Raw genomic sequence first — 72089 nt, forward strand, 5'->3', positions numbered from 1 at the left:
GGTACGGCCTCGATCAAATTTGGCGCCGTTGCCGGGGACCATCGGTTCTTGTCAAAGGTTTTGTGTTTGTTGTGTGTTTTGTGTTTTTGTTAGTAGTTTTAAGTTTCTGTTGTGTTCTGTTTGTTCTTGGTGTTCTTGGTGTTCTTGGTGTTCTTGGTGGTGTGTTAGAGTGTGTCAGTCCCATATCAGTTTCATATCAGTTTTGTGAGTTAGTTTGATGCTTGCATTTTCGTGTCATATTGCATGTTATGTTGTGTAATTTTGTGTGTTATTAGTCCCTAAGGTCATGCAATTAGAGATCCAATTCAACAGTAAATCAATGGAACAGTAACTTAGTCTGATATTTGGTTCAATTTTTGGTTCGAAATCTGGTTTGGTTTCTGGTTTGATTTCTGGCTCAAATTCTGGTGCATGTTGGTTAGAAATCTGGTGCATGTTGGTTAGAATTCTGGTCCGGTTTTGTAGCTTGTTTGCTCTGTTTTTTGTCCGAATTTTGGTGCATGCTCTGTTCCGGTTGTGCATACTCTGTTTTCTCTCCCTACTACTACTCTGTTCGGGTTCCAATTTGGTGGGAAAGGGTGTGAAAATTGGCTCAAAAGCTGGTGCATCAAGTGGCTGTGAATAGTGCTGAATAGTGCCAGAATTTTCCAATTAATTGTGATTTTTGGTTTCCATAGCTAGACTTGTTATTTTTGTCTGATTTTTTTTGTGGTAACTTCTTTCAACCTATATTTTGTGTAAAAAAATAGCTAGGGCACATAGTTTGGTCAAAATTTGGAGATACAAATTTTTTAAAAAAACTTTTTCAGCAAAACTTCAAACGGCCATAACTTTTGCTCTGGTTATCGGAATTAGGCAAACTTCAAACGCCGTGTGGCCCCAGCCAGATCTTCAAAAAAACGTCATTTACTATTTCTTTTGTATTTTTGAAGTTTTATTTCACTATTTTTCCAAACTTTTATAATTTTTAAAAAATAGTTAGGTTTGGAATTTTGTTCTCATCTTTTTTGTGGTAGTGTCTTATGATTTTAGGATGATGTTGGTGCATTAGTTTTGATATTTTTTGAGCTTTCATGGAAATTCCCAGTTTACCCCTACTGTTCACGTGTCCTGATGCATGTGTTGCATGTAGTGCATGACTAGGAGCAACCCTGGATTTTTGTATCCATTTGATCCTGAGATTGATAGGACATTCCATAGATTAATTAGAGAGCATATCATTCCATCTTTAGATAGTGATAGTGATAGTGATAGTAATAGTGATAGTGTTAGTGATAGTATAAGTGTTGCATCTGAACTTCATTCAAGTCAACAACAAAACATGGGTGAACATAATGGACCTCGTGAGAGGACTCTTAGGGAGATGGCTGCACCTGATTTCACTTATGAGAGTTTGTGCATCCAATATCCTGAAGAAGATGTTCCTTTCGTGCTTAAAACTGGACTAATTCATTTGTTGCCCAAGTTTCATGGTCATGCAGGTGAGGATCCACACAAACATCTAAAGGAGTTTCATATTGTATGTTCTACCATGAAGCCTCCTGATGTTCAAGAGGATCACATCTACCTGAAGGCATTTCCACATTCATTGGAGGGAGTTGCTAAGGACTGGCTGTATTATTTGGCTCCCAGGTCCATCACTAGCTGGGATGATCTCAAAAGAATGTTTCTGGAGAAATTCTTCCCTGCCTCACGGACCACTGCAATTAGGAAGGATATATCAGGGATCAGACAACTCAGTGGAGAAACCTTGTATGAGTACTGGGAAAGATTCAAGAAATTATGTGCAAGCTGTCCTCACCACCAGATTTCAGAGCAGTTGTTGCTGCAATATTTCTATGAGGGGCTGAATAACATGGAGCGGAGTATGATAGATGCAGCAAGTGGTGGAGCACTTGGTGACATGACCCCAGCTGAAGCCAGGAACTTAATAGAAAAGATGGCCTCCAACTCTCAACAATTCAGTACCAGAAACGACAATGCAATTGTTGTTAGAGGAGTTCATGATGTGGCCACTGATACAGATAAAAAGCTGGAGAGTAAACTTGATGCCTTGGTCAGCCTGGTGACTCAACTTGCTGCGAATCAAAAGTCAGCATCTGTGGCAAGAGTTTGCGGCCTTTGCACATCAAATGATCATCATACAGATTCGTGTCCATCATTGCAGCAGTCTTCTGATGTTAATGCTCCTCAAGCCTATGCTGCAAATATCTACAATAACAGACCAATGCAGCAGCAGCAGCAGCAACAACAAAATTGTGATTTGTCCAGCAACAGATATAATCCAGGATGGAGGAATCATCCTAATCTTAGATGGTCTTCGCAGCAGCAGCAACAACCTTCACCACCATTTCAGAGTTCTGCTGGTCCAAGCAGACCTTATGTGCCTCCACCAGTTCAGCAGCAGCAACAGCAACAATATCACAGGTAGCAGAATGAAGCTCCTGCACCATCAGCTCCTCAACCTTCTACTTCCGAACCTTCATTGGAGGAGTTAGTGAGGCAGATGACAATTCAAAATATGCAATTCCAGCAAAAGACCAGAGCTTCCATTCAGAGCTTGACCAATCAGATGGGACAGATGGCTACTCAACTTAATCAGGCACAGTCACAAAATTCAGATAAGTTGCCTTCACAGATTGTGCAGAATCCAAGAAATGTGAGTGCCATCACATTGAGGTCCGGGAAACAGATTGACATGCCCACTGTAGTACCTCCACTGCCATCTGCACCTGTACCAGTTCCAGTTCCAACATCTGCATCTGAGCAAAATGATCAACCAGTTGGTGTCAAAAATTTTCATGCAGGTGGACCTTCTTCCAGCACCAGTTCGGATTTGCAGCCTCCTATCCCTCTTCCATTTCCTCCTAAGGTGATTCCAAGCAAAAAAATGGAAGAGGTGGATAAGGAAACCTTGGAGACCTTCAGGAAAGTAGAGGTGAACATACCTTTGCTTGATGCCATAAAGCAAATCCCGAGATATGCAAAATTCCTCAAGGAGCTGTGCACTCATAAAAGGAAGATGAAGGGAAATGAGAGAATCAGCATGGGCAAAAATGTGTCTGCTTTGATAGGTAAATCTGTTCCTCACATTCCTGAAAAATGTAAGGACCCAGGTACTTTCTGCATACCTAGTATTATTGGGAATAGCAAATTTGAAAATGCCATGCTTGATCTGGGTGCTTCTATAAATGTCATGCCTCTGTCCATTTTTAAATCTTTGTCTCTTGGTCCTATGCAACCTACGGGTGTGGTGATACAGTTGGCAAATAGAAGTGTTGCCCACCCTACAGGTTTGATTGAGGATGTTTTAGTTCGGGTTGGTGAACTGATTTTCCCTGCCGATTTTTATGTGCTTGATATGGAGGAGGGATTCTCCCATGGATCTGCCCCAATCATTTTAGGCAGACCATTTTTGAAAACAGCCCGAACTAAGATTGATGTGTATGCTGGTACATTATCCATGGAATTTGGTGATAGTATTGTCCATTTTAACATTCTTGATGCCATGAAACATCCATCTGAAAACCATTCTGTTTTTCGTGCTGAGATACTTGATGATATTGTTGATGAGTATTCTTCTAATTTTCATTCTCTGCATGATAAGAAACATTGTTTTCTGTCTGATCTATATACTTCTCTTGCATGCACTGATTCTGATTCTGTTTTTGATTTTGAATCTGTTTCTGTATCAGATTTTGATTCCTGTCCCAAGAATAATTGTGATTTTGTAACTGATTGTGCATATGATGTTTTGGGTGCTGTACCTCTAGATATTATTTCTTTAGAGTCAGAATGCACTAACCATGTTTCAGGAAGTACACGTGAGTCTGACTTGCAGGTTGAGGTACATGCTGTGGAACCCTTAGTTCCTTCCACTGTTCAGCCAGCACCCATTCCAGAATTAAAGCCTCTACCAGAAAACCTCAAGTATGCCTACTTGGAGGATGATGAGAAGTTTCCAGTTATCATTTCCACCTCCCTTGATGCTGTTCAAGAGGAGAAACTGTTGCACGTTCTGAAAAAGCATAAGAAAGCCATCGGTTGGACCTTGGCGGACATCCCTGGTATCAGCCCATCCACTTGCATGCATAGGATACTCTTAGAGGATGGAGCTAAACCAGTCAGACAACCCCAGAGGCGACTCAACCCTGTCATTTTGGATGTAGTGAAGAAGGAGGTGACCAAGCTTCTTCAAGCTGGGATCATTTATCCTATATCAGATAGTCAGTGGGTGAGTCCGGTCCAGGTTGTCCCCAAGAAGAAAGGTCTCACTGTTGTGAAAAATGAGAGGGATGAGCTCATTCCCACTAGAGTGCAAAACAGTTGGAGGGTCTGCATCGACTACCGGAGGCTGAATCAAGCAACTAGGAAGGATCACTTTCCTCTGCCCTTCATTGATCAGATGCTTGAGCGTCTGGCAGGTAAATCTCACTACTGTTTTCTTGATGGTTTTTCTAGTTACTTTCAAATCCACATTGCTCCTGAGGATCAAAAGAAAACCACATTCACCTGCCCCTTTGGCACTTTTGCCTATAGGAGGATGCCCTTTGGCCTATGCAATGCCCCTGGTACCTTCCAGCGGTGCATGCTTAGTATCTTTTCTGATTTTCTTGAAAATTGCATAGAGGTGTTTATGGATGATTTCACTGTGTATGGATCCTCTTTTGATACATGTTTGGATAGTCTGGATAAAGTTTTGAATAGATGCATTGAGACCAACCTTGTTCTTAATTTTGAGAAATGTCATTTCATGGTTGAGCAGGGTATAGTTTTAGGGCATATCATCTCTAGTAGGGGCATTGAGGTAGATCCTGCAAAGATATCTGTTATTTCACAATTGCCTTACCCCTCTTGCGTGCGAGAGGTGCGATCTTTTCTTGGTCATGCAGGTTTCTACAGGCGCTTCATTAAAGACTTCAGCAAGAAGGCCCTTCCACTATCCAATCTACTGCAGAAGGAGGTTGATTTTGTTTTTGATGACAGGTGTAAACAGGCATTTGACTGCCTCAAGGAAGCACTGACCACCACTCCAATCATTCAGGCACCTGATTGGACAGTCCCATTTGAGCTGATGTGTGATGCATCCAATTATGCATTGGGAGCTGTCCTAGCACAGAGAGTTGACAGGTTGCCTCGAGTGATATATTATGCTTCCAGGACTTTGGATGCTGCCCAAGCAAACTACACTACCACAGAGAAAGAGCTTCTTGCCATTGTTTTTGCTCTTGATAAATTTAGATCTTATTTGCTTGGTTCTCGTGTTATTATCTATACTGACCATGCAGCTCTGAAGTACCTGCTGAAAAAGGCTGAGTCAAAGCCTAGATTGATAAGGTGGATGCTTTGGCTCCAGGAGTTTGACTTGGATATCCGGGACAGGAGTGGAGCTCAAAATTTGGTGGCAGACCATCTCAGCAGAATTAAAAGACCTGAGGATAGTACTGACATCTTGCCCATCCAGGATAATTTTCCTGATGAAAATTTGTTTATTATTTCTTCTGTTTCTGCTTCTTCTACCCCTTGGTTTGCAAACATTGTTAATTTTTTAGTTGCTTCTGTTTTTCCTCCCTTAGCATCACGAGCTCAAATTGATAAAATTAAGAGTGATGCTAAGCATTATATTTGGGATGACCCCTATTTGTGGAAGTTTTGCAGTGACCAGGTGATTAGGAGATGCATACCAGATAATGAGATTGATTCGGTCCTGCAGTTTTGTCATTCTTCCCCACCAGGTGGCCATCTAGGCATTCAGAGGACAGCTCGCAAGGTGCTTGACTGTGGTTTCTATTGGCCCACGATCTTCAGAGATGCGTGGAAGATTTGTAGCACTTGTGAGCAGTGTCAGCGAGCAGGAGGATCCCTTACATGGAGACAGCAGATGCCTCAGCAGCCCATGCTATTCTGTGAGGTGTTTGATGTCTGGGGTATTGATTTCATGGGTCCCTTTCCTGTTTCTTTTGGATTTTCCTACATTCTTTTAGCTGTTGATTATGTTTCAAAATGGGTGGAAGCCAAACCCACCAGAACTAATGATGCTCGGGTTGTAGTGGATTTTGTTAGATCTCACCTATTTTGCAGGTTTGGAGTACCCAGAGCCATTGTTAGTGATCAAGGAACCCATTTTTGCAACAGATCTATGCAGGCTTTGCTCAAGAAGTATGGGGTAGTGCACAGAATTTCCACACCTTACCACCCCCAAACTAATGGGCAAGCTGAGATTTCAAATAGGGAGATCAAGAGAATCTTAGAGAAGATTGTACAGCCCAACAGAAAAGATTGGAGTAACAGGTTGGATGATGCTCTTTGGGCACATAGGACTACCTACAAAGCACCTATAGGGATGTCTCCTTATCGGGTTGTCTTTGGCAAGGCATGTCATTTACCTGTTGAGATTGAGCATCGGGCCTACTGGGCTGTGAAGACCTGCAACTTCTCCATTGATCAGGCTGGTGAGGAAAGAAAGTTGCAACTGAGTGAGCTGGATGAGATCCGCCTGGAAGCCTATGAGAACTCTAAGTTCTACAAGGAGAAAACCAAGAAGTTCCATGATAGTTTGATAGCTAGAAAGGACTTCACGGTTGGGCAGAAAGTTTTACTGTATAATTCAAGGCTTGGTCTCATGGGTGGTAAGTTGCGTTCTAAGTGGATTGGACCTTTTGTTGTTACTAATGTTTTTCCTTATGGTACAGTTGAGATCAAAAGTGAATCCACAGACAAGAGCTTCAAAGTTAACGGGCACCGTCTGAAACCTTTCCTCAGCAATCCTTCCCTGTTGAATGCAGTTGTAGAGGAGATGTCTCTGCTCGACCCCACTTCCTTTCCACCATCTCCATGACTTAGGGAGTTCTCTTTTCCCCCTCTTTGCACATGTCCCATTCTGTTGATTATTTTAATTGCTTTGATCTTATGATGTGAGCCACATTGGGACAATGTGTGATTTAAGTGTGGGGGGGTGTCTTGTTTACACTGTCTTGTTTAGATGCTTTTAGGGTTTATTTGTCAATTTTGGTTTAGGTTCTATGTTTAGGTGTCATGTACAGTTTTGCATGTTTCTCTTTGATTTCTGGGTTTTGATAGTTTGTGGGCACTTGCTTCACTCTTGGATATGAGTTACTTGATATTCTATGGATTGAAATCCCTGTCTTTCTCTGCTTGGCAATTTGATTATGAGGTTTGAGAGGTTGAATTGAATGTGACAGATTTACCCTATGTGAGGTTTGACCCTTTCTCTGCTCTTTCTTGTGTGTTTTGCCTCTTGATTGCTTGCACAATATCCTTGGCTTGACTCTGTTTGATATTTCTTGGTCCACATGCATGTTTGGAAAGGATTAAGGCATTTTTATTCTGATAAGCCTCTAGCCAAATAAGCCTACCTTGAATTAACTCCTCTGATAACCCCTGCTGAGCCTATTTCCCCTTCTTTGTTCGAACCTCATTACAAGCCTTAAGTGAAAAACCATGATTACCTTAACCTTAGGGAGTTTTGGAGCTTTGGAATTGTTTTGGGAATAAGTTCTTGAATAAGTGTGGGGGTGTGTGTGTATGTTTCATTGGATGATATATATTGGCTAGTTGGTTCTTCATGCTGTATATTTATTTCTCTGCACATCTTATATTAGATTATCTCAAAATTTCGTGTGTACTGTTCATGCTTCCAAAAATCAAAAAAAAAAAAAAAAAACGAAAAAAGAGAAATTGTATGAGGCAAAGGGGAAGAGGATTGGTTATTTTAGAGGTCATTAGAGGTTTTGGGTTTGCTTATTATGTTTATTCTTGACTTATTCCCCATTGCTCCTCTGCTTCCTCTGGTTTGTAGTTACTTATCCCATATATTATCTTCTACCCTGTCCTTGGCCTCATTACAACCCTAAAAAGACCTTTTGATCCTCATGTGCATGTGTGTTGAGTGTTGATTTTAGAGGCTTGCCAAGTCTATCTGTTGCTTGTTTTTCATGAGTGCTTTGAGAGTATACAGTTGCCTAGACACTTGAGAGATACAGTGATACAGTGCATCTTGTGAGGTTCTGTTATTTTTGATTCACCTCTTAAGTTGATTGATTGTCTTGCCATGTTTTGAAATGCTTGGATGATTTCCATAAGTATCTGGTTTCTTTGACTCTTTGTGTGTTGCATGTTGCCTATTCCTCTCTTTTCTCAGGATTCAATGAGGATTATGTAACTCTGTCTGTTTGTGTGTTGTTGTTTTTGTTTTCGTTTTTCTCCATGTGGCTCTCTTTGCTATCTTTGGTATCTTTTAAATTGTTCCTTGCTCTGCTTTTTGATTTTGCCCAGGAGTGCAAAAGGCTAAGTGTGGGGGAATTTGATGAGTCATTATTTTCCCTTATTTTCTTACCTTTCTGTGCTTATCTTAATCTCTGATTTGTGCTTAATTGTTTATATTCTGCACTATTTTCTATTTGGGCTTTAATTGGACCGGTAATTCATATTTTAACTAAATTGAATTTTCTGGATCTTATTATCCCAATTTTTATTTTCAGGGAAATTTAATAATTATTTGGGCTTGGAATAAATTTTTGGACTTCAAGAAGAGCTGCCACGTCATCTGCCACATCACATGCCATGTCACCATTGCACCACTTATGCCATATCAGCATTTTATTTTCTTTTTCGTTTATTTTTATTGTATTTTCGGGTCAGACCAGTGGGGGCCCATTTTTACACTCTATTAGGGTTTTTCTAGGGAAAGGAGCAGCTACCCACATGCAGACTTGATGTGACCACGTTGCTGTCTCTCTTCGAACTTTGTTTTTTTTCGTTTTCTGCTGGTGGCTCTTTGTTCTTCACGTTTTCTGGTTGATCTTCCTCTTGTATCTGAACATTCACGTTTTGCTATTGTTATTCACGTTTTGTATTCTGTTCCTGCTTCCATTTTCGTTTTCTTCTTCCTCTTCTCTGTTACGTTTTACTTGCATTGCTGTTGCCACTTTCATGTTTTCTTCTATTTTCGTTTCTGTTGCTATTTTAATGGAGGGCTAAACCCCAGGGTTTGGGCCCTTGGACAGAATGCAATCCTCTGAAAGAGGTTCTCTGTGCGTTGCATTTCTGCTACGCTTGATCCTCCCTTGTGGGATCTCTGTTCTGAGGCGTTCAACATCTGAGCCATGCTTAATGACTCTGGGTTGTTCACGTTCAGTATCTCAGGTTGCTTAATCCTTGGGAAGGAGGTCTTGCAAGGTTCACGTTTGCTTAATTCGTGTAGTAAGGTCTCATGTTAGTCTTCGCTTAGTTGATTAATCATGGACTGAACAGGATTATGTTTGGACAGATTATTTGTTGTGAACCAAGGAAATCAGAGGTGCATTATGTTCAGGGGTCTGACCTATTTTAATTACTGCAAGTAATCCATACTTCTGCTCGTTTTGTTTAACTCGATAATCTGAACCAACCCCCCCCACTGTGTGTTTGAACCTTTGACTGAGACAATTGGTCCTTGGGAGATGACCTAGGAGTCACTTCCTAGTACTACATTAATTGTTTTTTTTATTTGACCGGGTACGGCCTCGATCACCTTTGATCACCAAAGTAGCTATAACTGGAGTGCAAACATCCCCTACACAATAACGCATCAACATCTAGGCCACAAAATACCTCAATCCTTCCAAACTTACTCCTTTCCACCTCAAATTCGTATCAAAGTTTCCCACTACAAACCAAACAACGCACATATTCAGTACAAAAGGCTTAGAAAATAAAATTCACATGCAACCATCAAACTCTAGAAATCATCAATACTTCAATCTCTCCTTAATAATACAAAAACTCCAATTCTCATCATACATCATCCTTGGATTCAATCGCTACAATTTCAAAAATTTCACCAATCGTAAATTCTTAATACACTTGAAAAATCAATGTCTTACCCAAATCTAAGGCCTCAATAGTTCCTACAATATTAGCATAATATCTCGTCTACTACTCGCACATATGCTTGCAACACAAGTGATACCACTCAGCCACTACTTCTTACATAAGCAAGAAGTATCAAACAAATAAGCAATCATAAGAATGAAGAAGAGCGGTCATAATGGTATTAGCTAACATTATCATGACTATCATTCCTCTAATTACAAAATAACATAGCAATATCAAATTCTACAATATCAGTACAAGGAGAACATCATCTTCATCATTATCAAAGCAAAGCATCATCAAAGTATACAACAAACAAAACACTGTCAGAGTACACAACAGAATCATGATAAGTCACGGCCGATTAGATCGACCTGCTCTGATACCACTAAATGTGACACCCTCTACCCCAACGTTAATACACAATAAATGTAAACAATAATTTCTTTTTCTTTTTGAGTAAATAAAATCTTTCATGTATAAAACAATTGTTTCAAATCTCATAAGGTAGAAGATTCACATTCGTAACTCATCAATCATAAAATGTCAAATATAAGTATTAAACTCAAGAAATCATATAAAGGAGAATATATATTAATTCCAGTAAAGGTGGCAGTGCCTCCTAGTTAGGAATTAATATATCACTTTCAAATCATGTAATAAAATAGTATGACAAAGATGTACATTTTGGTCTTTTCTCAAGAACGTTCAAAATTACAAAGGAAGAGAAAATTAAAGCTTTTAAAATAATAACATCCAAAATAAGCCTAGCTATGCCCGATGTCACATCCTATCAGAGCATGCCCAACTGAAGCCTTAAGCCTCATTACCAACATCCTCATGATGCTGATCACCTGCAACATAATTTAAACATATACAAAAATAACAAGGGAGTGAGAAACATCTCACTCAATTTCAGGTGCAGAAATAAAGGTTAGATAGCACCCACACACACACAAAAAATATAAGTCACATATAAACAAGACACACACATCATCAATATCACATATATACTTATTTATCATGCAATGATGTCATGAACTCGACTCATAAATGCATGCATGTGGCGCCATAAGGAAGTTTCACATATCATCACTAGTGACCCAAAGGTACACCTGGTTACATCACTGGTGACCCAAAGGTACACCTTGTTAGCAAGTTACATCGCTGGTGACCCTAAGGTACACCTCGTTAGCAAGTTACATCACTGGTGACCCTAAGGTACACCTCGTTAGCAAGTTACATCGTGGGTATGGGGCCTCAACGGCACACCTGGAGTAATATATGCATATGATGCATGTCATACAATCATAATCTCATTGACTCAATATTTAACTTATTACAGAATTTCATTTAGTACATCATGTCCTCATTTGTCATAGTCTCATAATCATAGTTTGTCTCAATAGTCCATTCTTAGGTCTCATGTCATTTGTCCATATTTCACATGGTCATGTCATAAATACTCCTCATAAGGTCCGCATACGAATTCACAAAGGGCATTCTTATTCATATTAAAACTTATTCATGTTTAACGTTAATGACATAATCATTTATTATTTCCATCAAGGAATAAAGTAGAGCAAATAGAAAATCAGACAGAACAACGACACCTTCAACAAAGAACAAAATCGAAACGGCCCTATTTATAGGCATCCTGGGGTCTCTGGAACGGCCCGTATTGGATTCGGAACGGCCCGTTCCGGATCCTTCGAACATAGGCAAATTTAGCAACTGGAACGGCTCGTTCCAAAATCGGAACGGCCCGTTTCAAAAAGCAGAACGGCCCGTTTCAAAAAGAACAACGACCCGTCTGAAGTTCTCGTTAACACTGATTGACCATAGTTGGAACGACCCGTTTCCAACTAAGGTCTTTAGGCAATTTCATAACCTTGGAACGGCCCGTTTCCCTTTGGGAACGACCCGTTCTGGAAAAACAAAAATGAGTAATTTTCTTCTTTGGAACGACCAATTCCACTTTTGGAACGGCCCGTTCTGGTCCTTCAAAAACAACTTGTTTTCATTATCTAGAACGGTCCGTTCCACTTTTGGAACAGCCCGTTCCAGCCTAAAAAATATAATTTATAAAAATTTCATAAATAATTTTAAATTAATATAAACCTCTATAAAACTCCTTTAATTAATAAATAATAATCAACAAGAAAATTCAGGGTGTTACACTTTTTCTAAATAAGAAGTTATTAAATTAAACTTAATACTCTCATTTTGTCTAAATATTAAATTATTAAATTGAGAAGGTGGCATTCAGGGGTGGACCTTCTCTATGACAGGGGAGAGCCACGGCTCCCCCAAACTTTTCCAAATTTTCATATATATATATACATATATATATATAGATAGGGGAATGCTAATATACTCCTACCTATTTTTTAGTTGAAGTATGTTAGTAACTTACACTAAAATTTTAGAACAAAAAAATCACTCATTTCTTTTGATTTGGTTAATTTATATAAAGGATATTATAGTAATTTAATTTAATTTTAAATGAAAATAAAATATTTTTTTCTCTTATTAACTTCATTCTCTAAGTCATTTTTATTTTCTATTAAATTCCTTCTCCAACCTACTTCTCTTTCTTATTAAATTCTTTCTTTAACTTATTTATCTCTCTCCTATTAAATTCATTCTTTAACTCATTTCTCTCTCATCTCTCATGATGTCTCCCCTCTTTATGAAGAAATAAAAAATTAATTAATAAAAAAAAAGAAATAAATTAGAGAATGAAGTTAATAAAAGAGAGAAAATGTTTTATTTTCTTTTAAAATTAAATTAAATTACTATAATATTCTTTGCATAAATTAATCAAATAAAAAGAAATGAGTGATTTTCTTGTCCTAAAATTTTGGTGTAAGTTGCTAACATACTCCAACTAAAAAATAAGTGGAAGTATATTAGCATTCCCCATATATATATATATATATATATTATATATTAATATTATATTTATATATTGTTATATTATTAATTATAATAAAATTAAAAAAAATTGAGTAAAAAAAAGAGAAATTCTATTTTTTATTTAATAAAAAAAATTAATTTATAATTTTATATATATAAAAAATAAATTTGGCACCTCCAAACTTTTAATCCAAGTTTTGCCACTGGTGGCATTGTTTTCGCTTGTCTTGTACCATTACTTTGGAGTTTGTTTATCTACATAAGGAGAATGATTTCTCACTCATGAATATAATAAAGATTGTGGGCTGAGGGATTATCCCTATAGCCCCATAGGTTTTGCCTATATGTCCTTGGATGAATTATAGCTTGATTGAATTAATTTATTGTTTGGGATTGTTTGATCTTGTTTTGCTAAGGTGTGGATAATTGGATTGTGTATTTTTGTTGTTTTTATAATTGTCTTTTGAATGTATTGTTTTGATAGTTTGACCCTAAAGAAATTTTGGAGAAAATGATTTTGAAGTTCTTAGAATCCTAAAATCAATTAGAAAGAATTAGGTTATAAAATTAACTCATAATTGGATCTAGTTTAAATTGGAACCCTTTGGTATTAGGATTTTAATTGGTAATTGAATATTATAAGATGAATATAGGTATGAGAAATCTAAGTTGAGTGAGAATTCACGTTTTGTATATTTAATATAGGTTCTATGACCTTACACTAAGCGAGAAGTCCTCTTGCCAAACGAGAGAGCTTTAGAAAGTTATGCAAAAATACTCTTATGTGGAATAGGTAAATACCTGTTTATATGAAAATAAGTACAAGATGAGTATAAACTTATAAAATTTAATGGATGTGGGTGTGGGTACTATGGTATCTAACCCACCCAACCCCTCAGTTATAATATATATATATATATATAATTACTTAATAATAATTTATATATATAAATATATAAATATATATTAATTAATATAATAATATCGCTATTATTTTAGATCCAACATACAAGTTAAAATTGTTGGAGCATTTTTTCCTAAACTTTATGATATTTCATCTTCAGATGAAATTAATAATATCAAGAAATTATGCTTCTCATTGTTTGAAGAGAATCGAATTAAAGTTAAGGGAATAATGAAAAGTTCAACTTCACGAACAAATATCAATGAGTCAAACTTGGATAATCTAAATATCAACAATTTTCTTATTGATTATGACTCTTTTGTGATGATACAATTAAAATACAAACAAAGTCTAAAATAAAGTTTTACTTGAAAGAAAAGTTTTGTCTAAGAGTGCTACTTTTGACATTCTTGGCTGAAACAAAAGGAACAAGGTAATAAATAATTAAACTTTATTTATTTAATAAAAGTTATTTTTATTTTTTATTGTTGGTTTTAATTATTAATTTAAATTGTCTACTCATTCATTTTCTTGTCATGTAGTTTCTATTGATATTACAAGAAAAAAATAATATATAGACTTGAAAGATAAACGTTTGCAAAAATATGAAGAAGTAATTCCGATGATGAGGTTAAATGTCTACATATTTATTTATTGAGATTCATAGTATATGATTTAATTTAACTAATTTCTGTACAATTTTTTTCACATGTCTTAGAGATTATTATTAACATGTGATCATTATGTTGGAATTTTAATTACAACTTTTATGATAATTTTTTTTTTAAAGTTTGTTTATAAGAATGAAATGTTTTGTAATCTTTATTAATTTATAAAAATTATTATGTTAGATTTTCTTAATGTTAAATACTAGACAAATTAATATTATATTTGCTTGTGTGAATTATTATTTATTTATTTACTTTATACATAAATAAAATGCGAGTCCATGTGCGGATATACGTATACAGGTACCCAACGAGTGTAGGAATAAAGATTAAAATTGTTACTCACGTAAATATAGAACTGGGTACAAATATTATTTTTAAACGCGGATATAGAAGTAGATACTATAAGATCTTACTTAGACCCTACTGAGTTTGGATCTCACTAAGCACGAGCTACAAAGAGAAATCTAAACATTGGTGTGCTAAGCAAGGTGGATCTCACTAAGTGCTTGATAATGTTAATTTTTACTTACATTCTAGTACCAAATTTGTTAACACATTCAACTCTTTTCTAACTTTTGACTTATGTAATCCTCAATTTAACTTCTCTTTTGTAAGTAAAGACACTTTGGTTACCACTACAAGAAAAATGCTGATTTCTGACAGAAATTTCTGACGGAAATAGGTAAATTTCCGACGGATTTTTCTTTTTCCGACGGATTTTAATCCGTCGAAAAAAGTGGCGTCGGAAAAAAAAATCCATCGAAAATAATTTTTCCGATGGAAAATTCTGTCATAAATTTCCGACGGAAATATCCGTCAGAAATTTCTGACGGAAAAATTTGTCGGAAATTTCTTTCAACATTTCCAACGGAAAAATCGGTCAGAAATTTCAATCAGAAATTTCTGACGGAATTTTCTGTCGGAAATTATAATTTTTTTTTTAATTTTAATAAATTTAATAATGTAACAACCCTCATATTTAGCCTCTCAAGGGTTCTATTTTGACAATATTTCACTGCTTAGCGTGTTTTATCCTTACTTGTACAATTTATGGGAAACTTCCCAGAAGCTCACCCATCCCAGTACTACTCCAGGTCAAACATGCTTCACTGTGAAGTTCTGATGAGTAAGCTACTGAAATGTCTATGTGTATTGTCAGTATAACTTGTACATATTAATTCATTTAAGTCATCCTCAAATATACAATCTCATATTTGTACTATAATAATAATATATAATAATTTTATATTACGAATAATAATAATAATAATAATAATAATAATGACTTATTTATTTATTATTTATTTATATGTACTTATTTTTATAATTAACATCTACTTATTTCTATTTAAAATTATAATTTAAATTATTTAATTTTATAATTTATAATGATAATATAATTTATAAAATTATAAATATTTATTTATTACATACTTATGAATTAAATTTTAATATTTTAAATAAATTATTAATTAATTTAATATATTTATTTACCTTAAATCAAACATATAAAATTCAAAAAATGTATTTATCCTTATTTTTTTCTTCTAATTATCAACTATTAATAAAATACTAACTTAAAATCTTATCTAATTATATATAATATTTTCATATCAAATTTAAAACCAGATATTAGTTATACAAAAATATTAAGATCATATAGTAAATTGTCAATAAGATTTTAGTTAAATAATTTAAAATAATTAATGTTTCAATTATATTGTTAATTAGCAAATAATTTATTCCAAAACTAATTAATTTTTTATATTAATTATTAGTAAAATTTAATAACTTTTAATTTAACAATTAATTGAATCGATGAAATTCATCACACACCATGAGTTATTGAGCGGAATAACTTTACCAAGAGTTATTTTGTAAGTTATCTTAAATCAAACATATAAAATTTAAAAAATGTATTTATCCATGTTTTATTTTTTAATTATCAACCATTAATAAAATACTAACTTAAAATTTTATCTAATTATATCATAATATTCTCATATCAAATTTAAAACCAGTTCTTACATTTTCGACAAATATAAATTTGTCTGAAATATTCTATCAATAATATAGCTTTTCCTACAAAAATTTTTTCATTGAAAATATTAATTTTTTGACAGATTTAATTTTGTTTTATAAGAAATCATTTTCGATTAATATAACATTTTGTATATATGATTTAAGAGTAAAAGAATTTCAATTTAACGGTTGAATTTACAAAATTCACATTTAATATAAAGTTATTGAGTGGTGTAACACTTAGTAAAATTTACACCATTATAATTATAACCCCCCTCATATATATATATATATATATATATATATATATATGTGTGTGTGTGTGTGTGTGTGTGTGTGTGTGTATGTGTGTGTGTGTGTGTGTGTGTGTATATATATTAAATGTGACTTCGCTCAATAGCTTTATATTAAATGTGAATTTGGTAAATCCAACTGTTAGATTGAAAGTTCATATCTCTTATAAATTATATATACAAAACTTTATATTAATCCAAGATGATTTGATACTTCATTTTTATAAAACAAAATTGATGTAATATATTCATTTCAAAATACACTAAAATATGAACACTTGGATTACCTTCCAGTTGTTGTTCAATTTTAACAAAATTTGATATACACGTATAAAGTGATATGAACTTTCAATTTAACGGTTGGATTTACAAAATTCACATTTAATATAAAGTTATAGAGCGGCATAATACTCAGTAAAAGTTACACCGGTATAATTATAACCCCCTATATTATATATATATATATATACACACATATATATACAGGGACAGATGCACATTTGGAATAGTGCGGCACTTGCCCCCACTACTATTTGACATATACATAATTTTTTATCTAAAAAGATAATATATTTTAAAAAATAAATTATATTATAATAAAATAAATATATAGATTCAGAAAAAATGTTTATTTATTTGATATCTGTCAAATTTTTGAAGGAAATTAATTCTCATGTGATAAATTTTTTTCTTAATAATGAATTAATTTTTAAAAAAATTTTAATTATAATATATATATGTCTTAATATTCACATATATAATGTAATATATTAAAATAAATAATTTTTTGATAAAATAAAATTTGTAGCATGCATGTTTATTTTTTGTGTTTTTTATTTATTGTATACGTTGATTGAAAAAATTAAAATAGTAAAATTGTATACATTGATTAAAAAAATCAAAATAAGAAAAATCAGAAAATTTATGTTCCATTTAGAATTGTTATTATAAGATATATTTTAAAATAAATCATCATCTAAAAATATATATTAGATATTAAAAACATATTTATATCATAAATAAATTAAAATTTATTTTTATAAAATTTAACATATTTATTTTTATATTTTTAATAGTGTTAAATTATTATAAAATAAGTCTTTATAATTGTAGTTCTACCCAAACATTTAAAAATTGTCTATGATAGATAAATAAGTCATACTTAAAATATATATTTTTAAAAAAAGTTAAGTTCAAACCAACTAAATTATATTAAAATATAGTGTGACCTAATTTATTTTCATCTTTAATACTAATCGTAGATATAAAAAACTTGTAATAAATAATTATAATATATATTTATACCTTTAAAAGATATATAAAATTTTTAATACTACAATTAAAAATAAGAAATTAAAAATAAGAAATTAAAAATAAGAAATAAAAAATAAAAAATAAAAATAATAATTAAAAATAAGAAATTTTTGACGGATTTATAATTCTGTCAGAAATTTCTGACGAAAATATAAATCCGTCAGAATTTCTGATGGAATATGCCGTTAGAAATTTACATTTTTCTTGTAGTGTACACATACAGGGTTATACATATTTAATCCTCATTTTTTGTGATTTTTTGGATAGGTAATCATGTGGGAAGAAGTCATGTCAAAGAGAAGAAGCTCGATTGAACTTCAGTGATGCTAGCAGGCATTTTCAGTAGACTCGCGCTGAGCCCATATCCCAGCTCGCTCAGCGCAATAGATCAGGCTGAGTTGATGGAGATTTGGCATCACGCTGGGCGTGTTCAATCACGCGCCCGACGCGCCTCCCGTCATGCGCCAAGCGCGTATCGTAGCGCGCTGAGCGCGTCACTTAAAGAGTTTCGTGGCTTGATATAATTTCTGGCTGAGCGCGAAGGAAAAAGAAGCTGGAAGCAGAACCAAAGGAGGAACAGAGTGCAGGTTGAAAAGGGAGAAGCTAGGGCTCACCTCTTCACCATTGTTTCTCATTGGTTTTCTTCCATTCTTACTCTTTTGATGTATCTTGCTAATCTCATGGACATGGATTGCTAAAACCCCTTTGTTGGGGTTAGATGTAGCCAACTTGACATGTAACTTGTTTGAATATATATATATATATATATATATATATATATATATATATATATATATATATCTTCTTCATTCAAATGTTAGTATCATGTTCTTGTCCTTAATGCTTGTATAGAATGATCAACTATTACATGATTTGTGATTACTTTTGGTGTGGGAATATCATTGGTAATCTTGTTTGAGAATGTGGTACCTTGTAAACTTGTGTCTAGGAATGGAACATGAGTTACTTGTTGTTTGGAGCCCTTAAACTTAATGCAAGTGGATTTATTGAAATATTCAAGGGATTGATATATTTGGTAATGAAACTTAGGCTCTTTTAACCAAGGAATTGGAATTTGAGAAAATTAATGGGCTAACATTAATGTTTGAATGAGAAGGAATGCATTTTATGCATGAGATTAAAGTTGGTGAAGTCTAACCCTAACATTTCATTCATCTTAGTTAATCTCCAAAATCGCATTTCAAGTGTTTGATGAAAGTTCACTTTGATTCATTTTGCTCTTTTTAGCTTAAAAATTACAATCCACCAAATATGAAATCATTCTTTAATCTGTATTAGCTTAAATTCCACATATTGCCATTGTATTACTCAAGTCCTTTGGGAAGAATGACTATTACTTCTACTTACTACTTGTGCGATTGGTTCGCTTGCCATATTGGAAGAAATCGTTTAACAGTGCTCGAGACCACCTTGTGTCCTAGTGATTTTGTCGTCGCTAATTAAGCGAATGGAAAACAAGGTTCTAATGGTCATAGTTTCTAAGTTTTGTGATTGTTAATGACCATGATAATAAATCAAATTTTGAGTTAATTAAGTGGATAAACGTAGAGTTGAAAAATTGGGTCAAACTTATTAGACTAACTCAAATTTTCCTGATAAATGATAAAGTTTAAACTCTAAATTTTAATTAAGTAGGAATTAAATGTGAGTTTTTTTAGTCTAGTTTAATAAAGCATGTGTCATAAACATGTTTGGGTTAAGTTAGCCAATTAAACCATGAGATGCCTGCATCTTTATTTACTTTTGCTTAGCAACTAATAAAAGTTTAATAATTATGAGAAAAAGATTAAATAAAATTATAATTATTCAAAACTTATACTCAAATGATTAAATATAATATTATATATATAATTGATTTTTTTACTACAATTTTTACAAAATGATAGATAAAATCATTGTGGAGAAAAGACACATACTAGAACGGGGTTGAATAATGTGTATCATGTAACACCCTAGAATTTTTTTATAATTAATTAGGAAGATAATGATGAATTTATTTTATTTTATGATTTATAATTTTTATTTTATTTATTTTAATAGATTTAATCATTAAAAGCATAATTAGAAATAATTTAAAAAAAATAGAGGGGTTTATAGAAATAGGGAGTTATATATTAGAAGAGAGGCAGAGAAGAGTTTATATATTTTTCTTTACCTTCATGTTCTTTAATGCTCTTGTGCTTTGAAGAGAACGCATCTGAAGAGTAAGAAGAAGGGATTATCAGAGAGGAGGTAGAGGCTTGATTTCATACGTTGGATCACTCCATGTATGGGGAGTGAAAACACTCATCTTTGGGAATTGGGTGTATGCATAAAGGGTAGAGGGATTGGTCCCAAATCCCATAAGTGTTCTGTTTGATGAATTCTTGTGTGCGTTTGATGTTGTTTGTCGAGTAGAGTCCTAATATGAATTTTATTTGGTGATTATAGAGTGCTCTATAGAAAGGGGTTAAAACCTAAGGGAAAAGAATTAAGGAAAAGAATTAATGAATTTTAGGGATAAGAGTCACAAATGCTTCATTGTTGAATCCATATTGGGTGGTGAATTTTTTGGATGTAGAACGAGTTTTGATTGATTATAATTTGTATGATTGATTATGGTGATGATTGTTTCAAGATTTTTGTTTTGATGTTGGTGAGTTTGGTGCTGGATCACACGTGGCATCAGGCTTGAGTGCTCTGAGTCTGGCGTGCCTTCATACGTATGAAGTCACTGCCTGAACATGCTGGTGTGAAGTGGGGAATTTTCCATATCGGTGCAAGATGACTAGGGTGCCCTCTATCTTGGCTTGAAGCTGGGCATGGCTTAGTGAAGTTGGGCATGAGAAGGTTGGGGTGCTTTCTATCTCAATTTAGAGCCGGACGTGGATTTTTGAGCCCAGCATAGATTGTCAGGAGGCTCTTTTATGATGTGTTAAATGATTTTATTATGATGTCGATGATTGATTATATGATGATGAATGTATATCTATATACCCTAAGAGTGATGATTATTATCTTGATGGGTGACAATTGATGTTGATGAATATAAATGTTGATGAACGATGAATTATATGATGATCATGATGTATTTATATATAATCATCGCATGGTTGTGACATGCAACATACTTGCATGATTTTGTGGTTCTAGTGGGAGTCTAATTCTATGGTTCTGGTGAGAACCTGTTGGTATTTTGGTGGGAACACTTCTATGTTGGTAGCCTAAAGTTAACTTGAGACTTAGGTACCAACTATATATTCTTGATAATGATGGGCGAGTACCCCATGCATTTAGATGTAGGTGCACACTGCATTACATTACTATGCATGTGTTTGTAAGTTTAATTGATGGTGTTTATAATTGAAGTTGATGTATTAATTATTGTTATCATATTTGTTATCATGAAGGGATGGAATGTTGAGGGTTGCGCCCCATTTCTTATAGAGTGAGATTATATATTCTCACTCCTTGTTTGTTTATTGGTATGTTTTTGTATATTTTCCATACGAGAATCCTTAGTATTTAGAGGAGCAGGGAGATATCTAGGTGCTTGTGGAAACTGTGATGTCAATGTGACACTGGGACTTGGGAGTAGCTAGGAATTTTGCTATCTCTTTTGTTTTAGTTAAGTACATGCAAGTTGTAATTTGACTTCTACTACTTCGCTACTTATTCTTTAGATGAACCAGTTTATTTTATTCATAAGTTTAAATGAGGATGAATAAAGACCTTATGAGATATGTATATATTTTATTGGTATCTCTCTTGGGGGTAGGTGGATGTCACATTAAAAACTCACACGTTTGTAGTGAAAAGAAAGTAACTTATCTGACAAAGTGTTGGAGAAGAGTCAGATGAAACACTGAGATTTTTATACTAGTTTGTCTCAACCCACCGAGACTATGTCCAATTTTCAATTCAACCAGATTGAGTTCCACTAACTTTCAATAAAGTTACAAGTATTCTTTTATCGTCACTTTTGACTCAATTCTAAGTAGTCTTTGACTTACCTTTTCAAGTAATTACCTAAGTATTCTTTGAAAAATTAGCCTTTCTAGGCTTAGCACCAAGTATTCTTTCAAATAACTTTCTCTAGGCTCAACCCTTATAATAAAGGTAATAAATGATTACAAGATTATTTTTTCTCTTCTAGACGAGAAGTAATCAACAATGAAAGCACATGTATTCTACAAAAAAAAAATACAAAATTTACAATAAGAGTTTCTTTGTAGGTTTCTACTCTATGTATCTTAGTAAGCTTCTTTATACAATTTTCTTGATGTATGTCTCTTTTATTTGGTGTTATTTGAAGGCTTGACCCTTTTATAGTAGTTCTAGGAAAGATGACCGTTGCGACAATTTGAGTTGAACTCACAATATTACTTCATGAGTTACTTCGTTTGTCTTCTTTACTAAGCATAAAGATTACTGTTGTTGCATTTAATGTGAGCATTAAATGTCTTTCAGTAAGATGTATATCTCTTATCTAATCTAGTAGGCAACTTATCATCATTTCTTTCTAAAATGGGCATGGCAAAAATAATGTCAGCATAAAGTAGTTAAAGTTAGTACAAATTAAGTCTTTGCAAAGCCTTTTTTGTGATACCTAGGATTTTGTCTTTTACTTTTGATAAATAATTTGACTTTTCCTTCTTTAACAGATTTTCAAAGTTCCAACACATCTTTCTTATTCGATCTATTAAGGAATAAAATATTTAATTAAATTTATTGTTAGTTTCACTTAGAAATATACGTTTAATGCATAATGAGATAGACTATATGCTTTATCTGATTTTTTTTCATCTTACAAATGATATATATTTTTCACACTTCATCTAATATAGAATATCTTGTAAATAATTCATATTTTGTTTAAAAGAAAATATTTCGTTTGTTATCATTAAAACTTGAGGGGGATCCAAAATCGTCTTTTGACTTAAAAATTATATTATATAATTTTTCATGAGGAGGGTTATAATAACACCAGTGTAACTTTTACTAAATATTACACCGCTCAATAAATTTATGTTAAATGTGAATTTTGTAAATTCAGCTGTTAGATTGAAAGTTCATATCACTTTATATATGTATATCAAATTTTGTTAAAATTGAACAACAGCTTGAATGTAATCAAAGTGTTCATATTTTAGTATATTTTAAAATGAATATATTATGTCAATTTTATTTTATAAGATGAAGTATCAAATCATCTTATATTAATATAAAATTTTGTATATATGATCTAAGAGTAAAGAACTTTCAATCTAATGGTTGGATTTACAAAATTTATATTTAATATAAAATTATTGAGCGGTGTAATACTTAGTAAAAGTTATACCGGTGTTATTATAACCCTCTTCATTTTTTATACTAAAAATAATCACAATAATTGCCACATTATCCACTTTCAATATTTTGTTTAATGTAATAATAGAATAAATTAATTATTTATATTTTACTTATACATTAAAATAAATATATCAAAAAAAAAATTCATGATAATTATCTAGCTTAATTTTTTAAAGAAATAAAAAGATAAAACTAACATAAAAGTAAAAAATGTCTGACCACCTAAAAACCTCACAACCTACATAGAATTAAATTAACTTAGAAATTAATTTAAAAAATTAAATTAAATTCAAATATTTTTAGTCAACTAATTATAACTCACTCATGACTCATGACTCCCATCAAATTAGTCCATGGTGAATTGAGTAACCTATTTTTGCCAACTTTACATGAATGAATAATTTTTTTTCTCCACACGAATATTTTCATAAAATTGTCATATTTCTCCTTTTAATTAACAATTGTTACAATTCTTGTAAATCAAATCAAGAAATGAATTCAGACCCTTTTATAGATAAATATTCAAACTTACCTCTTAATTGATCACATATATATCTTACCGAGTCAAATCTTTGGCCTGAATTTTTAGAGAATTTTCCAAACATGTTCATTTTTATTTTTTTTTGCATATTGTGATAATATTTTTCAAGCTTGTAATCATCTAATTTCATGAATGATGTTAAGAGTACGTTGATCCAGTCGATCTTCAATTCCTTTACATTTATTTGGTTGATCTTCATTTTCTTATTCCATATAAGCTAGCATTGTCTACCATTTCATGCATTTTAGCAACCAAGAATTGCCATCACTCAAGCATGCATAACAATTCATTAATGTAATCTTTTGTTACTTTGGGAACCCCAAAAGAGGAAGTGGCCATCTTTAAAGGATTTACTGACTTTTGTAACACTTTGAAGGAGAAAACGAGATTGATAAAGGAGACAATACATTAAAAAGCAACTCACTTTAAATCTGATATCTTAATTGGCCTACTTTTGAGTGATATAAGTACAAATTAAAAGTATTTTTTGATGTATAAGACTTACACATCTAGAATCATGTATTGAACTTGACCCAAATAATATTTAATCCATATTTAAACACATGCATGAGAAATACTTTAAAACTGTGACTTCTATTGAAACTACAAGTTAATGTAGATTTTTTTTTACTATTTATTTTTGTGAAAAGCCAAAGAAGATTTATTATATCTAAACAAGCTCAATGATGCAGAGTTTAGACAGACAGTTAGAAGAGGGAAATGACGCAGCACCTTACTTAACAAACCCAAAGTGCTCATCCTATTGATTCCCACCCAATACGATAATATAAATATGGATGATAGATACAATATCTATATGGCTTGTTAAACCAAGTTTAAGTACTTTTTATTTCCATGACATGCATGAGTACGATATATGGGAGAGGATCTTATCTTATGTTACATAATGGGTTAGGTACAAGTTTTGTATTTTTCTCTATTAGTTTTAATACGCTCCCACTTATTAATAGACACAAAACTTATATATCCATGATCGATATTTTCATATAAAATTTGAACATGGGAAATTCATTCTTAAGCAATTGGGTGCGGGAGTCCTTGTAATGTAATCCAATTCATGCTAAAGTTATGTGTGCGAGATAAAGGGTTCCCACACTTCATATAACTCAATTTTAATAGGACTCAAGTGTCGTGTAATGAAAATTATTAAGTGGTTTTGAATTATATAATCTTTGACTATTCTCTATATACCATATAATCAAACTTCATTAATTTTTTTTTTGTAAAATATAATAAATTATATATTTTTTCTGTTCTTTATTATGAACAAAATATATATATATATATATATATATATATATATATATATATATAATAAATATAAGCACATTTAATTATTTTTTTACATCATTTAATGATATTTTCTCTAAAATATCATCCCTTAATGCATGATATTTCTATTGTATTACTTCTTTTGATATTTATAATAAGAATAATTTAGAAATTAAATCTTATAAGAATAATAAAAATTTAATACAAATAACTAATTTTTTTAAATAGGTTTAAAATTAGTTATTTTTGTTTATAATAGAATATAAAGAAAGTAGATTAGTTAAAAAATAAAAATATTTTATGGTCTTGAACTACTTAATGAGATCTATATTTTGTGATAGAGTCCAAGTATCTCTTGTATTTATTGCATAAAGATTTTCAGTTTTCTTTAATCGCAAACGATAACTGAGGGTGAAAGTTTTCGGAAAGTGCAAGAGTAAAGGTTTGTAAAAGAAAGTGAAGACCTAGGTGCTAAAGCCATTAATACCAAGTTGATTTAAGAATGTTTACTTGTTCTTCAAGTAAAATTGATTGAACACTTGAGCATTTTATTATTAGCACGTAAAAATACTTCACCCTTTGTACATAGCTTTATTTTGACTTCTGCATTTACGCTACAATTACCATTTTCCTATGTTTTCTTCTTTTTTCCTTCTTGTCCTCTGTGTGTTTAAAGACAACCAAATAAATTTAATCTGAAGGATATCTTATCTGTTTCCCACTATAGATGTCAAGAAAGCATATATATCCATAACAAAATATAGAGAAATATTATATGATAATTGTTGGTTGGTTTGTTAAACAAGGCTTCGAGCTTACTTCAAGCAATGTTCTCGGTTGTGAAAACGTCAACAACACAACTTACTGGTATTTTTCGTTAAACTGGGCCTGCATCTAGTCAATATCAATCTAAAGTTGGAAACAATAAAATCTGAAGAAAAAATAGATTATTTATCGATAATACAACAAAACTATTTTAACAATCATTCAGTTATAAGCTATAATATGCATGATAATTAAGTTTGTTCATTTTTAAAATAATTATCTTCGATGTTTTTATATTGACCATGCATAACTATTAAACTTCTTTATCTAAGTATTGATGGAAGAGTGCTAGGCTTAATTTAATATATTTGCATTAGAAAACATGATAAATCTCTTAACTGAATCAGATTCTTCACTGAATAGATGAAAAAAAAAGAGGTTCGCTTTTCGTTTGAACGTTGTTATCAGTTATGAATAAAAAGTGAGTGACTTTACAATTTCATTTTTTTTAAAGTGAAGTAAGAAAACCCATTTATTGGGAGCAAATCCAGCAGCACTTGCGGTGTCCATAGAAGAATTTAATTAAAGGTTACGTTAACGAAGTTGAATTTTTATATTTGAAAATCAAAATCTATGTTTATTTGTAACAAAAGTACCCATAAGTCATTAGTTTGAATAGAAGTATACTTATTTCTCTTTAAGAAATGTTTCGAGCTCAAATCTTATAAATAAATAAAAAATATAATTAAAAAAATCTTATTAAAAATAATTAAATATATTTTTTTATAAATAAAATTAGTAAATATTTTATATCAATAATATGATTATTAAAAAAATTATAACAAAAGTGAGTTTGGTTTTTCTTTAAATACTTTTCCTCTTTTAATTATTTTGCCATTTCCTCATCAAATACATATAGGTGGTACCATTTTCACCGGGAATAATATATCAACAACAAAAACTTGGAAGTGCATCATACTCTACCTAAAACTTTTAGTGGACAAGTTGGCTAAACTAGAATACAAATCTTTCTCACCAACCGATTGAAATGAAGCTTCAAAAAGGAGGAAGCGATGGTGCCGCAGGAATTGGAGGGAAGAACTAAGCCAAAATGAAAATGGCAAAGACACACCAAATAGTTCTAGCAGGGAGTTCTTGGGGAATTAGAAACACCTTTCATTCTCTTGTAGCCATCTTAACCACTCTTCTAGTTGTCACTACCATTTATCTAAGACAGGATGGAGGACATATATCTCTAAAAATAAAGGCCTCTAATAATGATGATTCGTTATCATCAAAGTGTGACTTGTTCTCTGGCAAGTGGGTTTTTGATAACGAAACTTATCCACTGTACAAAGAGCAACAATGCACGTTCATGTCAGATCAGTTGGCTTGTGAGAAGTTTGGAAGGAAGGACCTGAGTTACCAAAATTGGAGGTGGCAGCCTCATCACTGTGACCTTCCCAGGTGTGTTTCTTATCTTTCCCAATGGAGACATTATTGTATGGTTCGAAACGGAAAGATTAATAAAAGATTTAATAAAACTCAATTATATGTAATGTAGGGTCTTTTGGATACAAATTTATAAGAGTTTTTAAAACATTAGATAAAAAACTTTTTTTCAAGAGAAAAGGTTTTAAAAACTCTTTTAAATTTTTATCCAAACATACTTGTAGATTGCGGCTGAAACCATTTATAACATGTAGTAGTCCGAATCATACAATGATTTCTTCCAGACGTACCAATTTTTAATGTTGATTGTCATAGTTTCTGCATACCTAGCTACGTGTATGATATATATGCTTAATCAGGTTTGGCTATGTTTTTGAGCTTTTTGTGGAATGTGGTTCTTTCTATGTTAATAAGGTTCAATGCCACAGCATTGCTTGAAAGGCTAAGGAACAAGAGGCTTGTGTTCGTGGGGGATTCACTCAACAGAGGCCAATGGGTTTCTATGGTTTGCCTTGTTGACTCTATATTGCCCAAAACCCTCAAATCCATGCATTCCATTGCCAATGGTTCACTAAACATTTTCAGGGCCGAAGTAAGTCACATGATAGGGTTTGAGAGAATATATGTATATGCATGCAGCATTATTCCTATGCCACAAGTAAAGAAACTAATTCAAGATTTGAACCTATTGCATCAAAGTCAGAAATTGAGGAACAAGACTTCATAGAGGAAAAAATGAAATGTTCCTAAAATATTTTGAGTAAAAACAAAAAAAAAATTATTGTGAATATATAGCACTGTTTTTATTTTCACCATAAATTACAAAAAAAAAAAAAAAAAAATCTTATTGTCTCACATTTGCAACTATTTATATATGTTTTTATTAAGGAATACAATGCAACTATTGAGCACTATTGGTCTCCATTACTAGTGGAATCAAACTCAGATGACCCAGTAAACCATAGGGTACCAGAACGCACTGTGAGAGTGAAGGCCATTGAAAAGCATGCCAGGTACTGGACTGATGCAGACTTTCTGATTTTCAACACTTATCTCTGGTGGAGAAGGCCAATAATGAATGTCCTGTAAGTGCACTTAACCTAACCATAACTATTCCTTTGATCAACTTGCATGCCAACAGCTCCAATTTCCAACCACCACATGACATGATTGTGTTGGTTTATTTGCACGTTACTATTCATCACACATGCAATGATCATGCATTCATGCAACTACCCCACTTTAGAAAATGATTTTGATTGTGACAAATTTAATCGAACAAGCAGGTGGGGATCATTTGGAGACCCAGATGGTGTCTTCAAAGGAGTTGAAATGCTGAGAGTGTATGAAATGGCCCTGAGGACCTGGTCTGATTGGTTGGAAGTTCATGTCAATCGTAGCAAGACGCATTTGTTTTTCGTTAGCATGTCACCCACTCATGAAAGGTATACTCAGAGCAACATTATCATAGTTAAATTTTGTCTATTCTACAATCATGCAATATTAATTTGTGTAAAACTTAAGTTGGTATTGTTCTTGAATTAAAACTTATTTAAATACAAGTTACAAACATTTTTCAGAATTTTTTTTATTAAAAATAAAGAGTATTTTTTAGTCGAGAAACTCTCACAAATATTTTTAAACATGTTCTTAGAATTACTCGTTTCACTTCGATAATAAATAAATAAATAAATATATATATATATATATATATATAAGTTGTTAATCAACATATGAACTACATGCTTTTCAAGTTTTCTTTAATATATGCATTCTATCAGTAAGTTATGTTTCATATTTATTTTAACCCATTTAATCATTAAATAAGAATTAGAGATGATTCAATAATTAAGTATATGTAAAAAAAAATAAATAAAAAAATAGTGGTTGGAAGATTTTTTCCATATACAATTCTTCCCGGCCGGTAGATATAGAACCACATTACAATTTTATGCACATGGAGGTGGAGCCAATTTTTCCTAAACTCTAAAGAATATATATTATGAATATCTGTTGTGGTCCCCCAAAAGAAAATCCAATATGTTCAAACACTGACCAGAGTTATACATAAATTATTTCTCAAAATCAAAATTGACTTTCCCATCTTGAATTGATTCTACGTATAAAGTAAAATTATCTTGCTTTTTTATTGGTAGAGACTTTTCGAAGATTTTTTTTAATGATTGTTCTATATTGTATAAGAACACAACGGAGTCATCAATGGAAGAATGCTGTTGTCATTATGGTTTTACTGTTGAGAAAAAAGACCATGTATCCATCATGGAAAACTATTTTACATAGATATTCAATAGCAAACCATTATTTATTGAGTTTATTGACTTTTATAAATTTATTTTTAAAGATATATCAATAATGATTTTTGGTTAGTCTATAATGTAAAAATTATAAACTAAGAATGGATGACCATTAAACCCTTTAGTGTTTTGCAGCACTCAACAAATTCACTTTTAATTAACTATTACATAGTTGGATATAGTTTTGTATGCAAGAACTAGAATTGGAAAGTGAAATTGATTATGCAACTAAAATCATTTACTTTTTTTTATGATGATATTAATAAAAGTATTTACCGAATTTATTGAAAATTAATCTCTTCTGAGACCTTAAATAAATTAAGGTTATCCTTTCTTGTATCATTTTTTTTTATCTTTTCAGGCTACTAAAATCATTTATTATAATCATAATAATTTAAAATCAAATGCAAATTTTAGTTCTTCAAGAGAATTGTTCAAATATCCCATTAGATTTCAGTGCATAACTGTAAAGCAATAGCTCTGTAATTGTACTAGAATCAGTAAATATACTAAATTAGTAATTGAAAAAAAAATTGCAGGGCTGAGGAATGGGGAGCAGCTAAGGGTAACAATTGTTACAGTGAAACAGATATGATTGCAGAAGAGGGGTATTGGGGGAAAGGTTCTGATCCTAAAATGATGCGTGTGGTGGAGAATGTGGTTGATGATTTGAAAGCCAGAGGTTTGAATGTTCAAATGCTTAACATCACACAGCTCTCAGAATACAGAAAAGAAGGACACCCTTCTATATACAGGAAGCAGTGGGACCCTCTAACCCAAGAACAGATATCAAACCCAAATAGTTATGCAGATTGCATTCATTGGTGCCTCCCTGGAGTGCCTGATGTGTGGAATGAGCTCCTTTATGTCTATATCTTCCATCAATAACAAATGTTTCACATGCCAAGCTAAGCTTGCCAAAGTGTTCAAATCACACATTCATTCTTCTATCTTTTCAGGGTATTTAATGATTTTACAATCAATCAATTGTAAAGCACAATCTTTCCTTTTTCCTTTAAAATGTATAAGCAACACCACTAATATTGAAAAAACATTCTTATTCTTAACATGATACATCTATAAATATCAATATAGAAATGCTAGACCACTTATTTTCAACACTTTCTTATTAATATTTTATTTATTATCGATTGAAAATCACAAATTTTAGTGTATCATACTACTAAATTAGGAGAAAAACTCATCAAATGTGATGTTAGATTCACAAAATTTGTAATTTTCAATCAATTTTAATCAATTAAAATGAGTGTTTGAATGTTACTAATATTTCCCATATCAATAATAAGTTGCGGTCGGCAAATTTTTCAATCTCTATTTGTGGATATTTTAAAAATAACAAAGGGTAAACGACATAATATATTATCTATAAAAATATTAGGATTAAATATATTTTTAGCTCCAAATTTTTGCCAATTTTTTTTAGTCCAGGAATATATTTTTTCTTTTATTAATTTTAGTCTTGAACTTTTGCTAAATTTTACTTTTAGTCTACGAATTTTTTTCCTTGTTAACATTTTGGTCGTTGACATAAAATAAATTTAAAAAAAATTAAAACTAAAATCAAATAAAACATGTTCATAAATTAAAACAAAAATTTGAAAAAAGTTCAAACTAAAAACATATTTAATGTAAAATATAATTATTTCAAGTTCACACTCATCATAATGACAAGCTTTAGAATTTTAAAAGTCATGCAATTTATAAGCCAAATAACTCATCCATCTCAAACTAGTTAAGATGCAGGCATGTTGCTTCACTGTAAACGAAGGGAGCCAATTAAGTCAAAGAAAGAATTGGAAAAAGTGGATTAGCATGGTATCAAATTATGCATTTTATATATCACATTGTTCACTTTCAATCCTACCAAGCACACTGTAGACGAACTATATTTCAACTATAGGAAAGGTAAAGAAAACCATCTTTTGGGTATTTGAGAATGAAAAGCTCGAGACAATCCTGTTGCTCTTCATAAAATTGCCTTAGCTAATGATTCCAAGAACCAGGTTTGAGGTGCTTCTCTAGAATGGAGAAAAAGCATGCATTTTCATAGATTCCAAAAGAAAAGGGCATCGAACCAGCAGCTCGGAGGCTAGAAACAAATACTGAAAACTTTTCAATTGTTCAAGAAATCTTGGAAAAGGAAGCCCAACAAAAGCATCAGGTAGAGAAGCAAGATGTAGAAGTAAGAAAGAAAATTGATGATGAGGAAGAAACCAAGGGTGGAGAACCAAGATAATAGCAACCTCTTAACATTTAAATGAAGAAGCAAAGATGAACCCCCATCATTCGCATCAACTTTGGACCAAGATTCTTGGCCATTACAATTTGCACACCAAGGCAAAGGCGATTATTTGGTATAGGAATCACTTCAAGCATATCAAATCATTTGTAGTTTAGGACCTATTTAAATAATAATAAAAAAATTCATAAATACTTATAGAAGAAAATATAAGAAAAAAAAATGAAATAAAATTTTCTATAAATTAAAATTGATTTATATATAAATTAATTTGTAGAAATTAACTGGTATCTAACTTCAATCAGGTGATTCAGTTTGTGAACAGGAACATTCGAATATGAATCTCTTCTTGTGTCTGTCATCAATAACAAACCTGAGATGTTCTCCTTCAATGAGATCGAATCTCTTGTTGCTCAAGAAACAAGAGTTAAACACCTCAAATAACTAGTTGAGCAGATTTTACAAATTTTACTCAATATGACTCGGGGTGTGTGTATTTCAGAAGGAAACCGAAACCCTAGCAATGATAATTTATCACCACAGGTGCAGGCCACTCAAAAAGAGAATCAACAATGTTCAATGCCAAGTCTACAATGGTTTTGGCCATGTTAGTTACATACAGTTGTGATAACTGACTACAGCTGTCAGCGACAGTGACTAGACAAACTACATTACACTATACTTTTAAAATTTAAAAATTTAACATCATTTGTTAATTTTAACAATAACGAGAGCAATTTACTCGATTCGAAAATTGCTTGACAAAGCTAGTTGATGCATTGGTTCTACTTCTACCATCTTCAATCCAAATTACGGGCAAGAAACGGAAGATAGGCAGAAAGCAAAAGCAATGAACGGATACAGATATCATATATTTAAGTCCTGAAAATCACCGAAGAAATACAAACTAAAAAGCAATAATACAAAATGTTTGTAAGTTTGAACTTTGAAATAGATTTGGGACACTTTTCTAACGTCTATACTGAAAAGGAAGAACGTTCCAAATGCATTGTATAGGCATAATTAAACTACATATGACAAGAAACCAAGAAGCTAAGCAGTGTCTGTTGCTGGTTGGGTCACCCCGAACTTCACCAACAGCTTAGTCAGGTTTTCTGGGGAGCAAACTTGATACTTGACTTTTCCAGAAGGTGAGAGAAAAACCTCTGCAAGTTCAAGCTTTTCAGAGGTGAGACTTGTGCTGTCCATAGTTTTACTCAGTACCTTCAGCGCAAGTTGAACTGCTTCTTCCCTTGTGATATCATCCTTGTAATCCTGTTTTAGAATTGACTGTGCTGCCTGGTTGTTGGCACCGATAGCTGCAGCTTTCCAACCACCATAATTTCCACTGGGATCACTTGTGTAAAGTTGAAAGCCGAAATTTTTGTCCCAACCAGCAAACAGGAATGAGACTCCAAATGGTCGAAGACCACCAAATTGTGTGTAACCTTGCTTAGTATCACAAAGAGATTGAACCAACTGCTCAACTGGCATTGGCTCTTGGTAAGCATATGCATAACGTTGTGCCTGGACCCTGGCAGTATTGATTAGGATGTTGGCATCAGACATAATTCCAGCCACAGCACATGCAACGTGATCATCAATCTTGTACATTTTCTCAGTGGAAGTTGAGGTTTGCAGCAGCTTGGACGTGACCTTCTTCTCACCAACCAGAACTACCCCATCTTTTGACAAGATTCCTATTGCAGTACCAGCATTCCCAATGGCCTCCATTGCATACTCCACTTGGTAAAGACGTCCTTCAGGTGAGAAAATTGTCGTACGGCTATCATATCTTCGAGACATATTGACCTGAGTTTTAGTTCAGAGCAAAGACAAGGAAAGGAGAAGAATGAATAAAGTACATCTTAGGTAAAAGAAAACAAAAAAGAGGACTCCTGTGGAAGAAAAAATTTACAACCTTAAGTGGTTTTAATATAAATACAGTGTCTTGAAATGAATTAAATGCCCACTTCGGGCAATTACTCTTCCTTCATGGATTTATTTTTTTGTCAAGAGTTACTTTTTTGAAAACCTCCCATGAAATAATTCTGTTAAGACTTATTTCTACATATAGATTGCAAGCTCAATAAAAAAATAAAAAAATAAAGTAAAACAAAGTGGGAAACTTGGGTGAGGTAATAATAGTTTGATTTATATTCCTGTCATTGTTATAATAAATTAAAGATATACACGATGCCAAGAAAGAATAAGAGATAAGAGATAAGTCCATGATTTATGGTCAAAGAATATTGAGCTTCCAGATAAAATTAGGAAAAAGGAAAGCACGACTGAAGTATAGACAAAATGTTACATTGACACTATGAAACAAGGAATCATTCTAGTGGCAAAACCATACATTCACAGAATAACACAAATCTTGTTCTGTGCCATTCATCACAGAGACAATCTGTCAAATCAATAAGTTCAAACCAGCAGTTATGACATTCTGAAGCCACAAACAAGGGTTTTGACTTTATCTCTTCTATCAAAAGTAAGCACATTACATTTTGAAAATCAAATGAAATACACAAATGCATACCAAGAAAAATGACACAAGAAACCTCCCAGGGCATGTGGAAGTAATGCATGACTGATAACCGATAAACTCTGAAAAGTTCAATAATTTAAAAAGGTACAATTATTAGTCATTAAAGAAACCACTTGAAAGATTTTACAGCCCAGAAAGAGAATAAAGGGTTAAGGGACAGTGAGCACAAATCTTCTTCCACTAAATCACACAGAAACCTCAATTGTAAATTTAATGGGTACTGAACCAATTATCTCAATTCACAGCATAAAGAAATTTAGAAGCAGGGACCATACATATAGAATTAGGGATGAGGATGACCACTAGAATTGGATCAGGGATCCAAAGCAAAAGAACATACAAGTGCTTCCTATATTGATAAAAGTGTGCGGCCATTTGGCAAACTACTAGAACTAATTTCTCCCACCATGGCACTCATCAGCACTTCCAAGGTAAAATCTGTATCCGAGACTGAGATTAATTTGGATACACATCTCAATCATGTTCCATGGTTCAAAACTAATTTTATCAAAATCATCTGATAAGAACCTTCAGAGAACCACACCACAAAAGTTAGCCACTGAGCCCAATGCTCAACAAACCCCACACTAGAATCCTATACTTCCAATATGGAGCTCAAGTTCCATACCTTGAAATTAGACCCTAACTTTGAAACAAACAGATCCTAATCTCCAAAAATTGTCTACAAAAAAATTAGGGTAGAATAAAAACCTTGGTCCTTGCAAATGGAAAAAGCCCATTAAACTTTAGGAGGAACCACAAATGTCTAATCATATCATTAACTAACCCTAAGGCATTAAACACAAGAGTCCCTGAGAAAGACCAAGATGCCCAACTCGTGGATTCTCAGGAAACAGGATGGGGTTTTTGCAATTTGAGAATTTCCAAGTTAATAAACCATCATCCACATTCAATTATCGATTATTCGACTCTTCCAGAGACCAACAGAAAGTAGAAATTATAATTTCAAGTACCAAATCAAAGTTTTAATTCGAAGCGCACAGATCTTCCAGAATCTAAGGGAATCTACTTTAACTTCTGCCAACGTTCTTAAACGAAATCAAGGGGACATTTTAAAATTTCAACCTAAAAGTAACACAATTGGCATGGATCCAACAACTGAAACGACGAGAACAGTAACATAGGTATGGTAACACAATCACAAAATTAAAAAATTTTAAAAAAAATTACCGGAAACGGTGAAGGCGAAGACGGCGATCGCAGAGCTTGGCACAGAGAGAGAAGGTGTTAGCGCAGGGAGTGCAGCTTAAGTCCGAAAAATGGAGTTGAATATATAAATATATATAAAGTTGTAAAAAAAATACAATAGATATAATAAGAGCGTGCAATGAATTGAAATATTGTTTTTTTATATTTTTTTTTTAATTTAAAAGATTATATAAGAATATAATAATTAGGAATTTTATAATAGATTATACAGTTTAAATTTTAATAAATTTATATATTATAAGAACTTCATAAGATTTAAAAATGTTTTATGAATTTATAAGATTATTTTATAGATTTATTGTAAATATTTAAAATTACAAGAAAATAAAAATGGTAAAATATGAATAAAAATAAATTAATATAATTTTTAATGATGAATTTTCTAATTTTTTATCAAATGAATATAAAATCTATTTTTATTGAAGCGTGAAACTACTTAAAAAAAGGAGTATCATAAATTAGCAACAAATAATTTTATTTTGACAATAATATAATGAAAAAAAATTCTTAAATTTAAGACATTTTCAATGTCTTTTCTTTTTTCTATTTTAAATATATATTTCACAATTTTATAATTAGTCTAAAAAATTTACTTTAGACAAAGAGTTTAGGAAATTTAAAAAGTTTGAAATTTGAATTATTTTTATTTAATTTTCTTTCATTTTTAAATGTTTTTATTCTAAAAACTAATTCAAATTTAGTAAATTTAAAATATTTAATTTAAACAAGACAACTTATTTTTCATCACATGCAAAAATTATTTTTTAAATACATGTTTAAAAATATGAAATTTCAATATTAAATTTTATCAAAAATAAATATTAATCAAAATTTAAATATTTGATAATTTAAAAATAATTTTAAAAAGATAATACTTAATAATTCAAAAATAATAATAATAAATTTATACTAATTATAAAAAATTTGAGTGAGATTGTTAAATGATAGTATTTATTAATGAGCAAATTCTCCTTTTGACGTTTGAAAATTGAAAGTGTTAGGTGCTTGCAAGTTATTCTTGAAAGCATGGTTTTAAATTGCGGTTGCGGTCGCGGTTGCAGTTACTGCGGTTGCGGGTATTACAAGTATTGCGATGCGGATTGCGGCTGTTGTGGTGTGAAATTATTAATTATTTGCACTAAATATAAAAAATTGTAATTATTGATATATGTTTTATTTTTAAAGATTTATACATTTTTATTCCTTTTTTAAAACATTCTATTATTTTAATGAATAATTTAATTTATTTTAAAATTAATTTAAAAGTAAGAGAAACACAATAGTGGTTAGATTAATTCCTACTTAATATTTGTCATAATATCTCAAAAGCAAATTGTCTCATTGACATAAATAAAAAACTTAAAAGTACACACATTTAGACAAATTTTAAATAGACAAGAAAGAAAAAAGGACATGGCTTGACATAAAGTAATATGATTGCCCACAAGTTTTAAATTATCTGAGAAGCAATGCCACCCTTCAGAGATGCATTTCACTACAAGGAAAAAATATGAAATTTTTATTAATATTGTAAAACTATAAAAAGCATGAATTTTTTTTCACAAGTGAAAAATTATATATATAATAAATTTATAACTCACATGATACTTATTACCACATAGTAGAGTGACGAGGATGATCATAGCCTGCACTCTCGCTTTGGTTATCCCCTTGTGTGGCTCCTTGTCCAAAAACATAATAAAAAAATCCACCACTTTGTTGTTGATAATAAAGATCATTATAATTCATTGATGGTTGGTGGTATGAGGGAACTTGGTCACTTCCATATTGATTGTATGCATTAAAATAAGGATGTTGATAAACTAATGGTGGATAGTACCCTTGACTACTTTCTGAAGAATCATCAATATTGAATTCACTAAAACTTTGTTCAATATGAGAAGATGAAGAATCTTGACATGACACATTTTGTTTATTTTTTCCTCTTCTAACTCGTGAATTGTCTCTTCTATTATTACCTGAAAATGAACGATCAGGAGGAATCATACCTGGCATAGAAGTAGTGAAATCAATTACCAGATTTGTGTCACGCCTATTATATGGAGTCTCTTGATATGGATCATTTTGTCTTTGTTCATCCTCATCATCCTCACCATCATTTTCTTCACCTTCAATATCAACACCATCATCACCACTATTATTACTTGGTGGGCTTAAGTCACCACCATCATTATCACTATCTCCACCTTCCACATCTTCATCATCTGTATCAATTTGAGGCAACCACTCTGAATTTTGAACTCCATCTAAAAGTGGATTTTCTCTTTCTTCTATCCATGCAGATAATGGATCATCTTCTCGAAATATATAATCAAGATTAATTGGATTGAAACTTGATTCAATTTCTTCTTGACTTTTTTCTCATTTGATGCCTCATTTTCAATTTCATGTTGTAATGTGTAAAGACAAGTTTTTGCAACTTTTTGTACTTAAGCCTATTCCTTGTCTTTGAATGAATATAGCTAAACGTACTCTAGTTTCTTTCACAATTTGTGGCTGAAGTTGTTTGACTTAAAATTTTAATAGCCACACGTTGAAGTTCAGGAGAGCATGAACCAAACATCAACCACCATTCAACTTTTTAAGAGATCAAGCAAAAAAAAGTTATTATTTATAAAAAAAATACATTTGTTTATTGAGAAAGGAAGAAACTATATTTACCTGGATTCATTCTAGACCAAGCTCTTTGAGCTTGAGGTGTAGCAAATGTTTCACCTATGTCTTTAAACAATACCAACTATATAACATTATATTGTATAAGATATCAATACATAGTTATATAACAATAATTTAAAAAAAAAAACAAAATATAATTATTTATTACTAACTGAGTTTAAAGCTTTAATTTGATCATCCATGTTTCTCTCCAATTTCATAATGACCTTTTTGGTCCCTTCAAATGTCTCTCGATACACATCAGATCCATGTTCAACTCCATATTGAAATTGTGGATTAAGAAAATACCCTAAAAAATAAATAATTAATCAATATGTATCTATAATTGTATGTATTAATGTATTGCTTTATATAATAAACGTAAAATTACAATGACATACCAGCAGAATGAAAATCAGAATGCATGAATTTCCAACGCTTGTCAATTATTTCTTGGTATTGAGAATAATAACGAGAACTTTTTTGAATTGATTATTTTGCTCGATCAATTGCCTCATATATAAAACCCATTGTTGGTTTCTCATCACCATCAACTAGCCTCAAAACTTTTACTAAAGACTCAAATACCTTCAATATATCATAGCCTTGCTCCAAAAATCATTGCCAATAACAATTTGTCTTGCTTCAAATGCCAATCCATTTTTGTCTCTTCCAAATTTAGATCGTCTAAATTCTTCTGAGTTGAACATGTTCCTCAAGCCTTGCTTTTGTTGCACAATTGCTTGAAGTTGTAAGAATTGTGTTGCAAATCGGGTAACACCAGGACGAACAATTTCTCTACCTCCAGTGTATTTTTTCATGAGATTTACAATCTGTGTGATTGTAGATAAAAGTTGTTACTACTTTTGCATCACTTAATAACTTTTGCACATTCTTTTTTTTTCCTATATCCTCCAAACAAAGATCCAAACAATGTGCTGCACATGCAGTCCAATATAAATGTTGTCTCTTTTCCATCAACTTTTGACTAGCTGCTTTAAGTGCTTTTTCATTATCTGTAACAACTTGAATTACAAATTCTTCTCCCACTTCGTCCACAACCTTATCCAATAACTGAAAGTAGTAATCAGTATTTCTACTGTCAACATTAGAAGCATCAATAGATTTCAAGAAAATCGTTCCCTTGCTATAATACACTAGAAAATTCATAATATGTGTATGATTTACACTATCTATCCAACCATCACACATCATTGTTACTCCTTTTTCCTTCCGTGTAGTTTTCAACTTACTTATCCATTCTTGCATGCTTTTATATTCAACTTCTAAATACACATCAGAAACTTCATAAGGTGTAGGGCATTTAACTGATGGATCTACCTCAGCTACTGCAATAATCAAATTATGCAACCATGGAGAATTTGATAAATTCATAGGTAAGCGTTCATAAATTATAAACTTGCTTACCGCTTCTCTGAGCTTGTTCTTTAATGTTTTCATAAGACCCCTTACTTTTACTTCTCACAAGATCCGCATTTGTAGATCTTAAAGCAAAAGTAGCATCTTCTTTTCTTGAAGTTTGACAACACTCATGCGAGAGCTTCCACCTGATTCATAGATGTTATTAGATCCCTCTGTTTGTTGTCTGAATCGTTGTCTATCTTCCCACTCACGTTGTGATCTAATGCTTTGTTGCGAAGCTATCCTCATCTCCTCGTCACTATCTTCTTCATCATCTTCTCTTAATCGAGATTCAAATTCTTCTTTTCTTTTTCTAAAGTCAATTTTCTTTTCTTTTTTATCTTTGAGAAGTTTCATCATATTCTCCCTAACAAATGACGTGACTCTTGGACAACCTGCTACTTAACCTTTATCATGTGTTATGTGTTGCTTCAATCTTGTAATGCCACCCCTTATTATCTTTTGACAAAGTTTACATTGGACATTGTTGCAATTTCCTGCTATAGGTACTCCAAAATGCCATCCAATATCGTCGCTTGGAGCACCTTCGAGTCTTCCTATAGGAAATTCTTCATTTGATGTCATTGTGTATATATATATGTATAAAATTTTGAAAATATAATATCAATCAATAATTAAATTATATTTCAAAATTCATAACAATGACTAATAAATTAACATAATAATAAAAATAAATATAAACACCTAATATTGATATACATATAATTAGGCTAAACATATTATTATATATAAAAATATTACAAAATATTCTAATAATCATTCACATCTATACTAATATATAAAGGGAATACCCTTTTCGATAACCACTTTGGTCTCCACATTTTTTAACCATTATACCTTTCTATTTTAAAAAATTAAAAAAATATTCTTTTATCAAATTTAAAAACTTAAAACTAATTGACTAACAAAAATACATTATTTTCTGTAAAAATAAAATAAGTTGAGTTTAGTTTTTAAGATGCTAATTTCATTTTGTTTAAATTAGATAATAATTATAATTATATTTTTTTATTTACTATTACAATATTTGTATATTCAATGGTGGTAGAAAACATTTACTAACAAAAGCATTTTTTTTGTCATTTTACTATCTAAATAATAATAAAAGAAAGATTTTCATCCATGTGATAAAACAGCTACATGTGTACTTAGTTGACAGTTATTATGCTTTTTAATGAAATTAAATAGTTTCAGTTAACAGAAAAGCTAAATTAATTGATGAACAAATTAAATAGTTGCATGTGGCCCATTTAAAATTCTCATTAAAGGCCACAACTACAAGGTACAAAGGCCCACGTCCAAACCACTTAATTTTTTTTCATGCACCAGTTAATCTCCCAAACTCACTAAAGGCCCACGTCCACTCACTAATTAAAAAATTATATTAAAATAAATTTCTCATTAAAGGCCACAACTACAAGGTATAGCCCACGTCCAAACCACCTAATTTTTTTTCATGCGCCAGTGAATCTCCCAAACTCACTGAAGGCCCACGTCCACTCACTAAGTAAAAAATTATATTAAAATAAATTTCTAGGTTTTCATTCGTATTTCATAAGGGTTGTTGGACATGGATTGCGCCGTTCTTCCCCCAAACTACTCCAGAATCCATATTCTCCGCAGCAGAAAACCAAATTCAAGCATTTCAAGCCAAAATCAAGCCAAAATCATAGATTCGTTCCTATTTACTGTGGAACCAATGGATTCGAGAGTGCGGGACAACAACAAGCCAACAACACTGGCAAGGATATCAACGACAACAACAAAGAGAAACAGGAGTACGTAAGAGGCAGAAAACTTACAATTAACAAGCAAGCTTCCTCTTCTTGGTAGAGATACAAAGGGAGTTCCGAGTTCCGAACGAAAGTGTAAGTTCTATGCTTTGTTTTTCACCTTTTATGTCAAAGTTTGAACTTTGAACCATTATTGATCTAGTGAATATATTTTCTGAATCTCTGTTCTCTTCTTTGAAAAAGCTTCCCGAAAGTTAACTTTTTTTTATAAAAAAAAAAAGTTACTTTTTTAAAAACAATTCCCTGTTCCAGCTTCAAGTTGTCATTTGCGAATTCAAAACGGAGGTGTTGCGGACGCAACACCATTACGCTACGGAAAAATCTGTGATTTACGGTCTCACCGCAATTGCGGTCCGATGCCGTTGCGGACAAGGCCGCAACCATAATATTGCGGCCGCAATGCGTGATGCGGTCTGCAATTTAAAACCCTGCTTGAAAGTATGGATGTTAAATAAATGAATTTAACTTAATTAGTTAAAGATTGTATTGAACTAAACTATTTATAAGAATTTTTTAACTAAACTATTTAAAAATTGAAAGTGAATCGAGTTATAAAATTAAACTATTTTTGTAAAGGGTAAAAAAAATTACTTTTAATATTTCTTATGTTTATCATAAAAAAAACAGTTCAATTCAATTTAAAATATAATTTAGTTCATTTTTCTTTAAAAAAGGTAGTTTGTTAAATTAAAAAATATATATATATTTTCTTCGAAGGACCACTAAAAAGTGGTGTAACGGTGGTGGACAAGTTTTCAAAGTACTATAGTAAATATTTTGAAATACGTGTCCAGCTGTTTGATCCCATTGGATATATTTTTTAAAACAATAAACGTGTAGATCGAGAAAAGTTGAAAAAATGGTTTTATAATAAACTTTTTTATATTATTAAAATGTCCATTTTGACCCATAATATCGAAACCATGGATTGTCCCGATATTGCTTGCCCTTCTGACCTTCTCAATGCTACCAACGCGTTTTAGGACATAGATGCGATGAAAGAGACATCATTTTTGTTGGGAGAGTGTGACATTGTCAGTTACGTTGTTTTCGAAATGTGTCATTGTTAGAAGATATGTGTTGGTTTAGTTTATGAAAATATAACTACTAATGCAATACACCATGACTAAGACTAAGACTTAGTTTGTGGCGATCTAAAACTGTTTATTACAAATCTGCAAAACAAAAATGCTAATTGGTTGTTTATGGAGGAAAAGGGGTGGTGGTTGGTGTTGATTTGAAGGTCAGTTTTAAAGGAAGAGATATATGTCGGCGACTGTTTTGGTCTCTGGTGGAATTTAGCATCCTGGTTACCAGCAGTGAGTGGCACATTCTCGGAGGAGACGAAGACAAAGAAGAAGACAAAGAAGAAGACATGTAGTGAGAAGTAACTTCCAATTTCGAATTTTGAGTTTCAAATCGATTATTTTTTTATTACTATGGAAGAATAATATTACAATTGAAATTTTGAAATAATAATATTAATAATGGTAGTTGAAATTTCAACGATGATAAATCCCAAGTGAGCGCAGGCCCCAACCCCAAGGATAATTGCAGTACTATGAGTCAACGATTCAAGGAAGAGATAATTTGCTGCCCTTCTTCCCTCAAAGGGATCAAGATTTTGGTAAAAATGGTGACATGGAGAGATTATGCAAATCAAGAGATGGGTGCCTAGTCATTGCTGTAGAGGAAGAGAAATAAGGAAAGTGGTTTGAGAATAATAATGAAAATGAAGTATCTTTTTATGGTTCACACATGCAACATTTGAAGTAGTTCTTCACCATAGAAAGCACCTAAAAAAAGTAGCTCAGTTTGATTTATTTAAAATAATTAATTTGATTTATTTTCATTATTCATGTCTTATTTATGAGGCAAAATTATGGTGTACCTGTGATTTATGTAATTCATGAGTGAACCAAAAATAAAATGTGATTGTCATGTTGTTCATTGGTGGAGAAGAAATAAATGATAAATCTAACCGTAAAGTGATTGTGAAAGAGAGAGATTTGAAAGGAAATGTTCTATTATTGAATGGAAAGCATCAGGCTGTTAAATAGCCAATACACCGCAAAGCAAAAACTGAAAATGCAATAAATACGAAGTTATTGCTACACCTCTAACTGACAGGAAACTAAAGTAAAAGAATCCCAAATAAACCGGGATTTTATTTGGCCAATTCTTAACAATTCCTCCCTTAAAATAAATTCTTTTAATACAAAGAAGTTAGTTTACATTGTTCTTTGTACAGACTCCAAGCATTGCATGCAGCTTCAAAAAGATATCCAGCTTGAGAGGCTTCGTCATCACATCAGCAATCAGTTCCGAAGTGTTACAGTGAATCAGTTCTATCACTCCTGCCTGTACAAGCTCTCGAAGAAAGTGAAAACGAACATCAATATGCTTGCTACGTCCATGCATTACTGGTTTCTTGATAGCTTGATAGCAGAACTACTATCGCACTAAATAGTTATGGAGTCTTGCTCAGTTTGATCAAGTGTCATGAGCAACCACTTTAGCCAAATAGCTTGACAGGAACATGATGCCGCTGCGATAAATTCTGCCTCTGTGGTTGACAAACTTACAATTGGTTGTTTCTTCGAACACCATGATACAGCTCCAGATCCAAAAAGAAAGACATTTCCAGTTGTACTTTTTCTATCATCCACATCTCCGGCATAGTCACTATCAGTATATGCTATGAGTTTATCACTTCCTCCCTTCTTGTAAAAAATTCCAAACTCAGCAGTTCCTTGTATGTACCTTAGTACCCTCTTTGCTAGTTGTAAATGGAGTTGAGTGCGATTCTCCATATACCTGCTCAGAAGACTTACAACAAACATCAAATCTGGACAGGTCGAAGTGAGATACATAAGACAACCCACCATTTGCATGAAGCAAGTTTTATCCACCTGTTGTCCTCCTTCATCTTTACAAATCTTAAAACCAGGAGCAATTGGAGTTTGAACTGAGTTGCTTTGATTCATCCCAAAACGTTGCAACATCTCCTCAGCATATTTCTTTTGATAGATAAAGATTCCTCCCGATGTCTGCAAGATTTCAAGACCCAAAAAATACTTCATTTTTCCAAGACCAGTCATGTCAAACTCAAGCATCATCGAGTTCTTAAATTCAGTAAACATCAACTCGTCATTTCCTGTAAACAGAAGATCATCAACATATAAGCTCACAATGAGCATGCTGCCCCTTTTGTTTTGTTTAACAAAAAGAGTATGCTCATATTCACATTTTTTGAAACCTTCCTTAATAAAATATGCTTCAATGCAACTGTACCAAGCACGTGGAGCCTGTTTAAGCCCATAAAGAGCTTTCTTTTATTTGTACACTTTTTCTTCTTTCCCTTTCTGCACATAACCACGAGGTTGCTCAACAAAGACATCTTCAGCTAATTCTCCATGTAAGAAGGCAGACTTCACATCTAGTTGATGTATAGCCCACCCCTTTTGTGCGGCGTACGCAATTACCAACCGCACAGTCTCCATACAAGCTACTGGAGCAAAAACTTCTGTGTAATCTATACCGTACTGCTGTGCATATCCTTTCACTACCAGTCTTGCTTTAAACTTGTCAACTTTTCCTTTTTCATTGAGTTTAGTCTTGTAAACCCACTTTACTCCAACTACTTTAGCTCCCTTTGGCCGATCAATTAATTCCCAAGTGCCATTTTTCTCAATCGCTTCAATCTCTATATCCATGGCATTTCTCCATTTTTCTATCTTCACAGCTTCTTCAAAATTGAGCGGTTCAGCACCAGCAGTATATAAGGCAAAGAATGCTGAGTAAAAGACAGCCTCTTCATCAAACAACCCTTCACCGGACACATAGTCTCTTAGCCAAGTTGATTGCCTTCTACTCCTCCCTTCCATAAGACCTTCAGAAGTGTCTTGATTAATGGTAAGAGACTCTTCCGGTTGTGCATCAGCAACATCTTCTACAGGAGATTCTTCTGAAACAACTTTGTCATCATCTTCCCATTCTAGCTCGCAAATAGTAGTTGACTCATGGTTGTTCCATTCCCATGCTTCATTTTCTGCAAAAACCACATCTCTGCTTATTATAATCCTTTGTGAGATAGGATCGTAAAGCCTGTATGCCTTTGATTCGTCACTGATTCCGAGTAAAACACACTTCAAGCTTTTCGCATCTAGTTTAGATCTCAAATTATCAGGTACGTGAGCATAAGAGACACAACCAAAGACTCTGAAATGCTGGACTGATGGCTTGATTCCGCTCCAGGCTTCTTCGGGTGTTTTTTCCTTCACCGCTAGTGTTGGACAGTGATTTAACACGTGCACAGCCCAATTTACCGCTTCTGGCCAGAAGGTTTTAGGCACTTTCTTTTCAGATAGCATGCTGCGAACCAAATTCATGATTGTTCGATTCTTCCGTTCTGCAACACCATTTTGTTGCGGTGAATATGCAGCTGTCAATTGTCGTTGCACTCCATGCGCATGGAAAAAGTTATTGAATTCTCGAGATGTGAACTCTCCACCAAGATCTGTGCGCAACCCTTTGAGTGACATATTTGTTGCTTTCTCAACATGTAACTTGAAGCTTTTGAAAACAGTAAAAGCCTCTGATTTTTCTGCCAAAAAATAAACCCAAGTTTTTCGGCTAAAATCATCAATAAAAGTAAGCAAATACCTTTTCTTGCTATTTGAGACTGGCTTAATTGGTCCGCAAATGTCGGCATGAACAAGTTGAAGAATCTGTGAAGCTCTCCAAGAACTTTTCATGGGAAATGAATCTCGATGTTGTTTCCCAATCAGATAATCTTTGCACAGCTTAGAGGGCGGCTTAAGCATTGCTAAACCTTCCACCATTCCTTTTTGTTGCAGAGTCTGTAAGCCTTTAAAACTTAAGTGGCCAAACCTGCAATGCCACAACTGTGCTACATCTTCCGTAACTGTGTTAAAACAAGTAGGTGCGACAGGCAAGGAGATGGCATGCAAGATAAACATCCGATTCGATGACATATTAGATTGCATAATCAAACCTTTGTCTGGATGATATATTTTGCATTTTCCTTGCTGAAATAAAATGCTCAACCCCTTCTCTTGCAATTGTCCCAGACTCAACAAATTGTTCTTCAATTCCGGAACATAAAAAACTCCCGAGATAATGCTAATAACTCCATTTACATCAAGTCTGATGTTGCCTTTCCCATTAACCACCATATTGGAATTATTGCCCAGTTTCACTGAATCTGAGAAGGTCTCATCAAGCTCAGAAAAATATTCCTTTTTGCCGCACATGTGATTACTGCACCTAGAGTCAAGAAACCAGACATCTGTCTTTTGTTGCTCTTTTGTTTCAACATAAGCCATCAACAACATGTGTTCTTCGGCACTCTCTACCTGACTTTCTGCAAAATTTGTCACCCCTTGTTTACATTCCCACTGAAAGTGCCCGAGCTTGTGACAATTATAGCATTCCACGGTTGCTTTATCAATATTTTGCCTGCTTCTTCCACGACCTCTACCTCCAGAATTCCAACGCCCTCTTCCTCGTCCAGCAGGACCATCATATTGGTTGCTCTAAGTCACCTTCAGAGCATGTTCTTCATGGACAGTATTACCCATGCGTTGTTCATGCACAAGCAAACTACTTTGTAGCTCATCAATCGACAATATACTTGTATCCTTGGATTCTTCAATGGAACACACAACATAATTGAACTCCGATGTCATGGACCTTAGAATCTTTTCTACCACTGCAACTTCTTTCAAATCGTCACAATTGGCTTTCATCTTGTTACTAATGACAAGAACACGATCAAGGTACTCATTCACTGATTCTCCTTCCTTCATGTGAGCAGTTTCAAAATCTTTTCGCAAAGCTTGGAGATGAGCACGTTTTACACGGGTTGTTCCTTCATATTTCTTCTTCATGGAGTCCCAAATACTCTTGGATGTATCTTTGTTGATTATAGTTTCCAAAATTGAACGATCTAAAGCCTGAAACAAATAGTTCTTAGCATTAAGATCCTTCAATTTCTGCTTTTCATAAGTTTTCTTTTGTGCCTCAAATAGAGTGACACCTTCTGCTGCTGCAGAAACTCCATTTTCCACCACAACCCAATACTCCTTTGATCGTAGAAAATTCTCCATAAGCATCGCCCAATGACTGTAGTGACCATCAAATCTTGGCACTGCTGGTTGAACAAAAGTACCTTCTGTAGCCATTGTCGTTGCTTAAATCCGAGAAGACTGCTGCTTCTACAGAGCCCCTTGCGAGGCTCTGATACCAAATGATAAATCTAACTGTAAAGTGATTGTGAGAGAGAGAGATTTGAAAGGAAATGTTCTATTATTAAATGGAAAGCATCAGGCTATTAAATAGCCAATACACCGCAAAGCAAAAACTGAAAATGCGATAAATACGAAGTTATTGCTACACCTCTAACTGATAGGAAACTAAAGTAAAAGAATCCCAAATAAACCGGGATTTTATTTGGCCAATTCCTAACAATAAATACCCTTATATATATATGAATAATTAAATTGAACGATTTAGATGATAAATTTTTTATTAATGTATTAAATTTTATTTTTTGATGACAAAATCCATTTTCCCAAAAAAAAATTGATTATCCCTTCCAGAATGTTCCTGATCTAACCTCCACTGGAACTGCCATTGGCATCATCACCATGGATCCACTAGTACTAGCACCACCAATGTCTACACAAAAAAAGCATCGCAACTCCGTCACAAATGACTCCTCCCTCATTGATCGTCTTCCACTACCTTTGCTTCCTTGGTTATGATGACGACATTGTCAAGCAGCTATATGCCAACATTAGACCCAAGATCCGCATCGATTATGCACTCCTTGGCAATGACAAGAGCGTCGTCACCATTCACAACGCCTTTGAGGAGATCAACCACCTCGAAGACACTAATAACCTCATCTCACCTGTGTAAGACACGCTCTTCCAAATCCATCGGAGCATCAAGACACGTGACGACAATGACAAGAACCACATCAATCGCCTTGATGACATCAACAACCTCATCTCACCCACACAGGATGGACTCTTTCGCATCCACCAAGGCATCATTGTCGAGGACACAAACGACAACGACAACAGAAGTCATGTCACCACCAAGCTCCTTATGTACATTTCAAATAAAAAAAGGTGACCATAGAGGAAGAGATCCTAAGTTATAAAAAGAGTATTTTAGTAATTTCAAATAATTTTTTTTTAAAAAAACTACTATTCACTTATTCATAGGTGAACAATATAATATACTATAGTTGTCCATTATAGTCAATGTTTATTTATAGATGATTCTACAATAAAGTAGTAAAATTGGTGCCTCACGAGGAGGAAACCAATTTACCTGCAATAGGAGGTTTGTCATCGGCTGTTATATATTATTTTATAAAATGAAACATAATTATAATACTTTTATAATATATAATTAAATTAAATTATTTTGTTTTTAATAAAAAAAATTAAGAATTAAACAAAACAGCAAGAAAATTACACAATTTGAAAGTTCTTTTAGGCTTTGTTTGGATTTGAAGATGGAAAAGGGGGAGTGGAAAATGAAAGATTTGAAGGGAAAGTAAGTGGAAAGTGAGGTTGTTTGGATTAAGGGAAAGTGAGTGGAAAGTGTAGAGAAAGTTTGTGAAAGTTTGTGAGTGAATTGATTGATGTGATAGATAAAAATAAATTTTTTAATTAATAATTGTGTAAGATTACTATTTTGCCCTTAGGTTGAATTTTTTTTTATAATTATTATAATTAAAATATAAATATATAAATTTTAACTAAAAAAATAAATATAAAATATTAATTTAAAAATAATTTAATTTAAATATTTGCTTTAAATTTAATGAGATAAAAATTAAAAATTTAATAGATGAATATATAATTTATACTTTTACTCTTGAATTAAAAATGAGTATAATATTATTTATTGTAAATAATAATAATTACAATAAATTTATATTAATAGGTATAATTTATTTAAAATAATAATAAATAATGATAAGAATAATAATAAATATTAGAAAAATAATAAGAATTATAATAAATAATAATAATACTAATTATAATAAATAATAATATTAATAATAATGAAAATAATAATAATAATATTTATAATAATAAATAATAATAAAATATATATTATGATAATTATATTTTCTAATATTATTTTATTAATGTTTATGAAAGTGTTAATTGTACAAGTTAATTAATGTTTTCTATCTTCTCACTTTTATACATACATATATATATATATATATATATATATATATATATATGAAAACTCTTATTTATTAACAAATCAATGCGGCCAGAACGGTCCGTTTCGATTCTGGAACGACCGTTCTGGCGTCATTTTTCATGCTAAAAGTTGATACTCAGAACGACCCTTATTCATTCCAGAACAGCCCGTTCTCAAATTGGAACGGCCCGTTCCCAAAGTGGAATGGGCCGTTCTGATTTCGCATATTGCTCATAAAATTGATTTTTGGAACGGCCCGTTCTGCTTTTGCCTGGAAACGAAAACAGCCTACCATAATCGATTATGCAAGCCCATAATCGATTATGTGGCTTGCATAATCGATTATGCTGAGAGCATAATCGATTATGCAAGCCACATAATCGATTATGGGCTTGCATAATCGATTATGTCCTTAGCATAATTGATTATGCTTCGTTCCTTTGTTGTATGACACATGCATGGGGCAGGGGTATTATGGAATTTTCTCAAATCTTACGTGGCTTTCACCTCTTTTCTTCGCAAAAATGCAAAGAAGCCCAATGCCCATTCTCCCTCTTTTCTTCACCTTTCTTTCCTCGTAAATCAGTAGAAACAAACATGAAATTTCCTCGCCTTTCGTTCGTCGTGAACAGTAAATCAGCGGAAACAAACACTACCTTAAAGAAACCCCATTTAGGATTCTTCTACACATGTTGGTCAAAGTGGACGGGAGGCATATTCCTTTCTTGCTGCCAGACTTGTCGACCTCCACAACAACTGAGATGACAGGTTTGGTTTAACAAGGCAGAGGGGGAAGGTGAAGGATGGTGGTGGCGTGTAGTGAGTGTGAGAACAAAGACAGAAAAGAGAGGGGGAGAGAGAAAAACGAGGAAGATTGAGGAGGAAAAAAAACATTGCTACTTATGGTGGTCGAAAATCGTAGTGACAAGCATTGTTTTAAAAATTGGATCGAACTAGCTGGTTAGACAAGTTGGAACGGGAACCGGTAATTCAGCCGATTCGAATCTTAAGTTGGATCGATTATGTAGTAGACTCATTTCAAATTGGATTGAACCGGTTAATTTTTTGGTTCAATTGGTGAACCGGTGGGTCAAACCGGTTCAATCACATTTTTTTTATATTTTTTTTAAGGGACCATAAACCACAAAAATAATAATGAAACTTGAATCTCTTAATAGAAGAGCAAAGAGTCTTATTAAATATAACAATGACTACTTATTTTAATATATTTGTTTGTAATATATACAACTTAAATAACTTTTATAATATATTATTAATTTTAAATTATATATTTAATAATATAATATTTATGTAGATATTATATATTATTTTGTGATATCAATTATAAACATATTATAAATGTACATATCATTTATATTTTTAATTTGTATTAATATACAGTTTAACATGTAATTTTTTTGTGTATTTTTTTATAAAATAGAAATAAAAATAATTTTAAATAAGATAGAAAAATTGAAATTTAAAATAAGATATGAATTTATTAAAATTTATAAGTATAAAATATATTTAACATAAATATTTTGTTTTTAAATAATAAAAATCGAGTCATGCGGTTCAACTAGTGACTCACTGGTTCAACCTTTGACTCACTGACCCAGTACCTTAACCGATTTGATGATCGATCCGATTTTTAAAATTATGGTGACAAGTCTTTACAAAGGTTTCTAACATTCTTTTATTTTATTTTTTTTCTTCTTTATTCCTTCTTTGTTTGCATTTTTTTTTAGATCATTGATTATTTGTTCTAGCCTACTAGGGTATGTATTTCTCAAAAAAAAAAAATTTGCATTGGTTCTTGTATGCATTTTTTTTTACAAAGAGCTTTTGGTGAATCAGAGCCACACTTCTAATGATCATGAAAGACATTACTAAAAAGTTGCTAAGAAGATAGTAGAGGGAGTGAAGTCATTTGAAACTCTTGCATTGATTTAATTTTATAATATATTTAATATAAATTAATTATTTTATTTATAAATTAAAATATTTATTTTCATCATCACGTTATTGGTAACAAATCTAAATCATTAAATTTTTTAATAATATATTTCATGGTGAAAAAAAGTGCTCCATAGATGAGCACTTAGTATAGTGTTTCATCTTAGTTGACTTCCCCTTTGTTTATATTTGATTTTTTTTGTTTACTACGTGAATGTAACTTTTCACTTTTACTCATTTTCATCATCTTCCTTTTTTTACTTCATTTTCTTCTTACATTTTTTTTCTCGTGCTAATTAGCCTCGAGCCTCCAACAAAAGTGTTACTCTCACTGGCTGTCCCATCTCCTTTTGCATGTGGTGCCTTGCACACCTCGTTACACATGTAAGTTCACCAAACATAAAAAAGTCCAACAATTTCATGGTGATTTACATTTTTTTTAAAATAGGCTATGACTAGTATATTTTAAAATCATTGATTCACCTATTTTCTTAAAAATGACCGAGTTAGACCAAGTCAAATTAAATGAGTAATAAATCCAATTGAATACACTACTCGGATTGGTCATGTGTTTGGTTTTCAATTTTCAACAAGTTTGATTGGTCACTAACTTAAGTGTCTATTAATAATTGTTAGGAGAGTTATCAAAGTAAGTTTCAATTAGTGGGTTAAATCGATACACCTTAAAAAAACCGATTGGACTAGGTTAATACATAAAAAAAAACTCTTAATTGGTCAAAATACTCAAATCAACCCACTTTTGACTTGATTCACCCGAGTTAAACCCATAGTGGGTTGAGCTATCCATCTAACTCACTTACACCTCCTATCAACCCAACCCCCAATGGTTTACTTAACCATATATTGTTATATATGTATTACTTTAACAAAGTATCATTTTTTTATAAGATAAAATTGATGTTAAACAACATGAGATTGTCATAGATTTATCTATTTAAACCTCCAATGAAGTTTAATATTGATAGACAATTACTTCAATGACAAGAATTTTATTTTATTTTTTTATTATTATTTAAAGTTGTACATTTTTTTAATTATATTTAATGTTGTATGCATAATACTTAGTTTGAAAATTTTTATGTTAGATTACAGGTTATTTTATATTAGAGTTTATTTTTTAAAAAAATTAGGTGGGTAGGTGAGCCAACTCGTTTAGTCCACCAACCTGTGGTGGACTAGGTTGGATTAGAAAATTTTTGAACATTTAAGTTGGTGGGTTGGGGCAAGTCAAGCTAACCCACTGAGAAAGTAGCTTGAGGTGAACTAGGCCAAACTGCTAGGTTGGTTCATTTTGATAACTCTAATTATTAGTAACTTGTGTTACACATTTATCCTATTTGTTTTCAGATTTTACAATTGTTTCTCTTTCAAGTTTCTTTAAATTCTCTCTTTCCTTCTCTATCTCTCTCTTTTACAAATTTCTCTCCAATTGTGCTTATTGATGATTTTGTTGTAGCATCTTGATGGAGATGCTTGACTAATTTGCTTATCAATTTGAAGTTTTATTAATTGCGGTAAAATTTGAGTTTCAATTTAATTTCTCAATATGAATTCTTCACCTCCTTCTCTCTTTTTTCTTTCTTTCTATATCTCATTTCATGATTTATGATAATGAATTGCATTTTTGGATCTAGAATTGAATTATATTATGATTGATTAATCTAATCTAAACTAGGATTAGGTAATTGATTAATTGCCCAAATCAACATATTCATTATTCTTCAATTTTCAGAAATTAAGATATGTAATTGCTAATTTTGCTTTTATGAAATTCTTAGATCTAGGTATGCATTTAATTTAGATCTGTGTTAGTGAGATGATGCTTGAATTTAAATTTTATGTTGAACCGTAACAATTTTTTTGTAAGGATTAAAATCTTGAATTAATGCATTTTTGGATTAAATTCATTTTAAACTTTTGTGCTTTATTTGCAATTGCTAAAATTATTCTTATTTCATATAAAATCTACTCTTTAACATTGCATGATAATTTTGGATTCATTTGATTGTATCTTGAAGAAGAATGACCTTAGTTAGTCTCTATATTGCAAATTAAAGAGGAATTTGGTTATCTTTTTAGTGACTTGATAACACTATTTCAACACTTTCTACCCAATATTGATGATAAAAGAAGTTCCAAAATAATCTAAAATAAACTTTAATTAAGATGAAAATCAATTTGCAAATGACCTCTAAGGATTGAGGAAATCACATACGTTCAAAACATGACACACTTAATAATGAAATACCAAAGGAAATCAAGTGGCTAAACAAAGACCATTACAATTCAAAAGAACTAACATGAATCCTAAACATAACAATAACTCAAAACAACATAAAATCATAAGCCAAGAACCACCATGTCATATTGTATTAGAGTTCAACCCATCAACATATGACAAGACCTAAGCCTCGTCACTAATATCATATAGATGACCTCCACCTGCAAAACATACATAGAAACACAACAAACAAAAAGATGAGTGAGAATCTCGCTCTACTACTAGTGTGAGATATTGTCGGATAGTCACACATATCAACAACACAGGCATATACATATATAACGAGTCAATGTAGCATTCATAACAGTAGTTATAACTTAAAGAACAATTCAACATGTTTACAATGTTCATGATTCACACAAATACAATGAACACAAACTTCACTAGTCTATATGCATGTGAGATTAGTAAAACATTTTATCCCTGCATGAAGACTCACATACAGCAGCCTAGGAAAACATGCTAAAGTCAACTCATCACGATGCTCTACACTAGGGAGAAATACACTAAGGTGCATCGTGATAGTGGTGTCGACCAAGTTTCACCTCATGCATACAAATAGGTGGAATTGAGACTCCCAAACCTAATTGTCCCCAAGGTCATGAATCCCTAAGCTCACCTAAAGGAGACCTTCCCTAACAACATATTCCACAACGTACTCTTCACACAAAGCACTTTTATGCACATGATTCATGTCACCTAAGACCTAATGCACACAATTCATATAACATGTATTCATCATTTTCCAAGTCATGTATTCATCATTAGCCAAGTCACTCATTTCCTCAATTAACACATATCACTGCTAGGCACTCATGTCCATACTTTATTCTTGCTAAGCCTCGGCTTATACTTCACATCAAATGACCATCACATGATTCACACATAATTCACCAAAAATTAAGTAAGTTAATAAAGATGGACCCTTAAACTACTCACATAATTCACTACTTGATCACTATCTGATTACCCTCCATATCATCGATCATACTCCTAGTTAAATACCTCTTATTAACCCCAGCATATCAAAATATAAGCATTCAGTCACATGCAAGGTGGTGGCAAGGGACTCCCTATGCTTAGTGCAAGACCCATAAATAGCACTCATTAATCTTTAGACGTCCCACACCTAGTGTGACTTAGCTAACATCCACCGAAAACATCATAAAGTACTCCCACGCCCAGCGTGGCCCAACCCACACCTAGTGCACAAGCCACGAAGAGTACCCTATGCTCTTTATTGATCTTGCACCCAACAACACCAAAATGATGTTTAGCAATATACCAATTTCAAGTACATTGACAAAATATGCAAAAATTGCACAAGTTAAACCCTCACCAAATCTCACCATTCCAATTGGTACAAATATTGATTAAAAATTATTTTTATTCCATTATATATACCACCAATTTACCCAAAACAATAACAATTTCACATACATCATTTGAATAACATCAATTTTCAACCTACTTTATAACAAGGATTTCTTACAAGAAGGTGAGGGTTCTTATAAATTCCCAAGGTTCCCCATAGAGGACAAAAGAATAACAAAGAGATTGAGGGTTAATCTCATTACTTAACAGATAATGTACACCCTAGTATAAGATTACTCACTCCCCCTACCTCGAGGAATGCTAGATGAATGATGCAGAATTCTAGGGTAATCTCCAATGACTTCCTACTCTCTAAGCAGTTCTATAATTTTTAGAAAAAGAAAAAACGTAAGCTTATAATGGAACATAAAACATACCTAACTTTTCAAACCTCCTTTTTAAAATTCAACTCCCTTTTCTTCATAAATAAAACATAATTAATTACAAATAAACTCAAAATACATAAAAACAATTATAATGAAACACATATTTCTCCAATAATCATTATACAAAATAGTTTTACAAATCTTTCTTATTAAAGTTGTCATAATTATATAAAAAGTTTCTAAATTATTTTCTAAAATCCAATTAATTAAATAAAACATCCTTTATTAATTTGATGAAAATTTGGGGGTGTTTCGCCCCCACCCAAAAAGTAGAAGAAAGAAAAAGTTGGTTCTTTTTCCAGCCATCCCAAGGAGAAGAATTTAGGACAATAGGGAAGATGGTTCTCTTCTTCAATAGACATTCAAACTTATATTGAGTTTTATGTTGGAAAACATTTTAAAACAGCTAGGCACTTGAATCTTGAATGGTTGACTAGTGAGGGTTTCGAGTTCCTTTCACTCATTGAGAATCGAAGGTTGAAGAAACTGGTTGAGATGAACGGTTGGTACTACCTAACCTAGTGAAGATATTCTACACTTGTGTGAAGATTGAGAATGACTTGTTCACCTATAAAAAGATGATAATTGATCATACTGTGTTGGAGGAGGTTGTTGCCTTGGCCCCTTATGGTGTAAGGGTGATTGGTGCCAATCTTCTAGGATTTTCAAAGATTGGGACCTATCAAGATGCCTTGAGGCATCCTAGTAAGAGAATGACAAAGAAAATCTCTGTTGGTGATTTTATAGCTGAAGATAGGCTTTTGGCCAATGTGATGACATGGGTACTTGCACTTAAAGAAGAGAACAATGCACAACTAAAAGAGGATGATTTGATGCTTTTTTGCTCTAAAGAGAATAATTACCTCTCATCCTTCTAGCATAAAAAGCATTTCTAATCATATTTAGCTCTCTGGTCACTTCCATCATATTCATTCTTTCTCCTGGTGGCTCCACCGAACAAGCTAGACCAATCCTAAATAATGAAAACAAACACTTCTTGGTATTAGGATGCATGTGATCTACAATCTCAGAGATATTGTTTTGTTCTGATATTGTTATTGTCGGATATTCAATTTCCATCGAGATAAGAGTAGCATCGACAATTTCCAAGAAGTTATTTGGAAATGCAATTTTAACATAGTTGTGGAGATTGTGTCCATCTTTAAACATTTCCTCTGTTGGTCGTCTCCCAGTTAACATCTCCAGAATTAGAATACCAAAGCTATACATGTCACCTTTTGTTGACACTTGAGAACTTGATCCGTACTCTGAAATATATTAGAAACTATCAATATTTTCAAATCCATTTTTATAACATTGATCAGGAAGGAAATATAAATAAGATGAAGTCATACCTGGGGGAGAATAACCTATAGTGCCTTTTATTCCGCTTGTACTAATTTGGTAGTGGTTAATTGTTGACAGAAGTCTGGCTATGCCAAAATCGCTCACATGAGCAACCATGTCATCATCAAGAAGAATATTACTTGGCTTTAAATCACAATGAATGATAGGTTCTTCACATTCATGGTGAAGATAATGTAGTGCTGAAGTAACACCAATCAAAATTCCTAATCTTGTCTCAAGATTCAATCTTTTTGGTCGTTCTGTATTTCCATTTTGTGGATGTAACCATTCCTCTAAGCTTCTATTTGACATGTACTGGAACACTAAAGCTTTAAAATCATTTCCATTGTGATCCACACTAGAGCAACATGTGACAACCTTCACTAGGTTTCTATGTCGAACATTTCTTAATGCTTCGCATTCGGCAATAAAACTTTTGTTAGCTCCTTTCGTTTGCAGATTTAGAACCTTTATAGCAACAATTTTTTCTGTCGATTCAAGACTTCCTTTATATACAGATCCATGACTTCCTTTTCCTATCAAATTTCGCAATGAGAACCCATCAGTTGCATGGTGTAGATTCTGGTATGATACCTTTGGAAGTTGATCAATTGTTCTATTGGTGGATGATTTTTTGTGCCTTTTCCTTATCAAATACATACCAAAGATACATGATAGTATAGGAAGAAAAAGAACTAGACAGATTATCACCACTATTAACTTGAGATCACGGTGTTTTCTTCTTTTCTTTGCTTTTAAAGCGCAAGGTGGAAGTTTTAGTTCAGATACCCCACCACAAAGCTTGCCATTACCGATCACAGAAATTGCACTTGCATTTTGAAAGACACCACCCTTTGGCACATCACCCTCCAACATGTTGAAAGAAGCATTGAAGTATTCCAAAACAGAAATGTTCTGTATTCTTTCTGGAATTGATCCAGACAAGTTGTTTCTTGAAAGATCTAAATATTTAAGACCTTTTAACGAAGCCAATGAAGTAGGTATGCTTCCATGGAAGGAGTTCCCCTCTAAGTTAAGGTACTCTAAGGTTATGCATTCTCCAATTGTTTCAGGAATGACACCAGAGATATAATTTTCAGACACATCTAGCAATTCAATATTTTTTAGCATGCCCACTTCTACTGGTAGATTGCCACTTAACGAGTTATATGATAGGTTTAGTGTAGTTGATAAAGATGGAATCTCAAACACTTGTGACGGTATGGCTCCTGTAATGTTGTTAGCTGCAAGATGTAGAAATTGTAAATGTTGGCAATTTCCAATTGTTGAAGGAATATTTCCAACAAACATATTGGATGACAATTCTAGGTAATACAACTGACTTAGATTGCCTATGGAAGGAGGTATCTCTCCAAACAATTTGTTCTCCCCCAAACTGAATAATTGAATCTTTTGAAGCTTGCAAAAAGTAGCTGGAATGATGCCAGTTAGGTGATTTTTCTCCATAGCCAAAACAATTAAGTTAACAAGATTTCCTAATTCCATAGGAATTTTTCCAATAAATTTATTACCACCAGCCATTAGTTGGGTGAGTTTGACGGTGTAATTGCCCACAAAACTAGGAAAAGACCCTCCAAAATTATTGTAGCTAATGTCCAATATATCTAGCTTACTGCAATTTATCAATGACTTTAAGAACTCTAAGTCATTAAATGAATTACTACCAAGGTTATTTAAACTTAGTTGTAGAGTTGAAATATCTTGTAACTTCACCAGACTTGGGACTTGTCCTACCAAGTGGTTTCCACCAATATCCAATATTTGAATCCCAGATGCATTAGAGATGGAAGTTGGGATTAAACCTGATAATTGATTCCCACTTACCGTAAAAGTTTTGATATTAGGTAAGGTGAGGAACATGTTGGTTGGAAAAGAACCGCTGATATGATTGTTTGTGATTGAGAAAACAATGAGAGATGACAAATTGTATAAGGAAAGTGGAATATCACCAGATAGTTTATTACCTGACATCCCCAAAATTCTTAAGTTTTCCAAAGAGCCAATTTCTTTTGGTATCTTCCCTTCCAATTTATTTGCACTCAAGGAAAGCCGAGTTAGGGAAGACAGATTTCCTATAGAAGGTGGGATGTGTCCAATTAGATTGTTCTTACGAATACACAATTCTTTTAGGTTGGCAAAGGATTCAATCTTTCTTGGTATTTCACCAAAGAAATTATTTCCCTCTAAACTTAAATGGCTCAATTTAGAGCAATTTGACAAGTTGATGGGAAATTCCCCCCCTAATGTGTTATTGGTGAAATAGAGTACATATAGTCTGAATAAACGACCCAATTCTTGTGGGACTTCACCATAGAAGCTATTGTCCTCAAGGAGAAGAATTCTCAAAAAAGAAAGATTCCCAATATGGGGTGATATAAATCCATGCAAGTGATATCCGGTTAGGTTTAGCTCTATAACTCTTTGGTGTCTTGGGTTGCATGTGACTCCATGCCACATGCAAAAGTGGCTTGAACTATTCCATGAGTTGAACACCCCAAAAGGATCATCAGATATTGATTCTTTGAATTTGAGCAATGCAGAATGATCGGTCTCATTTCCTAATGCATAGGTGGTTATTATATGTTGAGACCATGAGTTTGAAGTGAAGAGAAGAAGCATCACAAGGCATATAGACCAAACAACACTTGACATCATTAAAGGATGGCTAAAGATGCCAACCATCCAACCCAAGTAATGAGAGAAAAGGCAAAAGGACGCAACTGAAATAACACAAGAGTTACAGAAACGATGAGAGTCTAATTCATGATATATTAATTAACCAGACTTTATACATAAGAGTTGAAAAATGACGCACCTTATTTGAAAAATATTTGTTCCGATACTTCAACACCAATAAATCTTGTAATTATCGATATACAATGTAATTTCCCCTGCAAATGATCATATGCACCGTTGAACTAGCTAGTTTCGTCAAATACTCTATGCAAGTCTAGATTACTGACATTGCACTCACAATTCTTCGTACACAAAATTTTAACTTTGATAATATTGTTAAAGCTATTATTAACAGTATGAAGCTGTTGTCAAAAGAAAAACAGTAAGAAGTTAAATGCACAGTAGCATATGTTTAATTACTTTAATTTAATAATATTATGATTCTTGAAATATTTGGTACCATATATCGGTTGCATCTATATTTTCCCACAATTTCAATAATTGAAACACTTCAGCAAATATAATTAAAAACAGCCAGTATAATTAAGTAATTAACTATATATATATATATATATAAATATATATATATATATATATATATATATTAAAGCACATCCATATTTTTATTTTTTTTGAACAAATAATTTTTAGTCATAGGCAAATTCTCATCTTGTAATGTTTTCAATAATTTTTTTTTTGAAATTTCATGAAAAAGAAATTAAGTCTAATTCAACTTCACAAATTTAAAAAATCGACAATTTTAAGTCTCAATTAACTCACAATCCAATTTTTGACATATATGACGATGTTACAATTTCAATCAATCAAAATTTGTTTAATTATTCCATTTGTGTCCCATAAATATTTGATGAGGCATTATTTATATTTTATAATCAAATTATTTAATTCAAAATTATTCAATATTAAATTATTTAATATGAAATATTTCATATTAAATAATTTTACATGTAAACTAAAATTACCTATTTTTAAAAAATGTGTGGAATAAAATGAGAAATTAAAACTATGAGTGTCAAAATTATTCATGCACTAAATTAAGGAGACCAAAAAGATAATTAATTATTAAATCGATTTTTATTGCTAAATAGTTTTAAAATATTTTTTCACTCACATCATAAATAAAATATTTTTAATTTCTTTTTATGTATTAAATAAAGATTACTATAAAATTATTTTCATTTTTACAACAATAATCAAGATATAATATTTTATGAAAAATATACTTTAAAATAATTTCAAATTAAAAAATGTATTTTTTATTTAAAAAATAATATCTACATTAATAAAATTATAAATATTAATATATTTTGATTTATATATCAAACCCTTATATATTAAACATGATTTTCTATCTTGCATGAAAATGTTTTTAAGAGTTTTTCTTTGATAAGAGAATTTTGAGATTTTTTTTAACTTATTATCTAATTCAGATTTTATTTATTATCATTATTTATAAATTAAATTTTAATTTTTAAAAAAATAAATTATGAATAAATAAAAATAATATTAGATTACAATATAAAATATTTATCATAAATCTAAAATATAATTTATATGTTGCTATAAAAATATATATAATTTAAAAATATCTATTTATATAAATTTTTAATATGATTTATATATTCAAACATAATATTTATTTGTATATATAATTTATATTTAACCTGTGCATTATATAAGTTAAAAAACTAGAAAATTAGTTAAGTTAATTAAACATTATTAATTTGAGTAATTGAAATAATAATATTTCAAAAATAGTGTATTCAAATAATATCATCGTTCAATTTTGTTTAACATTTTTATAGTGATACAAAATTAAATTAAATATAAATTAATTCTACCTTAACTCAAGTCATTCATTCATGTATTTTTCTTTATGTCAATTTTTATTCTAGGAATTTTTACATCATTTTACATTCTATTACACCTTTAATAAAAAGTCACTAAGTTATTATAAATAAATTAATAATTAAATAATATAAAATATATATGGTACTATTTTGAATCAATATTAAGATCAGTCAAGTGGTAAAAATTCGAGATTAAAATTGCATATGCATAAGATCCTAAAAATTTGTTGCAATTTATACTAATTAAAAAACACGATGCCATGCTACAAAGAAAGAAAAGAAAAGAAAATAATCTATATATTATTGGAATTTACTTGAGTTGGTCATTTGAATTTGCTTTACCTTGCAATATTTATGTGTGATGACCATATGATTTGATAAAGGTAGATAATTAATAGATGTGGATCTTCTACTTTTCTTATCTTCTTTACCCAGATTTGATGAATTCTTATTAGTAATTGTACTAGTAGGCACCTCCTGGGCTAGGTAATGGACCGAAACGACCACCAAAACCGAAAGGTCACAAGTCATGTCGGCCCCTGGACAAACCGAACACCCATTCGGCCCCAGACTAGGCCGAATACCTCTTCGGTCCCGTGATAGGCAAAATATCCGTTCCCTCGCAAAGCCAGAGATCCCATTCGGTCTTAGCCCTGGCCGAATACCTCCTCGGCCTTTGCCTTGGCCGAGTACCCCCTCGGCCTTTACCTTGGCCGAACACTTCCTGGGCTTCTGCCTTGGCCGAACGCCTCCTCGGTTTTAGGCCTGGCCGAAGGCATAAAAGAGGTAGTTCATAATAAGCAGGTGATAAATCATGTGATAATTATCATGTATATCTAAGTAAGATTAAGGTTAATCCCAGTATTACCCATCTCCCAAGACGGAAGGCCCACCAGGCCCAAATATGTCACTATAAATATACAGGTGATGTGACATAAATGAGGTACGTTACTATTCCAACTAGCACATTTATTGCTCTGAACCGAATACTGACTTGATCGTCGGAGTGCCTTTGCAGGTACCCTCCCCCATCACACAGAGCTAGTGTTCGGTCGGTACGGAAGACTTGGAAGGACTGGAAGGCCGCTAAGGAGAAAGCCAGGAGAAGAGTGTCCTTACACAGGAACATTTTGGCGCCCACCGTGGGGCCGAAACCATAACGGTTCTCGACCCTGAAGCAAGATGGTCATGACGAGGAGCCAGCAGGAGAACGCGGCAGACTACCCTTTCGGAATGCCCCGAGGCACCCATGGACAGCAAACTAATCAGAACGAGGGAATAGAGGAGTCATATGTGGACAGGTCTCAGCAACCTAATCCATCGTCCGCCATTGAACAACTGAAGGCTGAAATGATGGAACTTAGAAGGTTGAGGGAAAAGGACGCTCACGAGCTGTCAGCTCTGAGAAGAGAGAACGCCGAACTCAGAAGCGATAATCGGACGTGGCACCCGTCGCGCGATACGCTCCATCAGACAACTCGAGACCACGGAGAATCGTCCGGATGGTACAAGGAAACCAACGTCCCTCGGCCATCGAGCGTACCAACCATAACGACCCAAGATCAACGACGACAAGGAAAGACGCCGTTTACACCAGACATTGCTGGAACACGGTTGCCCGACAACTGGAAAAACTTGACCTTGGAAAAATACGACGGAACGGCCGACCCGGAGGAACACCTCGACGCCTTTGTCACCCAAGTCAGCCTATACACAGATGAAGATGCCATTTTTTGCAAGGTCTTTCCCACCTCTTTGAAAGGACCGGCACTTAACTGGTTCACTAGACTTCCACCTGGGTCGGTAGAATCGTTCACATCCCTGTCCTCTCGTTTCGTGATGCAATTCTCCACAAGCCGGCCCCATCAGCTCACATCCATCGCGTTGGTTAATATACGTCAAGAGAAGAAAGAGCCTTTGAGAGCTTTCATGGAAAGATTCGGAAAGATGACTTTGTCTATTCGGAATCTTGACCCGGCCGTAGCAATGCATCACCTTACCACTGCCCTACGACCGGGGCCATTCGTTAACAGCCTCTGCAAAAAGCCGCCAAGGGACCTTGACGACTTGCGGCAGAGGGCCACTAAATACATGCAGATGGAGGAATTGGCCGAATTTCGGAGTCAGAACCGACCCGACCTGTTCCCCGCCAAAAAGGAAGGTGACAAGGAGCTGTTCAAGCCACGCCTCCGAGACTTAACCGACCGCGATAAAGGTAACAGGGGGCCAAGATACACGCACTACACGCCGCTTAACGCTAGCAGAGCCAAAGTATTGGAGCAAGCCTTGGCCACCGAGATACTAGTTGTCCCTCGACGAGCTATGACCCCTCCTCGCGCTGATAAAACGAAAGTATGTCAATTTCATCAGAATAGAGGACACACGACCGAGGAGTGTTCCTCTCTTCGGGATCGCATCGAAGATCTCGTAAAGGCTGGTCACCTTCGAAGCTTCGTGCGGATGACTGACAGAAAGAGGAGTGACTACCGTCCGGGAAGAGGGGATGACAGGCGAAACAACCAGGATCCGGCACCCTCAAGGAACTGATCCCGTGATCGCAGCAGGTCCAGGGATAGAAGTGACCAACGAGACCGCAATCAACCCAGGCGAGTCATAAATACGATAGCGGGAGGCTTTGCAGGAGGCGGAAGTTCGTCTTCGGCCCGGAAGAGACACTTGAGGGCTATCAAGTCAGTCAACGCTGTAGGACGGGCATCTCCCATTCGCATGCCCCCGATAACGTTCACGGACCGAGACTTTAACGGTATTGATCCTGTACAAGACGACCCAATGGTCATTAGCGTCGAGATCAACAATTGTATTGTTAAAAAGACACTAGTCGATCAGGGGAGTTCAGCCAACATCTTGTACTGGAAGACTTTTGAACAGTTGGGTATACCGGAACAAGAATTAACACCTTATGACGAGCCCTTGGTGGGTTTCTCGGGTGAACGAGTGGATACCCGGGGAACCATAGACCTGTACACATACTTCGGGGACAACCAGCGCAGACGGATTAAGGTGCGATACGTAGTAGTGCATGCCAACACTTCATACAATATTCTGCTGGGAAGACCTTCCTTGAACAAGCTTCGAGCCATTGTCTCCACTCCGCATTTGGCTATGAAGTTTCCGTCAGAAGAAGAAACCATCGTCACCGTGCACGCCGACCAGAAGACCGCGCGTGAATGCTATTTTGCTAGCCTGAAGGTAGAACCAACCCCAAAACCGAGGCGAGATGTAAACGTTATCGGGGAGGGTGGCCAACAAAAGCTAATGAAAAGCCTGGACCTCGATCCCAGATTGGAGGAGGAAGATAGAGTCGAACCTGTGGAGACAATTATCCCTTTCCAACTCGGAAAAAATGAAGAGCAAGTTACATTTCTGAGTTCCCAACTATCCGACATAGAGGCTGAAGAGATTAAGCAGGTCCTACGCAAGTATTCGGACTTGTTCGCATGGACCGCGGCGGACATGCCGGGCATCGATCCTAGTTTTCATTCCCACCGACTCTCGGTGTGTCGAGACGCCAAGCCCGTTGCTCAAAAGAAAAGAAAGATGGGCGGAGAAAGGGCCCGAGCGATCAAAGAAGAAACAAACAAGTTACTACAAGCAGGGTTCATAAGGGAGGTTAAGTATTCCACTTGGTTGGCCAATGTAGTGATGGTCAAAAAATCGAATGGGAAATGGCGGATGTGCACTGATTACACATATTTGAATAAGGCGTGCCCAAAGGATGCCTATCCCTTGCCTCACATCGACGCATTGGTCGATGGAGCGGCCGGCCATCAGAGACTGAGTTTCTTGGACGCCTATTCAGGATATAACCAGATCCTCATGTATCCACCAGATGAAGAAAAGACAGCATTTATCACGAACTCGGCAAATTTTTGCTATAAGGTGATGCCATTTGGATTAAAAAACGTTGGTGCCACTTATCAAAGGCTCATGGACAAGGTCTTTCGCCGTCAAATAGGAACCTGTTTGGAGGTGTATGTCGATGACATGGTGATCAAATCCACTTCGGCTGAAGGCCACCTGAAGGACCTCAGTACCATCTTTGACGAAGTAAGGCGACACCACATGCGCCTGAATCCGGCGAAATGCACCTTCGACGTAACCGGCGGAAAATTCTTAGGTTTTATGTTATCCAAAAGGGGTATAGAAGCCAACCCCGACAAGTGCCAAGCCATTATTAACATGCAGAGCCCACGCAATATAAAGGAAGTGCAGCGGTTGGCCGGGCGCATCGCCTCTCTGGCCCGTTTTCTTCCTTGCATGGCAGAAAAATCACGGCCCATAATGACTATGTTAAAGAAAGCCACCAAGTTCCAGTGGAATGAAGAGTGCGAATCAGCCTTTCAAAATTTCAAGACAATACTCGCATCACCACCATTGTTGACTAAACCGAACCCTCAGTTGGACATGATAATCTACATATCAGTGTCATACAAAGCTATCAGCACGGTTCTTGTCCAGGAAAATACAGAGCAACACCCCGTATACTTCGTCAGCCGAGTATTACAAGACGCCGAAACGAGGTACCAGCATCTCGAGAAAACGGTGTTAGCCCTGGTGCACACCTCCAGGCGCCTCCGACACTACTTTCAGAGTCATCGGATGCTTGTTCGAACAGATAGCCCAATAACTAAAGTTTTGCGCAAACCGGAGCTGGCAGGGCGAATGGTCGCATGGTCTATCGAGTTGTCTCAGTTTGACATTCGCTTCGAACCAAGAGGACCGATCAAGGCACAGAGCATGGCTGACTTTGTAAATGAGTTCACGCCCCAAATCCTGGCCGAACCTCATTCCTGGACCTTACACGTGGATGGATCCTCTAACAAGCAAGGTGGGGGCGCCGACATTATTCTGGAAGGACCTGGCCAGGTGGTAGTTGAACAATCTTTGCGATTCGGTTTCAAAACGTCGAACAACCAAGCCGAGTATGAAGCCTTATTAGCAGGCTTGAGGTTAGCACAAGACTTGGGCGTCACCAGAATACAATGTTGGAGCGATTCGCAAGTAGTAACAGGACAAGTCAACGACACTTTCCAAATCAAGGAACCAACCTTGTTGTTATACTATCATGCTTTCCAAAAATTAAAAGATCGCTTTGAAGACGTCCAAGTTAAACACACGCCCCGGGAGCTTAACACGAAGGCGGATCAGCTGGCCAGACTGGCCAGTAGCAAGAAGATAAGTCACTTGCGCAGCATGATACAGCAAGAGCTACCAAGCCCAAGCATAGAAGAAAGCAAATGTATGCAAGTCGATCAAACCAGCCCTTCCTGGATGGATTCCATAAGGAATCACCTCCAAACAGGAAGACTACCCGAAGACCCCCTCGAAGCTAAGAAATTGAGAGTCCTCGCCGCAAGATACACATTGATTGCAGGAGAACTGTATAAAAGAGGCATTTCTTCACCTCTCTTGAAATGCCTTGATCAGGAGCAGGCACATTATGTTCTTCGGGAAATTCATGAAGGCGTATGCGGGACTCATTCGGGAAGCCGAACCCTCGCAGCTAAAGTCGTCCGTGCTGGGTACTATTGGCCGACCTTAGTCGCAGATTGCGCCGACTTTGTTCAGCGGTGCAAGCCGTGCCAGCAATTTGGGCCGTTAACACATCAACCTCCAGAAGAGTTGCACTCCATAAAGGTCCCATGGCCGTTCTCGATATGGGGAATGGATATACTCGGGCCTTTCCCACCCGCCAAAGCACAAGTAAAGTTCCTAATTGTGGCGGTGGATCACTTCACCAAGTGGATCGAAGCGGAAGCCGTAGCCACCATAACAGCTAGCAATGTTCAAAAGTTCTTTTGGAAGAACGTGATCACACGCTTTGGGATCCCATACGCACTAATCACTGACAATGGTCTGCAGTTCACTGATCGACGTTTCAACGATTTCCTCTCGGAATTAGGCATCAAGCATAAATTGACTTCCGTCGAACACCCCCAATCCAATGGGCAAGCCGAAGCAGCAAATAAAGTCATCCTCAAAGAACTGAAGCGGCGATTGGCCTCGTCCAAAGGTTCATGGCCAGATCACCTACCAGAAATTTTGTGGGCGTACCGTTGTACTCCGCAAAGCTCCACCAAGGAAACCCCGTTTCGGTTGGCTTACGGAACCGATGCCATGATTCCTGTGGAAGTTGGGGAACCATCACTACGCCGACAACAATTCAGTGAAGCCACTAACGGGGAAGCCCTCAGCATAGAACTAGACTTGGTGGACGAAACACGCGAGCGCGCCCTCATCAATATGGAAGCTTGCCGAACCAGGGCAGCCAGGAAAGTCCAAACCAAGGTGAAACCTCGTCAGTTTCAAACAGGGGATCTAGTATGGCGAGTCACGGGCGAAGCACGCAAGGATAAGACTCAGGGGAAGCTAGCACCCAATTGGGATGGACCTTATCGGATAAAACATAACTTGCGAAATGGAGCGTACAAACTAGAAGAGCTCAATGGGAAAACCATACCACGCACCTGGAATGCAACTCATTTAAAGCATTACTTTAGCTAAGGATCCCATGTAATCTGTTTCGGAGCACTCTTTTCCTTTCTCAGGTTTTTTCCTCCTATAAAAATATAAAGGAGGTTTTACTGGCGAAAGGTTTTTAATGAGGCTCCATATCAATGAAACAATCTTTTGTCAACATTCTATTTCAAACCGCATATAGTCCCCTCCCGAACACTCTCGTTCGGCCAAGGTTGACGTATCAATCCCTCCCGAGTACCATCTCGGCCAAGGACGAAAATTCAATTCCCTCCCGAGCAACCTCGCTCGGCCAAAGTTGAGTAATCAATTCCCTCCCGAGCAACCTCGCTCGGCCAAGGATGAGTAAACACTTCCCTCCCGAGCAACCTCGCTCGGCCAAGGATGAGTAAACAATTCCCTCCCGAGCAACCTCGCTCGGCCAAGGTTGAGTAATCAATTCCCTCCCGAGCAACCTCGCTCGGCCAAGGATGGGTAAACACTTCCCTCCCGAGCAACCTCGCTCGGCCAAGGATGAGTAAACAATTCCCTCCCGAGCAACCTCGCTCGGCCAAGGTTGAGTAATCAATTCCCTCCCGAGCAACCTCGCTCGGCCAAGGATGAGTAAACACTTCCCTCCCGAGCAACCTCGCTCGGCCAAGGACGAAAAATCAATTCCCTCCCGAGCAACCTCGCTCGGCCAAGGATGAGTAAACACTTCCCTCCCGAGTACCATCTCGGCCAAGGACGAAAATCAATTCCCTCCCGAGCAACCTCGCTCGGCCAAGGATGAGTAAACACTTCCCTCCCGAGCAACCTCGCTCGGCCAAGGACGAAAATTCAATTCCCTCCCGAGCAACCTCGCTCGGCCAAGGTTGAGTAATCAATTCCCTCCTGAGCAACCTCGCTCGGTCAAGGATGAACTAACACTCAACTTGGCCAACATTGTCTTGAATAACCCCCATTCGGCAATCACACATCTACGTTATATTTACTTCGGTCTAGACGTGCATCGTTTTTAGTCCAAGAGATCTTAGAGAAGTGATAAAACAAGGTATACGCAGAAAATAAATTCATTAAGTTAAAATGGCACTAATGGCCGAAGGGTACAGGTAAACAAGGCTCAAACGGCCTGAAAAGAATCAAAAAGCAAGACCCTATACCTATGCATCATTCACAAAACAGATGTATTCAAAAAACAAAAAGCAAAAAATGAACCAAGCCACCCCTCAATCAGCATTCTCGGTCTGCTCGGTCTCTTCATCATCGTTCAAGGTAGTGCCGGGATCTTCAGGAGCCGCCGATCGAGGAGGAGCAGCTTGATCGGGCTCAGCATTTGGGTCGGCCTCGGCATAATCCATATACACCCCAGCAAAGAAGTCCTTGCTGAGTTCAAAAGAAAAATCCGGAGGAAAAGTGCCGAAATGGGTCGCCTGCCGAGCACAATGCCAAAAACCTTCCTCGTGCTCTTTAACGATCTTGCTCTCCACCTCAGCCCGAAAGGATGCCATTGCTGCTTCGGCTTCGGCCTTAGCTTGTTGCTCGCGAGCCTTCACCTCTTCCAATTCGCGGGCCCTCACCCGCTCGGCATCCTCCGCAGCGAGGGCTCGGCCCTCCATCTCCGAAAATGCTTCCTTCAACCGGGACACCTCGGCTTCCAAGGATAACTTTTCGGCAGAAGTTACCTCGTGTGCTTCAACGGACTGGTTAAGGGCCGACTTGGTCTCCTCCAAGTTCCTCTTCAACAAGTGTACATCGGCCATAGGTTCTAAGGCCAATTTCCGGAGTATAGCCGTCGCCCGAACCTGCAACTCACATGCCATCGCCCATTGAGCCGATGGGGTCGCCGAATCAAGCATACGGTGGCCCTCGTCCGACAACAAGTCCGACGACATCATCCGAGCCGGTCGTACCTCTTCGGACAGGAAATCTTTAGCCACAATGGCCGACGGAATGGCCAAGTCAGTTGACGGGGCTTCCACCCGTCGCTGCTTCGGCCGATTTGAATCCCCCGCAGAGAGGTCGGCTTTTCTTTTTCCCTTGTCTTTTTTCTTCTTCCCCTGCGACGTCGGAAGCGCGATCACAGGGGGACGCGGAGGCGGAGCGGTCATAGTTGCTGGCCGTTGATCTATGGCCACGCTCCTATGGTCTTCGGCTGACGAACCGGCAGGGGCACGGTTCCTCATGAGTTGCCGATACGAAATGCCGGCACCTTGTTGAGCCATCCAACCTGCAAAAACACAAGAGTCACAAATCAACTTAACAAGACCAAAACAATAAGACAGTCATTACATACCCTCCAATTCGAGCCGAGGCCGAGGCGACTTCAGCAACAGCACCAGAAACCGGGCCGGGATACCCTGGGGCAACCCATTCAAAATATTTGCGGCCGACACCTCGGCCTCGGTCAACATTTCCACCAGAAATTCGTCATATTTTCGAGGCTGAGTAGTCCAGTACAGAGGAAAAAGAGGATCTTGTTCGGCATCGTAAAAATGGTTCCGACCGGCGACCGGGTCTATCATCACTTTAACAAACCCCGACTTAAATCCCTTAAAGGAGGAAGTATACGGCTTCATGAGTGGCCGGTCGGCGTGCCGAATCAAAGACAACCATTTCACGAATTTATTCGAAGGACGAGTGCAGAAATAATGCAAAAATAAACCTACGCTAGGCTCTATATAATGATATTTACAAAGCACCCGAAACGCTTGCATATACGCCCACCCATTCGGATGCAACTGGGTCGGCACGACATTCAAAACCCTAAGTACCCCCATTTGAAGATCATCAAAAGGGAGTGATACCCCGAGTTCCCGGAAAAGACACTCGTACATATAAAAATAATCACCCTGACCCTCTTGCTTCGCAAGGAATACAAGGTCTAACTCCCCAGGACCTTCGGCCCGGCACCGGCGTAACTTAACCGGATAAGGCTCCACATCTTCCCACCGAGCCAGCGTGCACCTTCCGACTAGGTGCTCTACGGTACTCCTCGAATGAAAACGAGAAAAGTAGGCAGCCACTTTGCCGTCCACCCACTCATAGCCGGGCACTTCACAGGCTGGGAACTTTCGCCTATAATCCTCACGGCTCATCTCCGCATCCGGTATATCCGAACCGGACGAACTATCTGACTCCCCACTATTGCTACGTCCCAGTTGAGGAGACCCCCCTGTCTCGACCTCGGCATTAAAGGCCAACATCTCGGCCTCAATATCGACCGATAACACCCTAGAATCCGAAGACGACCCAGATGATAAATCAATCGGCTCGGTTGCCATTAAAAAAGATTCTAAAATCTACCTTTTCAACGGCACGCTCGGCAAATGAGACAATGAGGGCGTCGGGGCAGAGGAAATATAAACAAATGGCACGCCCAAACACTTGCCTCAATGCCATATATATAGGCAAACCCCCGGACACCCAAGGGTCGCCAATTAATGCTCTCTTAAATGAAGCGCCACCAGCTAAGGGCACGAAACCCTAGGGCGGCTGCGCATGCAAACGTCCCTTTCACCCAAGCGATACGACTCCCGAGACGGGTACGGACCCTCACGTGGCCACTCAATATCTTCAAACCCCTTCGTCTTTCTTCCTCGGGCTTGGGGGGGAAGTGTACTAGTAGGCACCTCCTGGGCTAGGTAATGGACCGAAACGACCACCAAAACCGAAAGGTCACAAGTCATGTCGGCCCCTGGACAAACCGAACACCCATTCGGCCCCAGACTAGGCCGAATACCTCTTCGGTCC

At 34.6% G+C, this 72089-nt stretch overlaps 4 protein-coding genes, 1 long non-coding RNA gene and 1 pseudogene across 6 annotated transcripts; 1 reads left to right on the top strand and 5 right to left on the bottom strand.

Annotated features, from left to right (window-relative positions):
* Positions 1-26937: 26937 nt before the first annotated feature.
* TBL34 (TRICHOME BIREFRINGENCE-LIKE 34) lies at positions 26938-30781 on the top strand. The gene is made up of 5 exons (XM_020364377.3): positions 26938-27414; positions 27814-27991; positions 28288-28484; positions 28686-28844; positions 30254-30781. Exons 1-5 carry the CDS (start codon positions 27059-27061, stop codon positions 30600-30602), a joined length of 1239 nt encoding a protein of 412 aa, XP_020219966.1. The 5' UTR covers positions 26938-27058; the 3' UTR covers positions 30603-30781.
* A 2044-nt stretch (positions 30782-32825) lies between these two features.
* Positions 32826-35838, bottom strand: LOC109801749 (proteasome subunit alpha type-4). 2 transcript variants are annotated; one of them, XM_083072846.1, is made up of 3 exons: positions 35717-35776; positions 34517-34584; positions 32826-33786 (listed from the first exon to the last, which is right to left on the bottom strand). In XM_083072846.1, the coding sequence occupies exon 3, from the start codon at positions 33778-33780 to the stop codon at positions 33028-33030; it is 753 nt and encodes a 250-aa protein (XP_082928972.1). In that variant the 5' UTR covers positions 33781-33786; positions 34517-34584; positions 35717-35776; the 3' UTR covers positions 32826-33027. The 2 variants fall into 2 exon arrangements, with proteins under 2 accessions (XP_082928972.1, XP_020218458.1); XM_020362869.3 differs by lacking the exon at positions 34517-34584 and having other exon boundaries at positions 35717-35838.
* Positions 35839-37026: 1188 nt separating this feature from the next.
* Positions 37027-38474, bottom strand: LOC145957098 (uncharacterized). Its single transcript, XR_014433520.1, has 2 exons — positions 37357-38474; positions 37027-37250 (listed from the first exon to the last, which is right to left on the bottom strand). It is a non-coding gene; the product is annotated as an uncharacterized LOC145957098 (long non-coding RNA).
* A 5655-nt stretch (positions 38475-44129) lies between these two features.
* LOC145957472 (secreted RxLR effector protein 161 pseudogene) lies at positions 44130-44867 on the bottom strand (annotated as a pseudogene).
* A 2358-nt stretch (positions 44868-47225) lies between these two features.
* Positions 47226-47873, bottom strand: LOC145957473 (uncharacterized). The gene has a single exon (XM_083073735.1). It carries the CDS (start codon positions 47871-47873, stop codon positions 47226-47228), a length of 648 nt encoding a protein of 215 aa, XP_082929861.1.
* Positions 47874-52915: 5042 nt separating this feature from the next.
* Positions 52916-60463, bottom strand: LOC109802606 (putative receptor-like protein kinase At3g47110). The gene is made up of 3 exons (XM_083072847.1): positions 57300-60463; positions 56808-57212; positions 52916-54345 (listed from the first exon to the last, which is right to left on the bottom strand). The coding sequence occupies exons 1-3, from the start codon at positions 59992-59994 to the stop codon at positions 54308-54310; spliced, it is 3138 nt and encodes a 1045-aa protein (XP_082928973.1). The 5' UTR covers positions 59995-60463; the 3' UTR covers positions 52916-54307.
* Between the last annotated feature and the right edge of the window lie 11626 nt (positions 60464-72089).

The sequence above is a fragment of the Cajanus cajan genome, chromosome 4, assembly GCF_000230855.2.
Source record: "Cajanus cajan strain Asha chromosome 4, NIPB_CcT2T_4, whole genome shotgun sequence".
In the NCBI taxonomy this organism is placed as follows: domain Eukaryota; kingdom Viridiplantae; phylum Streptophyta; class Magnoliopsida; order Fabales; family Fabaceae; genus Cajanus; species Cajanus cajan.

Excerpts from the sequence above, each read along its gene's own strand:
- LOC109802606 (XM_083072847.1), bottom strand. The coding sequence starts at position 59,994 with ATGGTTGGCATCTTTAGCCATCCTTTAATGATGTCAAGTGTTGTTTGG. Across the intron at positions 57,213-57,299 it reads TATAGGTTATTCTCCCCCAG|AGTACGGATCAAGTTCTCAA; the intron begins GTATGACTTCAT and ends AATATATTTCAG. Across the intron at positions 54,346-56,807 it reads TTATGCTAGAAGGATGAGAG|GTGGAGGTCATCTATATGAT; the intron begins GTAATTATTCTC and ends TATGTTTTGCAG.
- LOC109801749 (XM_020362869.3), bottom strand. The coding sequence starts at position 33,780 with ATGTCTCGAAGATATGATAGCCGTACGACAATTTTCTCACCTGAAGGA.
- LOC145957473 (XM_083073735.1), bottom strand. The coding sequence starts at position 47,873 with ATGGCTACAGAAGGTACTTTTGTTCAACCAGCAGTGCCAAGATTTGAT.
- TBL34 (XM_020364377.3), top strand. The coding sequence starts at position 27,059 with ATGAAAATGGCAAAGACACACCAAATAGTTCTAGCAGGGAGTTCTTGG. Across the intron at positions 27,415-27,813 it reads CATCACTGTGACCTTCCCAG|GTTCAATGCCACAGCATTGC; the intron begins GTGTGTTTCTTA and ends TATGTTAATAAG. Across the intron at positions 28,845-30,253 it reads ATGTCACCCACTCATGAAAG|GGCTGAGGAATGGGGAGCAG; the intron begins GTATACTCAGAG and ends AAAAAATTGCAG.